General features: G+C 36.3%; 3 protein-coding genes and 2 pseudogenes across 6 annotated transcripts in view; 3 read left to right on the plus strand and 2 right to left on the minus strand.

Moving 5' to 3' along the window:
- Window positions 1-906: 906 nt before the first annotated feature.
- On the plus strand, window positions 907-19,799 carry LOC140670838 (uncharacterized). Its single transcript, XM_072901625.1, has 3 exons — window positions 907-1,283; window positions 1,400-2,169; window positions 19,654-19,799. Exons 1-3 carry the CDS (start codon window positions 955-957, stop codon window positions 19,797-19,799), a joined length of 1,245 nt encoding a protein of 414 aa, XP_072757726.1. The 5' UTR covers window positions 907-954.
- Window positions 19,800-23,264: 3,465 nt separating this feature from the next.
- Window positions 23,265-26,954, minus strand: LOC140670839 (uncharacterized; annotated as a pseudogene).
- A 6,867-nt stretch (window positions 26,955-33,821) lies between these two features.
- LOC140670840 (uncharacterized) lies at window positions 33,822-38,790 on the minus strand. The gene is made up of 3 exons (XM_072901627.1): window positions 36,249-38,790; window positions 35,473-36,195; window positions 33,822-35,347 (listed from the first exon to the last, which is right to left on the minus strand). The coding sequence occupies exons 1-3, from the start codon at window positions 38,788-38,790 to the stop codon at window positions 33,822-33,824; spliced, it is 4,791 nt and encodes a 1,596-aa protein (XP_072757728.1).
- Window positions 38,791-51,217: 12,427 nt separating this feature from the next.
- LOC140670841 (uncharacterized) lies at window positions 51,218-52,977 on the plus strand (annotated as a pseudogene).
- An 18,581-nt stretch (window positions 52,978-71,558) lies between these two features.
- LOC140671126 (nonsense-mediated mRNA decay factor SMG9) overlaps window positions 71,559-72,089 on the plus strand; it is a 3,303-nt gene continuing 2,772 nt past the window's right edge. The window contains exons 1-3 of one of the 4 annotated variants that reach the window (XM_072902243.1): window positions 71,559-71,792; window positions 71,860-71,906; window positions 72,043-72,089. The exon at window positions 72,043-72,089 is cut by the window's right edge and continues 137 nt beyond it. In XM_072902243.1, coding sequence (XP_072758344.1) covers window positions 71,650-71,792; window positions 71,860-71,906; window positions 72,043-72,089 — 237 coding nt within the window. In that variant the 5' untranslated portion in view covers window positions 71,559-71,649. Of the gene's footprint in view, window positions 71,793-71,859; window positions 71,907-72,039 lie in introns of all 4 variants that reach the window. The other 3 variants (XM_072902242.1, XM_072902244.1, XM_072902245.1) reach the window with 3 other exon arrangements.

Genomic DNA, 72,089 nt, shown 5'->3' on the forward strand with positions numbered 1-72,089 from the left:
GATTATAAATAATAAATATAATCCTATGCGTAGAAGATGTCATATTATATTACATTACCACGAATATGTGTGAGATAAAGAGACGTGATAATATAGAAATGACGGATGTTTATACGAAAGAATAACGTTTTCGCAACGTGAAAAGAATATAACGATTAGATATAAATCAGAACAGAGAGTCACATCTCGCCATTATTGTCGAAGCTTGCACGAGTGTACCTTATATGTAAAAAAAATGGAGCAGGTTTTAACGCAACAATCCACCTTGATAAATTCGGTGGAGGAGTACTTTGCGTGGGAGGTGCGATGCGATGATTATATCAAGTCGTTGGAAGAGCAGAGTCGAATTAAACGACCGCGAATATCGATCGGATATCGACAATTGTTGATCGCAAAAATTCGTTGCGCAAACATTTCGTACACGCGGGTGCCGGACACAGCGCGCATCAAGCTGCACTATTTTGGCGAGAAATTGATACAGCGTTCGAGAACCGTATATCGACTGGTGCGATAATCAATAGCAATTATATCGAACCTCGCCAGTTTCTCGAAGACGCGAGTGATATCGTGCTCGAACATGTGCGAGACGCTATCGAAACACACTGCAGTGTGAAAATGAATACTGTGTTTAACGGTGAGTTTGTGGCGGGTGAAAAGCACGACGATAAAAGTGTAAGTACAAAAAACTGTGAACTATTTCGTACATCTGATTTACGCGAATGGTACGAGCAACGTGTTATCGAGCCCACTTTAGCATCTCTCGAAGAATTTCAAGAACGTGATAGTGGGTGGGCATTATCGCGTATACTTAATTTGACTGTAAATATAAATAAATATAATCCTATGCGTGCGGGATGTCATATTATATTACCGCGAAAAATAATGATGAAGCGAACGATAGTTAACGTGCGATCCAAAGACAATGCATGTTTTGCATGGGCAGTGACTGCTGCTATGTATCCCGCTGAAAGAAGGGTTGAACGAGAATTATCGTACCCGCGTTACACGGATGTGCTAAATCTTCGAGACATTGAGTTTCCAGTGACTCTTAATCAAATTAAAAAGTTTGAAATTAACAACAATATTTCAATCAATGTGTATACCATCGAAAACGAAAATATTGTTCCTATTCGTCTTTCGGAGCAAAAGAGGGACAAGCACGCCAATTTGCTCTACATTCAAGATGCGCAAGATATCGGACATTTCGCGTGGATCAAGATTTTATCGCGACTCGTGAGTTCGCAACTCAATAAACACAATGGACAAAAATATATCTGCGATCGGTATGTATATTTAATATTATTGATTTTTTTTCAAAATAAATATATAATTATTATTTCTATTTTTTTATAAATGTTAAAATATATATATATATATAATTATTATTTCTTTTTTATAGATGTCTACATTATTTTTATTCGAATGAGAAACTACAGTCACATACTGTAGACTGCGGGAAGATGAATGACTGCGCTATTCGATTACCGAGCGATAAAGATAAGTGGCTCGCTTTTAACAACTATAACAGGAAGGAGCAGGTTCCTTTTGTCGTGTATGCCGACCTGGAATGTGTTTTGAGAAAGACGGACAAAGAAGAAGAAACAGAAAAAAATGTATACCAGCATCATCAAGTGTTTAGTATCGCTTATTATGTACATTGCTCGTACGATAATTCATTGTCCGCGTATCATTCTCGTCGCGAAGCCAATTGCGTCGCATGGTTTGCTGAAGAATTAAAAAATTTAGCAACGCGCGTGAAAACAATTTTATCTACAAATCTTCCCATGATAAATTTGACGCGTGAAGAATTGGAAAAGTTTAACAACGCTACTCAATGTCACATATGTGAGAAACTATTCGTGGAAGACGATACGCGCGTACACGATCATTGCCACCTCAGTGGGCGGTACAGAGGTCCCGCGCATTCAAATTGCAATCTAAATTATAAGGAATCCTTTTATATTCCAATTATTTTCCACAATTTATCCGGTTACGATTCACATTTTATAATCGAGGAAATAGCCACAGCGTTCGAAAGAAGAATCGATCTACTTCCGATAACTAAAGAAAAATACGTTTCATTTACGAAAGATGTTAAACTTACGGAAGACAATTCGCGAAATCATATTAAATTACGTTTCATCAATTCTTTTAAATTTCTCACAACAAGTCTCAACAAATTAGCATCTTTTCTCAGTAAAGATAAATTAAAAATTTTACAATCTGAATATCAAAATTTGCGGGTAGAAGACTTTGATCTGTTAATGCGAAAAGGTATCTTTCCGTACGAATATATCGATTGCGTAGATAAATTGCACGATACATGTTTACCTCCGCGCGAATTATTTTACAGTTCCTTGACCGATGACACAGTATCCGAGAGCGATTACGCGCACGCCGAGACTGTTTGGAACCGATTCTCCATCAGAACACTAGGCGAATATAGCGATCTATATTTAAAAATCGATGTCTTGTTATTAGCCGATGTTTTTGAAAATTTTCGTGACAATTGTATCAAGAGTTACGGGCTCGACCCTGCGCATTACTATACTCTGCCCGGATACACGTGGGATGTCATGTTGAAGCATACAAATATTAAGTTTGAATTGCTCACTAACATCGATATGGTAATGTTTATAGAACGAGATATACGCGGTGGTTTGAGTCAATGTTCCAACAGATACGCACATGCTAATAACAAGTACATGCAGTCATACGACCCATTGAAACCGTCATCGTATCTAATGTATTTCGATGTAAATAATTTATACGGATGGGCAATGTGTCAACCTTTGCCTTACGCTAGTTTTCAATGGGTCGACAATATATGCAATTTTGATCTATCATCGATCGCGTCTGATTTGCCTACAGGCTATATCCTCGAAGTCGATCTCGAGTACCCGCAACATCTTCACGACGCGCATACTGACTTACTGTTTTGTCCAACGCGTGACAAACCACCCGGCAAGAGAGAGAACAAGTTGCTCGCAACCTTATACGATAAGAAACGATACGTAATACACTACCGCAATCTGCAGCAATGTACGCGACACGGTCTTCGCGTTACAAAAATTCATCGCATATTACAATTCGCGCAATCTCCATGGTTACGTACATATATTGAATTAAACACGCAATTTAGAACAATGGCGAAAAATAATTTTGAAAAGAATTTATACAAATTAATGAATAATGCAGTTTTCGGCAAAACGATGGAAAATGTGCGCAATCGCGTAGATATTAAACTTGTAACAAAATGGGACGATAGGTACGGCGCAGAGATAATGATCGCGAAACCAAATTTTCATAGCAGGAGCGTTTTTTCGGAAAATTTAATCGCTGTGGAATTGCGTAGACTCGAGGTGAAGTTTTATAAACCAATCTATGTAGGTATGTGTATGATGTATCCAAGATGTGTTTGTACGAATTTTATCACGATTACATGATTCCAATGTATAAAGAAAAATGTAAAGTCATGTACACCGACACGGATAGTCTCATATATCACATTAAGTGCGAAGACGTGTACGAGAATATGAAGCGTGACATCGGCAAGTTCGACACGAGCGACTATGCGATAGACAATGCGTACGGTATACCGCTCGTGAATAAAAAGGTACCGGGTCTGATGAAGGATGAAAACAACGGAATGTAATGACAGAATTTGTCGGGCTTAGAGCAAAAATGTATACGCTAAAAGTAGATAGTAAAAAGGATACGAAAAAGGTAAAAGGTGTCAAGAATAGCGTCGTCGCGAAAACGATAACATTTGACGATTACATGCAGTGTTTGAACGAAGGAATTGAAATGACGCGACAGCAATCGAGTATAAGATCAAAAATGCATAAAGTATATACCATGCGGCAGAAAAAAATTGCTCTAAGTCCATACGATGATAAACGGTATATAATACCTAAAAGTATTGATACGCTACCATGGGGGCATTACAGAATACCGTTGTAAAAAGAAAAAAGTGTATATTTGAATATTATATATTATATATTTATATATGTAAACTTTATATAATATTTGTTATATTTTTACAATACATTATTTTTATGCATCCAAGAATTCCGTGAACTATCGAATCCTAACCATTTCACAAAAACTTCATCTCCCCCTCTTCCTCAATATCTTTTCCACAAGATATATATCGGGATTAGCAACGCGTTGTAGTTCGTATTCGTAAAATCCACCGGCGACGGGATTTCCGCGCGAATCTTTTAATATATATGTCACGGGATTAGTTTTCTGTATCTTAACAATTTCAAACACTTCGGTGGTCCAATTTGGTGTGTAGCCTTTTTCGAATAAAGTCTTGAATTTACTCACGCGCACCGAATCGCCTATTTTAAATTTCGCCGGCGCCGCAATCTTTACGTTGCTGTACACCGTATGTAAAAGTTTCTCCGCGACGGCTAGAGTAACATCGACAGGTCTCATACTGATAGTGCGATGTTTTTGCGTGTTGTACTCTTCAACGAGTCTCGATAGTTCGTCGATCCACTTGTAATTTCCATTGAGCGTAAACATTTTCCACATTTTATTCTTCAAAGTACGATTGAAACGTTCCACGATCGAGGCCTTCATGACGAAATATGTCGAATAATGATTAATATCGTGTTTTTTCATGAGGTTTTGTACATTTGCATTGTAAAATTCTTTTCCTTGATCGGTTTGAAAATTTTTCGGGCATCTCGCATCGTCTCGAATTATCTCTGCAATCGCATCGGCCGTCTCGCTTCCACCTTTACTCTTGAGCGGTACGACCCACGCATACTTGCTCAACACATCGATAACAGTGAGTATGTAATTGTATCCCTTGTTGACTCGAGCATACGGATGCATCTCGACGATGTTGGCTTACCCCAGATCATTGTATCCCCGCACTATGACGTGTCTTCGGGGAAAATTTTTTCTCGCTGGCGCGTGCAGCTCGTTTACCAACTGCTGTCTCTCCAAACTATGTTGATTCTTTGCTTTGCCAGTTTTTCTCGATGGTTGTTTGTTGTTTGCTTTTTTATCACTCATTTTTCGTTTATCGTCCTTTAATAACCGTTCTTTAAGTTCCGTTTTTTCTGTTTTTTATTTTTTTCACGTTTTCTGATCCGTTCTTGCGTTGTTCACCGCCGTCCTTCACCCATTCGAAAATCGTTCTTGACCCGTTCACAGCCTTTTTCACAGTCGTTTTTGACTCGTTCGTAGCCTCGTTCACAGACGTCTTTCGAACGATCGTAGGAGTTCTTGAGTTGTTTGTAACCTTGAGTGTAGCCGTGAAGAACGTGTTTGTAGCCTCGTTCGCAGCCCTGCTTGAGATGTTGATAGCCTCGTTCGAGGCTGTTGCTGCTGCTGCTGCTGCTAGGTCGTTCACTACCACTGCCACTCATTGTAGTTAGATAGCAGTTCGGTAATTCTTCGTAGCGGTTCGATAATTGTTCGCAGCCGTTCGATAATCCTTCGTAGCTCTTCGATAACCGTTCGATAGCCGCTCCTAACCCGTTCACTGATGCTCATTTGGGTTGATAGCTGTCTCTGAGTTAGCGTTAGCCGCGCGTTGAAGATTGTTTAGCGCAATCTGTAATGCTCGCACGTCCTTCTCAAGCGAAGTAAGCTTCTCGTCTGATTCTTTCTGTCGATTCATTAATCTTTTAACGCAGAACTGCACGTACAATTTGTTGACGGCATCGGTGTCAGCCTCAGGTTGCGCTACACGCCGAATCTTACGCGACCTCGCATCGAAGTCTGTAACAACGCGACACAGAGTGTTTTCGTGCACATAACTTTTTACCAATCTATCCCAAGAGCCGTTTGTACCGGTTGCATCATTTCTTGAATCGAATAAGCCAAATTTGTTGATAGGCATTTTTTTTCCGACGTTTCGTAAAGTGTCACGCGACGCTGATCGACTGATTAGTTTTGTCGATACATCATTCAATTTATAATAAGACCATCTTCGCGAAGTTCTTCGATAATCGACATGATTTCATTGTCGTGAGCATTGTTACCGGCTCGACGCGAAGCATCCAGTAATCGCAGACGATCTACCAACTCGTTTGGATCGTTCCAATGCACGTAGTCGATTTTATTGTCGTTTAGAGTCATAGCGCGCGGTAGTATACCTTTTCCAGCTTTTCTGCTAGACAATAACGGTGCAATTACATTTTTATACTTATATCCTTTAGTCCCTAATACTAGATTATATGTTTTGTTCCCACGTTTATGCGCATTCGTCGCTAATAATATACTTTTATATTTAAGCAAATCATCTTCGGTGTATATTTCATCGTCGGGGATTTTTTTGAAAATTAATTCATAGAGACCAGGCGTTCCCGTATATTTTACTTCATTGATAATTATATTATCATTTTTGTCTACGTCAAAATGTTTATCACCAAAGATTATTCCATCGTTAGAAAACTTAATGCCGTACACATAATCCATAGCTTTATCTTTATCTTTATCTGATTCATAACAGTTAATATATATTTTTGTCCGAGTGGACCTAAATGCTCTCGAAATGTGTTTACACCTGCGGACGTTTGCAATTCACGTTGTACCGTTGTAACCAACGAATCGGGTGTGGTTTCAAAAATTTCGTCGACGGGTGGTTGCTCGTACGATAATTGACGCGGTTGCGCAATTTCTATCTGAGTAGATGTGTCTGGTATCGTTCGTCTTTGATTCGGTGTAGAAGTTATCGACAAATCATTTAATGAGACGTTTAATCGTTTTTGCTTTGAGCTCAAATCATTCAATGAGATTCTTGGTCGTTTTTTAACTTTAATAATTTTCTTTTCCACATAGTCTTTTTCGAGTATATCGAACAGCTCGATTTTCGATACGTCAGATTCTACATCGATGGTATTTTGAACAAGCTGTTTTAGAGGCTTGCTAATCGGCTTAAACTGTTTCTCCAACGCTACATCTTCCTCAATTTTATCAGTTTTTAACGCGCGATATTTTTTGCGAATTGACTCGCTCGTCTGTACAATTTTTTGCGCAATCTTTTCACGATCACTCATGTTTTTTTTTTTTTTTTTTTTTTATGTAGACGTTGCTCTGTCAATGTTTCGATAGCAACTGATCATTTTACGGTATACAAATTCATTAAAACCTCTTCGTCCATTGCTCATTGAACTGTCTTTGTCAATTACTAGAAATCCATACTTGTGCTGCCAACATTTTTGGCATAACGCGCTAAAATCATCGTACGATATATCAGTATTTACATGATCGTTGTACACATGTCGCAAGTTTGTACCGTCTTGTTTAAATAAAATCAACAGATTAGCATTGTCGCGTATAAGATGCTTGGGTATCTTGGCATACATTTGACAGAGATAGAAACAATCGACGCTTGAGTGTCGACCCATTGAGAAGTACTCTCTTATCGTATCTTGCTTGTCGCATGCACGTCATCGAAGATAAAAACCGAATTTGGAAGCGCCTCTCTCGATGGAATGACATCGCTGTTATTAGAGAACGTAAAGTAACCAATTTCATCTATCGATGATAGTAAATTTTCCAAATATTGATATTTTGGTTGTTGAAGCGATTTTGAATATATGTATAAATTTTCAAAGCGTATGCCGTTTGGACTTTCTATCAAGCTTATCAACAAGTTAGTTTTACCGCAATTCGAAGGGCCGCAAATGAGACCGCGTATTGTATGTTCGGTAACATTTTTCCATATTTGTGTATTTCTTTTTCAGGCATTAGCCTATTGTCAAAATTTGTTACTTTAATTACCGTTGGTTGTAGCACGAATCGCATGACTTGTCTAATCAGACTTAACGATACTTTATGAGGAGGAGGAGGGTGAGGAGAGCCTATTTATAGATGCGCATCAAATCGAAACCGCTCAGTATCAAACATGTTTCTTTCACTGTCGGATGACTGTGATATTCTCAACCTTACCTCAGAACAGTTGCAATATATACCGAAGATTATTTTATTGAAACAGTTTGGTCGTTACGTGGAACGTCTGTGGGACAAACTTCCGGAATACATAAAGGCGGATTCGGAGGTTCAGACCTATCGTCGCTGTTTCGAACATTACAATCGACCGTGGCAACGAACGCACATTGACGGTCCAGCGCCGATGATAAAAGATTGTTACGAATGTCAGCGAAAATCGTAAGAGGCTGTGGTCTGTTGAATCGCGCGATAAACGCACTCCCTATCGAATTACATATTCCTGGATATCAGTTTTGCGGACCGGGAACTCGTTTACAAGAACGATTGGTTAGAGGCGATCGAGGCATCAACCCATTGGACGTCGCGTGTCGCGAACACGATTTAGCTTACTCACGAAGCAACAACCTCGGCGAACGACACGTAGCGGATAGTATACTAGCTGCGAGGGCGCGAGAACGTATTACCGCGAAAGATTCAAATTTTGGCGAAAGAGCAGCTGCCACGGCAGTTTGGACGGTCATGAAAGCAAAGACGAAAATGGGTATGAAAAAGTCGTCGACGAAGAAAAAGATTACGAAAAAACGAATACTTCCGGTAGCGAAACGCGGGGGCGTATTACCGATTCTACCAGTGTTGGGTGCTTTCGGATCTCTGATTGGTGGAGCGTCTGGTGTAGCGAAGATGGTAAACGACGGAAAAGCTACGCAACGTCAGTTTCAAGAGATGCTACGTCACAATCGCGCCATAGAAGGTCACGGATTGTATCTCGCGCCATACAAATACGGACGAGGAGTCTCAATGAGAAAGAAGAAAAAAAAAAACGTCAAAGAGACACTAAAAATGCCAGAGAGTGCAACTACCAACTTACAACTGCTGCAACTAGCAAAACGTATACGCATTCCGTATTTTAGAGGTGTTTTTATGCGTGACTCATTACCGATCGGCGGTATATATCGAAACGAGAGCGGCATCATAAATTTGGATAGCGCTAAAGGCTCGGGTACTCACTGGGTAGCGTATGCAAAGAGAGGGAATCGCGCTGTATATTTTGACAGTTTTGGCAATCTTCGCCCGCCGAATGAATTGATACGATATTTAAATGTGTCAAAAATAGATTATAATCATGCATCCTATCAAACTTATAATCAAAGCATCTGCGGACAATTGTGCTTGCAGTTTCTCCGAACGGTCGATGCACGCGAATTTAAATTTTAACACATACACATTATATGTATGAAAACACATTTTGAATAAAAATTATATATTAAACATATATATCGCTATGTATCTTCTTTATAAAATCCTATCCTTCTTCCTGTATATTATATAATAATAAGTTACATTGATATATTTTTTTTAATCGAAATGTATAGTTTATTGGAAATGTGTCAAGAATACTTTTAATATCTTAATAAGTTACGTTTATATTTCTTTTACTGCAGCCTTCTCCTTTGCTCTCTCTCTCTCCTTTCCTTACACATCATACTCTCTTTGTCCTATGCCTATAGCACTGCCCTTTTCCCACCATCATGCTCTTCTTGTCCTACGTCTATAGCGCCTTCCTTCTTACACCACGTCGTACTCTCCTTGTCATACGCTCTATTGTGCTTGCAGTTTCTCCGAGCGGTCGATGCACGCGAATTTAAAGACATACATTACACTATTTAATTTAATATTCGTTAAACAGTTTGGTCAACATGTCTATGACATTCACACTGACTGGGAAGAGCAGCGTTCTCGCGGCAAATTACTCGCCCACCGTAGATTTAAGCGATGGTGAATACGAACTCGGTCTAGCGGATTTTGAGAGTTATCACACGATATCGAACGTGAATTCCTCGAATAATAAATTTTACTTTGGCAAAGACGATGCGGAAATTACGATTCCCGAGAGATCATACGAGCTGCAAGCGATACATGAATTAAAAAAAAAAACAATTTCACGAAAACGTTCGCAAAACACAGTTCGTGATAGTGATAAAAAACAAACTGACGACGATGACTTCGAGGCTGGAGAATGGCCGATAGTGCTCCGCGCTAATTACAATACGATGCAGAGCGAGATCAAATGCGCCTACAGAATAAATTTTAGCAAGCCTAACAACATTGGATCGCTGCTAGGATTCTCGAACCGTATACTGCAGCCGCGAAAATGGTACGAATCGGACGTGCCGATTAACATTATCAACGTGAACATTATCCGCGTCGAATGTAATGTCACCACGGTTGCGTACAACAACGGTAAACTCCTTCATACGATACATGAATTTTCACCGAGAGTACCACCAGGATATAAGATATCGGAAACACCGGCGCACATCATTTACCTACCGATCATCGTACGGAGCATTACGGATTTAACGTTACACGTTGTCGATCAGGAAGGACGATTACTCGATTTTCGAGGAGAAGAGATCACCATTAGAGTGCATGTACGACGGCGACAAAATTAGCGTGTGATGCTCGTGCTGAACAGATCGAAAGACGTGAGAGACAACACAATTTTTACGACGCCCGTGACAACAACAACAACAACAACAACAACATCGAGATTTGCTAATACGCAATCATCTTACGCTAAGAAAAAGAAATTGAACGCATCAAACGTTGCGTTTTTACAATCTTTGGGATTCGCGGTGCGAAACATTTGAACGATGACTGACATTCTCAACATCGCGGACGAACCGATCTTTGACGGTCGCATCGTCAAGATTGAGACTCACGCATACAACCCATTCGCCAACACAACGTTCGGACACAGTGACGAGATAAGAATACCCATACAACAACAGGATCTGTATACATTGCCGTACGAGAGTTTCTTATACATCGAGGGAGAATTGAAGATAAACAATCCAACTGACGGATCTAATGTGGTACTGCAAAATAATTGCGTAGCATTCATGTTTGACGAGATTCGATACGAACTCAATGGCGCGAAGATTGATCGCAACAGAAACGTGGGAATAACGAGTATGCTCAAAAACTATGTAACAATATCATCCGATAAAAGCGTGATTATGAGAAATGCTGGCTGAAGTGATCCAACTACTGTAAATGGACACTTTAATTTTTGCGTACCGCTCTGCATGTTATTGGGATTTTGCGAGGATTACAGACGCATAGTAATTAACGCTCGTCACGAGTTGATCTTAATACGATCGCGCAATGACAACAATTGTCTGGTTGGAGCTTCGGCGGTGGAGCATCCTGTGATCAACATATTCAAGATACAATGACGAATGCCACATGTGCTGTTGAGTGAAATTAAGAAGCTGTCTGCGCGCTCTGGAAAGCGGACGCTACCTCAGCATGGGTTTTCGCTCGTGGGATCTGTACGAGTTTCCGCTGTTGCAGCGTACAACCAAGCATTCGTGGGCCATTAAGACCGCGACTCAGCTGGAGAAACCACGATACGTTATCTTTGCTCTGCAGACAGGTCGGAAGAATGTTATGCTCGAGGATATGAGTAAATTCGACGACTGCAAATTAACAAACGTGAAACTTTATCTGAACTCGGAATGTTATCCGTACGACGACATGAATCTGGATTTCGATAAAAACAGATGGTCGATTCTATACGACACGTACGCGCGTTTCTGCAAAAACTATTACGGATACGAGTACCTCGAACCGAGCCTCACCGTCTCACTGTTTCTACTTTACGGTCCGTTTGTAATCATCGATTGTTCTCGACAAAACGAATCGGTGAAAAATGCTACCGTAGACGTAAGAATAGAATTTGATTGTAAGGAAAATGTGCCGGCAAACACTACCGCTTATTGTCTCATTTTGCATGATCGCGTTGTCGAATACAATCCTCTAACGAACGTAGTACGTAAAATTACATGAATGAACACGAGCAGGAACGCTCGTCTTATCAACCAGCCAACCAACGTTCGATTCTTCTGTAAACGAAATTGGAGAATCGCATACCGGATCATATAACATAAAAACTTGCGATACTCGATGATTAACGTCAGTCGTTCGTCGTCGTAGTTCTCGTTAATATCTCTTCATTATGGTTGTGCCAACGTTTGTGGATCTTCAAGGATTTATTATCGATAAAAAATTTATCGTGAAAGAAATTGCGATTCTGACTCAAGGATCTGTACTGTCTCATTATATTTTTACGAGTCTTACACCATTCCGTTTGCTCACGAGGTCTGAGAGATCTCAGGTTGCATGGTTGGTTGGAAAACATCACAATCTGCAATGGGAAGATGGAAACGTTTCATACTACATGGCTAAACGTTTAATCACTGAGGCTGTGACGTTGAAAAATACATCTTCTCGAGTGTATGTCAAAGGACATGAAAAACGAGAATGGTTGGCAAATTTACTGGAAGACGATGCGAGAACCGGTCTTATTATCGAGACATTGGATAACGACTATGATGACGTTCCTGCTTTAGATAAATTAGATGCTACTCTGTGTTACGATAGACATGCACGAAATTGCGCTTTACAAAATGTATTTAAAATATTCAATTGGTGGTCGAATCATCATTATGAAGGTTCATTCAACCCATATTTACATTAAAAAACTATAGTTCAAGTATTATTTTCTATATTCTGTAATTAAATTTTTTTAATTTTAAATAAATTTGGAATTTTTATACATTTATATTTCTTTTACTGTCACCTTCTTTCCTTACCATCATGGTCTCTCCTTTCCTTACACATCATACTCTTCTTGTCCTACGTCTATAGCGCTGTCCTTTTCTCACCATGCGCGCTCTCCTTCCTCTCTATTCTTTCTCTCACCATGCGCGCTGTTCTTCCTCTCTATTCTTTCTCTCGCACCCATATCTCCTTTTCCTACCATCATGCTCTCCTTTTCTTATCATCATCATCATCATACACTCCTTGTCCTACACATACACCACATCGTACTATAGAACGCCTGATTATATTTATTATTTATATTTATAGTCAAATATACATGATAATGCCCACCCACTATGCAACATGTTATTCTTTAGCGCAAACATCCGTACTGTCGACGGTCTGTTTATGTTATCATTTAGCCAAAAATTTTATCTCACGCTTTGTCGTATACATTTGTAACCGAATATTTCAATCGTTGTATAAATTTGATTAGATTTCATCATACGACAGCCGCACACACGGCGCTCGAGCTTTTGAATAGTTTAGTATCGCATAAACTACAACGCCTTTGGTAGTGCCATGAATTCTGTAGTGTAATTTTTACAAAATCGTGAAATTGGTTTACCAAAGACTTATACAAGATCGTTAGAACTGTTTTTCGAGATCCGTGACGAAATAGATTTTTTATATGATGTGATCGATGAAAATACCGATATAGAACCTACGCGATTAAAACATATTCCGGAAATGAGGCATCTTTAAAAAATGAGGCTGCGACTGGTAAAAAGAATAAGAAAGAAAGCCTTTTTAGAAAAAAGAAGAAAGCGATTTGTACATAACTCATTTAATACACACACACATGTGTTGAAAAAAAAACTGAAAAAGGCTCAAAGGATCTTCTGTCTATCGACCTCGCTGCGTAATTTAAGCCTAGATGCTGCTACACATCCCCTACTTTTCTTTCCCGAGACGTTGGCTAACTCCGTTAGAACTTTCATCAAGACTGTGTTAGTCTGTGAACGACTAAAGTGTGTAAGTTTTAAGGATGCCACACCACGAGATGTGTTCGTTAGTGGATATAATTTTTACTCAAAACTGGCGTTATTTGGCAAGAACGATGAGGGATCTCGCACATGAATTAATAAGAGTTGTGCTAAATATAATAGCATTTAAAAACGTAAGTATTTATTTTTTTAAATAATATTGGTACTAATAGTACTAATAATAATAATAATGTTTTTTTTTTACAGTACGAGTCACAGGCTGATGTAAAAATTAAGGGATTTGTAAATATTTATGATAGACAAATTAAAAGGATGTTCCGGCGCCACCAGAGAGAGTTATACGCATGGGTGCGTGACGATCTTTGGGGTGACACTCCCGAGAACCGGAGGTGCGAGGAGGTGACTCCTCAGTTTAACGAGGATGGTCTTTGTTTGCGGAAACTCTTTGGTGAGCTTCCGTATGAGGTGTGAGAGACAGAGGAACCGTGGCTCCCCGAAACTCTGCAAGAGAACTCCAGGTCGTCAGATGAGAGAGACTCCGAATAGATTGTGAGTATTTATAATTTTTATCATTTTAGAAAATATTTTTAAAGTACTAATAAAAATGTTTTTTTTCCTGTTACAGACGCAGCTATGACGAGTTTCCATGGCGCATCGCCCCCTACAGATTTTTAATTTTTTAAATTTTCTACTAAAATTTTAATTCTTTTTTATATTTTTATATTTAAACATATAACTATTTTAATTTTTTAAATTTTCTATTACAATTTCTATTCTTTTTTAATTTTAAAACACACACACACACACACACACACTTTATATGTATACACATACACACTTTTTAAATAAAATTTATGTTAAACTTATATATATTTATTACTTATCCACCTTCATCATCTATCCCATCCTTCTTCCTCTGTATTAGATATAATTAGATAATAAGATAACATTTAATACTATAAAAAAAAAACTTAACATACAAAAATTATCTTTTTTCTCGCGTACGCCTTAGCCTCCGTCTTATCGCGCCTCCGCTATCCTCCTTCCTCTCTATTCTTTCTCTCGCAGCCCATAACACGCTCTCCTTCTCGCTATCCTTCTTCCTCTCTATTCTTTTCTCTCGCACCCATATCTTCTTTTCCTACCATCTCCTTGTCCTACGCTATATAGAACGCCTATAGCACCGTCTCCCTCTAACGCGTTGCGAACGCCTATATCACCGTCTCCCTCTAACGCGTTGCGAACGCCTATATCACCGTCTCCCTCTAACGCGTTGCGAACGTCTATCGCACCGTCTCCCTCTAACGCGTTGCGAACGCCTATAGCACCTTCTCCCTCTACCGCGTTGCGAACGTAATTATTTATTGCAAATATACATTATGGATAAACAGAGTGGGGTGATTATTTTATCTATAACAGTTGACATTCCTCTCTCTCACCATCAGACCTCCGCAGTCAGTCGGAGAGGACACTCCCTCCACGTGCGGAACCATATGTATGCCTCTCCCCTTTCCCCTCAATCAGGGGGGGGGGTACCACCCTTCCCCCTCAATCTGGGGGGACATTTGGTACCTCCCCCTTCCCCCTTAGTCTAGGGGGACATTTGGTCCCCCCCTCGGTCAGTACGGGGGCGAGGTACCTCGCCTCGTCCCCCCCGCTTACCTCACCTCCCTCAGATCCCTGGATTAGAACTCTCTTATCCTATCTACTGTAGTCTGCGAGACAGCGAGGCAGTCCTTTTCGTACCATATTATATGTAAGTCTTCTAATTCACTATTCATATGCAAACATATATCGTCGCTTTTTTCCAGTTCTTTTTTCCTGTTCTATCTTCACACAGAATCTGCACTATTATTTTCCTTCTTGAGTCATAAACAAATTTGTATTAAATATGTCACTCTTATAAAATGGATGCAGATTGTATGTCAATTCGTTTTTCCTGTCAACCACAAAGCATATTACTAATTACATATTATCAGTATAAAAAAGTCTAGGATACTAAAGTAATAGTATCCTAGACAACATGTATATCAAAATATAATGAATTCGAGATATGTGTACTTACCAATTTAACCTTGTCAATAGTTGTCAAATAAATACTTCCATCAGGGATGTCAGTCGCACCGTTTACAGCAGTGACAGCACGCAGCACGCGGCAGCGTGTGAGGGGATACACACACTAAGCTATGTGCACATGGACATGACCCGTGTTCATGTGCATATAATTTAGTGTGTGTATATCCTCCCTGCCGCGTGCTGCGTGCCAGAGAGAAACACCAAACACGACATAAATCGGATTACTTTTAATTAATTAATAATCATAATTACAATTATCTTTTTAATTTGGTGTCATTTTAATTGCAAAAATCTTATTCTATTAAAATTATTTTCAAATCGATAAAATGCGAAATAAAAAAATTTTATTTTCTGCGGAAAAATGAAATATGATACGAAAGACAGCAGATAAAGGAAGGCTCGCGAGCGAGACCTCGGAACTCCCTTTGATGTTGACCATCTCGCTTGCTCCTTACTCATTCTCTCTCTCTCTTTTTGAACGATCCACCAGTCTCGCAGAGACCTTATCTTATCTATGATGTAAACATCTTATAAAGTAAAAATTGAAATTTTTATTTCGTATTTCATCGGTTTGAAAATAATTGTAATGGATTAGTGACATTCTTACGATTAAAATGAGACCAAACACGACATAAATCGGATTATTTTTAATTAATATGTAATCAAAATTTACTCGTTCTTGACGCGCTCTTACTTTTGACGATACGGGAACCTTTTTTTAGCTCTAATGCTTTAGACTTTAGCTATTTAAATTAAAATGCTTGTCAAGTAAAAACTAAAACTTTTATTTATTCTATCTTTTTCAAAATAATTGTAATGACATCCTGCCGGATATACTGTATAATTTTTTTTTATAGAGGGGAAAATGCTTTTACGCATAAGGATAGACATATATTTAAGTTTGGCTTAAAGTCAAAATAATGTTGATGCAATCGGGCCTTATAGTTTAATATTATTTTTAATGTAAAACATATTTTTTTTAAATAAAAGTTTAATAATAAAATAAGTAAATACAAAAATTATTACCGCTCGTATTTTTATCATACAAATAATTATTGAATAATACGGCCAATAATCGAGCAAATTAAAATATATGTTAAAAAATATTTATATTTATTATTCTAAATTTTAAATGTAAACGTTTCGGCTGTACGCAGTCTTTTTCAATACAATTATGAACGTATATATAAATGTAACCAAAACTATAAGTTAAGTTGGATAGCATGTAGAAAGGGTCGCATTTTTAGTATTCTAACGTCATATACAAACAAAAATTAACAATTATTGCAAATTCAACCAAAACAAAAGTCAATACAAACGCGAGGCTCAACGCAATAAATCATAGAACACGCAACCATCGCCAATTATCAGTAAGACAATCATCACTTCATCGGTTGAGAACGAGAAACAACTGTCTACCACCAACAAATTATGCGTTTTTTAGATGCATGAAGTTGCAACCTCTATAAACAAATTTGAAGAAATTTTTTTGTAAAATAGCGCTCAACTTAGCCGTGTTAAAATCGTAAAAATGAACAATAAAACTATAGATTTTGTTCCCCCGTCTTAAGCTTACTTTTGTATCCATTATATCTTTGAAAAATTGTCAGAACGTTCTTCCAACAGAATGAGACATCTCACTTCCAATAAATTCACAACTATACTAATAAGGCTGATCTAAAGGTCGAGGAACAACCTTTCTAATATTTAGACAAAATATTGTTATTCAAAATCATCGTCATCTAACAAACAAGTTTTTATGTGTTTTTTAATTCCCGTAAGATGTCGTAATAAGTTTAACAATTCTGTATCCTTATTCGAATTTAATCCGTTATTCTGTTCCTTAATGTGTAACATTTCCGAAATAAGTCTCTTATGATAATTAGATTCATAGTCCAAAATTTTCACGTCGTCCCAATTGAATGTATGTTTTTCTTTTAGAATGTTCCGAAATAACCGAATGTTTGTCTGAATTTAATTTTATGTTGTTGATATTTTCTTTTATGCGTGTCCGTAATTGTCTTTTAGTTTGTCCTACGTATGACGCGTTACAACCATTACAATTTATTTTATATATAACATTCGAATTCGTCATAAAAAGATTCTTGTCTTTTTGTACTTTTACAAATTTATCTAGTTTATTCAAACATCGATATCCTATTAAAAGATCTGTTCTTTTAATCTTTGAAACTATCATTTCAGAAAGTTTTTTTACGTATGGAACAACAAAAATCTTCTCTGTTGCTCAGTAATATATTAATTGTTAATGTAATATTCTTTTGATGAAATTGTGGATGTGACAACAATAAAGCTCTATCTATCATATTATAAATAATTCCAATTTTTTGGCAGAACGAATGATTCGAAAAGAAAGACAATAATCTACCTGAAAAAGTTTTTTTGCGAAATCAATCAATGTATATAGTGTTATTTTTTATCTTAATTAACAAATCCAAAAAACTTAAGCTACGGTCTACCTCGCATTCTAATGTGAATTTCAATCGATCATGATAGTTATTAAACGCGTTCACAATTTTAGAAACTGAATTTGATGGAGCAGCCATTATAATGTCATCAACATATCTATAATACAACGATGTGTTTAAATCTAATGAATTTAGAACTATTGTTTCCAAGTCCTGCATAATTAAATCGGCAATTATGAGTGATAATGGGGATCCCATAGGAGTTTGTTTGTAAATTTTGTTATTAAATGTAAAATACGTCGATGTCAAGACAAAGTTAAGCGCAAACATAAATTCATCATGTGGCAATGTAGTATGGGTTTTTATGTAATCCCAACGCTTGTTAATGCTGTTGACCGCAAGATCCAATGATACATTTGTAAATAGCGAGACTACATCTAAAGAAATCAAAACGTCCTTTCCATCAATTTTTCTGCCCAAAAGTTCACTATATAAATCATAGCTATTATTCACGTAGCTCCTTGCAATCGGCACGCTATTTAATAGTATTTTATGTATGAAACAGGCCAACGAGTACAATGCCGTGTTAATAGACGAAACAATAATTCTGAATGGAATGTCTTTTTTATGTATTTTCGGAAGGCCGTAGCCTTTTGGTAGTAAGGAATCACTGGAATGTAACTGTTACGTCCAGACTCGGAAAAAGAATGAGATAACGGAAGGACAGAACTTACCCTTGTCGAAAATTTTAACGCTCTCGACTCGAACGAACTGTGCAAGGCCGGACCTGGTCAAAGACCTCGGGGATCTCTTTTACTGGGTCAGTAGGCCGTTCGTTCGGTGGTCCCTTTTCGGTAAGGGAATTGAATTCCTGTTACGGGACCTTGTGCGATCTAGGAGTCAGGGAATGTGTTTGAAAAGGTTAATAAATTTGATTAAAAATTTTAAATTTTAATTTTATGCATTTATTAAATAAAAATGAAAATATAGATATATAAAACTTAAAAATTTATTAACATTATAATTAGATTAATTTAGCTTATTAATGGGTTGAGTGTATGTGTGTGTGTGTGTGTGTGTGTGTGTGGTAAGTGTGTGAGAGTTCGCGGGTATTACATTAATTCGAAAGGACGTCAGTCAAATAAATTGGAAGTGGAGAAAAAAAAGACTTATTACCTGACTGGTATTTATACAATAATACTTAAAATTTTAAGAGCAGGGAAGAAATTATAATTCCTCAAAAGTAATCGTGGAAGAGGGAAATTTCTTCCAGAGAGCCTCTATTGGAACGGCGAGGGGATATCTATGACCAGGGAGGAATCACGGGATAACGAATCCCGCAGGGTTGGATGTAAGGACGGAGTACAGTGTTTCTAAATCGACAGGGCCAGGCCCGATTGTATACGAGCCGTCTGGAAGGGGATGTCGGACCTCTGGGAGATTGTTGATTAAATATTGGAGAGGATCCAGAGGGGGAGGGGGAGGAGGTTCTTGGTGTTTGGAATTATTGAGTTGTTCCCTTTCGGTGGAACTTGCGTTTTCTTTCTCGAGGTCGATGACGACCTCAGCAACCTCACGAAGGGTCTCCCAAATTTTATCTGATTCTTTTTGAGAATCAGGTAAATTGTGGGGGGAAGATGGGGGTGAGTCACCCAAGACGATGGTGGAAGCTGATGAGGGTGGACGTGGAAGGGGTTCAGAGGTAGAGGGAGTTTCGTTGGAAGGGCCCGGTAAATCGAGAGAAGATGGGGAGGATTGTTCGTGAGAGGACGATGCTATGGGGTGCGAAGGGGGAGGGGGATCGATGGTGGTAGAAGGGTCAGGTGAGCGGGATGGTTCCAGTTCTCTTGAAGGAGGAATGTCTATTAAAATAGGAGGTGAGGTTTCAGTGTTATTTTGTGAGTTTGTTTGCTTAGCTATAAGTGAATTAAATAACTCTACATTTATTTTTGAAAAATCTACTACGAAATTTTTATCTACTAAGGCTCTGGCCGCGACTCTGACGATGGTTACGGCGCCGTTTCTTTACTCTGGCGCACTACATTTTCTTGAGGTTGGCAGGATCCACTAAGAACCCCCACGAGGAAACGTTAATACTTTATTTTTATTTAGGGAAACAGTTCTTGGTTAATTTATATGTTAAATTACAAAACTAGTAAGAATACGAGAAAAACGAGAATAAAATGATATGGAATATTATCGATAATAAGTGCAATAGTATTAAAATGAGTAAAAAATTGACAATAGTATTAAAATAATAGGTCTTCGATTGGTTGTAGTAACAGTACAACTGTTACTAGAAATTAACAAAGGTTTATTATCGGTATAAGGGGAAACGAAAAAGGGGTATAAGTTCCCTTAACTATTTTTAGTAACTTGAGTGTGAACCCCGGTACACATAAATACAGATATGAAGAGGAAAATAGAAGAATTATTTTTAAATGAATTTAGTAACCTAGCGTGTGGATGCCGGTACACATAAAACCAAGAATAAAGAGAGAAATAAGAGGTTACTTTTAACTGTACTCAGTAACCGGACGTGTGAATATCGGTACACATAAATACAGTGGTAAAGAGAGAAATAAAAAGTTTACCTTTAACTGTACTCAGTAACCGGATGTGTAAATATCGGTACACGTAGATATAGTGGTAAAGAGAGAAATAAAAAGTTTACCTTTAACTGTACTCAGTAACCGGATGTGTAAATATCGGTACACGTAGATATAGTGGTAAAGAGAGAAATAAAAAGTTTACCTTTAACTGTACTCAGTAACCGGATGTGTGAATATCGGTACACGTAGATACAGTGGTAAAGAGAGAAATAAAAAGATTTACCTTTAACTGTACTCAGTAACCGGATGTGTGAATATCGGTATACGTAGATACAGTGGTAAGGAGAGAAATAAAAATAAAACAGAGGGGACAGACAAACAAAAATTGAAATATTAATACTTAAATTATTTACTGATAGACCAAGAACTGTTTCAATGATTTTTAGTGTGAGAGGAGTAGCAATCAAATAAAATTATTTGCTAGAGATTCACTACTTCTTGAGTGCATTGGTCGGTTTTAAATGCTGAAGAGGACCTCGGCAGCGGATTTAGTGGGGTCGGTCTGAATTTGACAGGAACCCTGGTTAGCGGTCCAATCCTTCGTGTTGGATGGCACTACCACTTACAATGGTTGACACTTGTTATCGTCTTAAACTTTTAATTTGCACGCAACCACTTCACAAAGAATCTGGGTTAATTCTGAGCCGAAACATACGTCGCGGATTTGAAAGTATTAATATTCGAAAGTGTTAACACCCGAAGAATTAATAGCTGAGATGGAGTATCAATTCCGCGTCTCGAAGCCGAAGTCGAAGAAAAATAATTGTTACTGTGCACGAGAGATCGAACCGTAGTAGTAATTGCGGCGCATTTCTTTGCATTAAATACTAGAATTCGTACCTCCTCTCCATTGGACAATTGGACGAATTAGAATTTTAATTAACGCCCCCATATGCTTAGGGAGTATTTCTTTCGACTTCGAGTCTCAGAAATTTCTTCTCTATTGGTTCAAGAGATTTTTTCGTTTGGCCAATGAGGAGTTTGGTACCGTCAGAGTCGCTTATCACTATTTAGAAATTTATTATAAACAGCTGTCACTTTAGGTGATTCGACAGGCGAGCTCTCTTATCGAATGCTTCTTAAGTTTTCGTCGCCGTTTCAAATTTATGATTGCAGTTCTAAACAACTGCTTCGAGTTACGGTGACTCTGTTTTATTTAAAATTCTTTTGGAGCAGTTCAAGTGTTTATATTTTATTCGATTTCTAAGACTTCTTTGGTTGTCTTATTTAGAGTTGGTCTCGCCTTACGGAGGTTTGTTAAAAATTTTATTATCGTAACGTAATATTTGTGGAGTGTGACTAAAGTGACAGTTCTCACGGTTTGATATTTCGCCGTAGAGCGTTCTTAGAATCACTATCTCTAAATGTTTATACTATCCTTTCGAAAAGAAAGAATCGTGAAGTCTGCAGGACGTAACATAACCAATAATTTTTTTTTTTAATTAATTCTTTTTTTGATCAGTTTTTCAATAAGTTATTGAGATCCCTCTCTATTTTTAAACACGGATTGTTCTTAAAATGCACGAATAACTGTTTTTATCCTCCAAAATTAACTCAATCTTTTTGATGTAATCTAATCTATCCAATGCTACTGTGACGTTACCTTTGTCCGCGCAAGTAAAAATAATAAAAATGCGTATATAATTTGTATGTGTGTACACACACATATGTATACACATTTTTATTATTAAACTTTTATTTTTGTGTACACACACACACACACACACACACACACACACACGCAGGCGCGCACGCACAGATATGTATATTGTTGGCATTGTAAAAAAGCAAAATCATCTATTTATAATATTTAAATTTAATATTCATATATATTTCACGTATATGTATTCCCCGTATGCTTTCTTCTTTATAATCAAGACACACGATAGTGTCTGCTTGCAGAATACCGTGCACCAACAATTTTGCGTCTCATCAATTTATAGACTTAAAATTATACTTTATAGGCAATTTGTTAAAATCACCTATATATACATACACACACACACACGTGTGTGCACGAGTGCGTGCGTGCGTGCGTGCATGCGTGCGTGCCTGCGTGCGTGCCTGCGTGTGTGTGTGTAATATTCATATATATTTCATGGTATTCCTATATATATTCTCTTATAATCAAGAGACACTTGTTAGTGTCTGCTTGCAGAATACCAACAATTTTATATAATATATTTCACATTAATCATTTCCTTAAAACATTAGACGTGCAATATTATTTGTTATAATACAACAATAAAAATACTTCTTTCTATGACAAAAAATAATAATAATTTATAGAAAATATATCATTATATTTATTTAATAAAAATTGAGTTATTTTTAAAGAAACATGCGTTCTACATTATTTGATCGTTATTGCTTACCTTTTTATAATTATCAATTGTTATTTTTTCAGTCTTTGTAGTCTGCTTTTCTTGTTACTTTTCTTCTTTGTATTCTGCTTTTTTCACTTTATGAGTTTTGTATTCTCTCTTTCTTACTATTCATAATTTCATAATATCATAATATTTCGTCCTATTACTTTTTTCTTTTTTGTTGCAAAATATGAAATAATATTCAAAAGTAGTTTTCCTTTTTAGTTTTTCTTCTGCAATCACATTTCAATTTTATTTATTTGAAAAGTTTTTAATTATTCTACGGGATGCAGTGACTATTTTATTAGCATGATTATTGTATCTTGTACGAGAATATAGTTTTACGCTGATCATATATTTTAGTGCTTGTAGCCGATGATTGTAGCATGCATCGTTCTTATTTAACCATTCAGGATGTATTTTATTTGTTAAATCTATGCACTCATTTATTATTTTAGTCAAAATTTGTGTGGAAGACCAATAATATTTCCAAGTTCGATTAAATGCTACTAATTGCGTTTCGACAACTTTGATAAAAAGAGTTGTCGGTCGTATTAATTTTGTTACAGTAAGGGCGTCTTTGTCTATGTTTGGATATTCTCTAAATTCTTTATATTTTTCATTTTCTGTCGCGTCATTCATTGACGTTTTCATCATGATATTGCGGCAATTATCACAATTTGTTTTTACAACACTTCGTCATGCTACATAACCAGCAAAATATGCAATAGCATTTTGATCGTAAATGTTAAGCGAATTTATATTTTCAGAATCTCGATATGAATATCTTCATATTCTTCGAGAATTTTTGTATCTCTCTCAAGTAATTCATCTTTAGGATCAATATCATGTTGAACAATTGTATGATTTTCACTCAGGACTATAGTCTTTACAAATTGATTCGATGGATTAATAAGAGATTTGGTTTCTGGGCACTGAACGTTACCTTTTTCGCTTGTTTGAATATATCCTGTACAAAGTATATGCCTAAAAGAGAGTCGGACTTGCTGTAGGATTAGGATTGAATCCTCCGCGCTGTCTTAATTTGGAGAATAAATGTTCAACGGAGTCTTGATTGCATAATCCTGTAGCAAGTTCGAATACTTTATATTGTCCTTCGAGATCTTTGTATGTATGTAAAATAGCCTGTACTATCACATTAAATCCGTTTAAACAAGGAATTTTCAATATTCTTTCTGATGATGTAGACCATCTTGAACACCATGTAACAAAATCTTTTAATAAATCTTCAATGTCAGGATTTTAGAGAATAAAAGTCGTTTCCCACCAAATTTAATATTAAGATTGTAAGAATTACAGGCATCGATTATTTTATTCATACGCTCTGCAAAATCAGCCGTTGCTTCCCATGTGTTTGTCTGTAACTGTTTTCCGTAACCGGCTGTTTTCATTGCGGCTGCAAATTTATTACTAAATAATTGGAAAGCTCTTTTTACATTCATTGCTTCAAAAGCATTTAGACGAATATGCGCTTCTGTTATATAACAGAAGCGCATATTCGATAATATATAAGATAACAAATTTGAACCTCCTTTTGCACTGTCATCAATCGACCATATCAATTCAAAATCACCATATGATGCAATTACTTGTCCATCGCAATATAAATATTTGTATTTTCTTAGTAAACTTGCCAATCTTTTTACTAAATGCGGAAAATCGTACGATGCGTAATATTTTTATTCATTGTGTATAAAGAATGGCTTATCCAGATGCACGCCAAGTTGAACATAAGCGTTTTGATTACATGTGCCTTGATCACATGTTACAAGTCGTATATCAGCACCTGTTTTGCTCAGTTTATCTAAGCACTCTTTTAATAAAATTATTATTTCTTCCTTTCACACATTTTCCTGGAAAGAAATATGCCAACGGTTGACGTCATGGATGCCGCGCATTTATGCTATTTAAGCAAAATACGAATATACATTTTGCTCTCTCATGTTTTCTTCCTAAAGGTTCTAGATCAATGATCCCTCCTATTTGATCAAGCCTGAGCGAATATTCTTCGTACGATTTAATATACATTTTGTCCCAGTTTAGAACACATACTCTTTCTTCTGCAGGTAACTTTGAGATTTTCTTCTATAATTTATCAAATATAAAATCACAAAATCCTAGCATATTATATTCTTCGTGCCATTTTTTAATAATTCTTTCTGCAGGAAAATTGCAACCTGCTTTTCGCAAACGACGCAATGCAGCAGCTGAATAATAAAAAAATTGTTTTGCAAGAGTTTTTTTTTCTTCTGTATATGGTGCATGTGGCACATGTAATTGTAATTCTCTTTTGCAACAGGATGCAATTTTTGTTTCTCGATTAAATCTTGTATCATTTTCATCACTTTTTTTACTTGTCCGCTTTTTGGGTATTTTTTGTCTAATTTTTAAGCGGAATTTTAAATGTTTTATAATTCGACGCAAACGAATATTTTCCTGTTTTAAAGATTCAATTATTATCTCTGAGTGAATTTTTTCTTTTTCATTATTTTTTTCCTTTACCATACACAGTCGATTGGGTACAGAAGATTTTAGGCCGCGCTCGGCATTTATTAAAAAGTTATTAACACAAGTTTTATGATAGTAATAATAGTAAACTTTGACAATCTACAGTTAAGAAGCATACTTAATCGACAATTCTTCGTTGTGGCCCCTCACACACACACACACACGCGCGCGCAGGGGGTGCAAAGGGGCCTTCGGCCCTCCCCCTCCCGCACTCACCTCGCCGGTAGGGGTGCCTTGGACAGAAGTGCGCAAAAGTACGGTGCATACTTTGTTGATGGTAACTTACGACTTAACTAACATAGTTATTTCTCAACAAAGTACACACCTTACTTTTGCGCACTTTTGTCCATGACACTTCTACCGGCGGGGTGAGTGCGGGAGGAGGGGGCCGAAAGCCCCCCTTGCATCCTCACCCTCCCCCCGCACACGTGTGTGTGTATGTGGTCACACGAAGAAATGTCGATTAAGTATCTTTTCCACTAACACAGAAATTCCTTTGAGTGTTTATTTACATTCGCTCAAACGTTACTATATCGTTTTTACTTACTTGATGTACTATCTTATTTGTACATATATTTCGTTCATATTTGTTTTTCAAATTCTTTCGAGAAAGATAAATCAGTATAGCACAGATTGCGATACTGTTAATATTAACGGACAATCCACACTCTGCGAAGGCTCAGAGGCAACAGGCGGCGGTCTGGCAATATACTAACATCCTTCACCACACTCCCAGGCCGAGCAATTCGTCTCCCAACGCGTCTGGCGGTCGAGAAAAAATCATTCTCATTACTTTGGGGACAGACCCTGTATTCTATTCCGCGAAAAATAACTTTACAATTGATTGAAAAACAAATTCAATAAACTATTAAATTTCTAAGTTTCATATATTCTAACAGTATTATTAATCGTGATTAAAAATCTTATTTCAAAGCATTATTACTTGCTTTGTAATCTTATTTTATCAATCTCAAACATATCTCCAATCTGATCAAATATGAAATCTTGATGATTCTTTGTATTTCTTATCCAGCAATCTTCTCAATTAGCACAAACTTTGTCTAGAACCAATCATAAATTTCGTTTCCACACACACATATGTAGAAAGAAAGAGGAAAGGATAAATAAGGAACAGAAAAAAGGAATGAAATGGTCTTGTAATAAAAAATTGTTTATATATTTTTAACAATTTATTCAAATAATTTTATATATGTATGTATGTATATTTGTATATATGTGTTTGTGTAAAATTGTGTATATATGTATGTTTGTGTAAAATTTATATATTATATTAATATTAAATTTTTTAATTATAATTTTTGTAATAAATGTTAATTCCACTGTCTCTGCCTCTACCTCTGCCTTTGCCTCTGCCTCTACCTCCGCCTCTTCTACTTCCTCTTCCTCTTCCATATGTATGGATATAAAATTGACTGCAAGGATTGTGACGCTACATACATAGAACGGACAAAAAGACATCTAAACGCACGCATTAAAGAACATACTAATAATATAAAACTGCATACTAGCAACCATTCGGTCGTTAATAAGCATAGAACTGAATTTACACGTGATTTCAATTAGACAACAGCCACAATATTGCATAACGAAAAACATACTAAAAAGAGAGAAATTGCGGAGATGTTTTTTATCAAGTATGACAATTCAATTAATTTACAAAAAGACACCGAAAATTTGAATCCGATTGTAACGCCTCCCCCCCCCTGTTTAATCGGACGTTTGACCGGGTAGCTCGTCGGGATCAGGGTTCGTAGTTTGAGGGAGGAAAAAGAGACACTGCAAGAGTTATTATGCTGTAATGTAGATTGGTTTATTGTATGTACAAAGATGTTTATATGTGTGTGTGAGTGTGTGTACCGCCGTATAGATGGGAACGCTATGTACAGTGGGATTATTTACAAAAAGTAATTGCGGTAGTGTCGTTCGGTGGACCGTATGAGTGTCGGTGCGCGGATCGGCGCGGCGGCAGGCGCTATTTTTAGCGGCGCGGCGCGTGGCAGGTTTTTCGGCGGTCGCGTTTTTGTGCAAGTGCTTGAGCGCTGGGGGAGCGTTTTTGCCGTTCGCGTTTCTTATACCGCGCGTGCCGGCCCTTTTCTTTGGCTGCTTTCGTTTATTCGGCCGTTGCTCGGCGGGTCTCGATTCAATCGAGAGTCCCTCCACCCCGCGGGCTAGGAAAGGGTTCGCGGAGGACTCGCGGGGGAGGATCGGGCGACGACGAGAACCCTCGTCGAAGGCAGCTCACTCTCCACTCCGAGACTTTAATTGTCTCCCATATTCTAGCGGGTCGAGACACGAGGGAATTAGCTCACGGCAGTGGCGATCGTCTGAGAACGCTCGACCGAAGCGGAGTACTCTCCACTCGCAGATCATTTCTGCTGCGATATTGAGAGGGAGAATCGTGGAAAGTGTCGAGAACTCTCGGCGATGGTGGAGTACGCTCCACCGCGGTTGCTTTCGTGATTCTTTTTCGGGATACTGGGATGTTCTCTGAGGCGAAACCCGTCTCGGAGAACCAGATTCGGAGATCTGGTCTGGAGCGTGAATGCTGTGCGGGTTTTATACGGGTGTGACTTCTCGGGTCCCCTTCTCGAGGCCCGAGGCTCGGCTCGGTCGGACGTCTCCGGACTCGGCTGCTGGAGCCCGGTTCTTCGGCGGGCTCCGAGATCTCGTCTCGCGCTCGGGTGTTTTCGGATTCGGTGCCCGAGCGGGACTTAGTCGGGCGCGCCGAGGTTAGGTTTTACCCGTTGCGGGTGTTGCTGTGTTTATGTTTGCGTTTAAAAAAAGGGCGCACTGCGCCTCCGCTTGTGCCCGGCCGGTGTTCGCCGGGCAGCGGACTTCCGACGGTCGGACGGTCGGGAATTTAGTAACGGAGGGCGCCTCGTTACACGATTTACAATAATATTATTAAGAAATTTCAACGAATTTGACCTGATACTTGTATTTGTTTTCCGATATTTTATACACAACTTTAGTCTTCATGCTGATGTGGAGGTGTGATGTATCATGAAAGTGTTTTTAACTTTTTAAAGTGTTATGTCGTAAGAGGTACATAGATTTAATTTAACGTTAACATATATAAAAAAACTTCCATGGTGACATCATAGTAACTAACTAAAATATTGTAATATTATTTTTGTTAATCAATTTTAGACTTGAAAAGGACCTAAACCAAAGATCGAAACGTCGTCGATTGTTAAGCCTATTAAACACTCAATAAAGCTTATTTAACCAGTTTGGTCGATCAACAATAACATGTAATTTATTTATTATATTATTATATTATATACTATATATTATTTATTATTTATTATATATTAACTGGACAATTTACAATATACTAAAATGTTATTTTCAAAATGAAAGTTTTAATCTGCTTACTAATTTATTAAAATAAATTTATTATTTAAAATTCAGAACATTATACAATGAAATTCTACTTACATTTAAAAATATATTTGGTGTTGTTGCGGTGCTCGCCATCGACATCGGCATGGTCTCCGTCGGCATCTTCACCGGTATCGTCGGCACCGGTGCCGACGACGATGGCATGGTCTTTACTGTTGTCGATATTATGGGGGTTAACAACACACGTAAATAAAAAATGGGCTCACTTATCCAAAATATACGTTTATTAAAAGTTACAAAAACTGATCGCTTGATAAACTCACAACTCGTAACTTAAACTGTAACTAACTGTCGTATTGCCAAAAACTGCCAACTTTCTTTTTTTTCTACCAGCGCCACCTTTTTGTTTCTAGGCGGACACCATATTACTCCGCTCCGAATGACTTGAATAAAGAGCGAAATTTAATTTTTGAACGTAACAGTTTTTTTTAGGATTAGAGTAGGTTTTTAATATTTTTGGTGATGTTGATTTTTCCTGATTTTCTGTCTCGAAGAAAGCCGGCTTCAAACGTTCTGTTGAGATATTTGTATGTTTTCCTTTGTAATTTATTTTGAATATGTGATCTGTTGTTCTTTCGATGATTTCAAAAGGGCCTTCGTACGGTGATTCTAAAGGTTTTTTAACTGCATCTATACATAAAAAAAGGGCAAGTATATAGTGTTTTGTGGGCGAATGTTTGTTTTTTGATGTGATGAAGGATAGGTTTTGCACATACGTTTCGCATGTGTTCACGAAATTTTTCCACGTAAGGCTGTGGATCTGTAGGCATGTCTTCGTTAAAGAAAAATTCGCCGGGTAACTTTAGTGATGTTCCATATACTAATTCGGGTGGCTCCGATATTTTCTTTGTAGCTCGTTCTTAAACCTAGTAGTACTGTAGGTAGGATTTCGACCCAGTTAGGATTCTTGTGACACATTATAGCTGCTTTTAAAGATCTATGCCAGCGTTCGATCATGCCATTTGAAGCCGGATGATATGAAATTGTTCTGTTTTTGTTGCACCCTATCAGCTTAGTTAATGAATTAAAGAGTTAAGATTCAAATTGAGAACCTTGGTAATGGTGACTGGAGTACCAAATCTTGAGATGTAATTGTTGTAAAAAGCTGTAGCAATAGTGTCTGCTGTTATGTTGCTTAAGGGAATCGCTTCGGGCCATCTAGTAAAACAATCAATTATTGTTAAACTATATTGATAGTTTTGTGAACGAGGTAATAGACCTATTATATCCATGTGAATATGTTCAAAACGTTCTTTTGGCGCTTCAAATTGTTCGGATGCATTTTTGTTATGGCGATGAATTTTGCTTTTTTGGCAAGCTAAACAAGCGCGAGTCCAGTTTGCGATGTCTTTGTTTATTTTTGGCCAGAAGAAACTTTTTGATCATTTTCTTTGTAGTGCGGCTACTGGGGTGAGAAAGGCCATAAGTCTTGTAAAAATATAGTATAGTATAGTAGTATTACTAATAATACTACTATAGTATAGTAGTATTATTACTATATAAAATTATGTTATAACTGTAGTTTTATTATTGTTATTATAGCGTGTTTCTTAATCCAAATTTTATCAAATATATTATTTCAATATTGTGAACATAAATATTTGATTTAACGTTTATTAATCGATATGATTGCAAAAGCATGTAAGAAGCTTCGAATAAAAAATGATAAAAAAAAATTTTTTTATGAATACTTTGAAATTTTTTTTTAAATATTGCAAAACATAAACGTAATTAATAGTAGAATAAAAATAATTTTAATTATTGATGAGATATAAAATATAAAAAAAAATTATATTTATAAACTTTTGCGGTATTATTAGAGGCGTATTACCACATAACATTTGCAATATGAACGCTCCTGAAGCGAAGTGTCGCTCTCCTTAGTTACGCGCGTGTTACATTTCGTTGCTAATGCGCGAGTAGTAGGTAGGGAGGTGATAGGCATGAGCCTCGAGATCTGGCCAAAATGTGCAAGTAGAGAACAGCACTGGTCTAAGTAGAGCGCGTCGTATGATTGAGTGTACATTCGGAATTCTTTCTTCTCAGTGGCGAATTTATAAAAAGCCTAATAATTCGTCAGTAGAAACAGCTACAAATATTGTAAAAGCTACAATAGTGTTACATAATTTTTGTCGTCAAAATAATAATAATATTTATTGTGTATTCAATACTTTAAATGCAGAAAATGAAATAGAGTTTGAGAGAGCAGAAGCATTAAATAAAAAGAAATTAATAACATTGGTACTAACACTAATACGCGTGAAGCATCTGAAATTCGCAATAATTTTACAAATTATTTTAATAACATTGGTGTCATTTCATGGTAAAAAGCTATGATCTAATATTAATTTTTACACATACTTGTTATTTTTATGTAAGCAACAGACATTGCGCATGTTCAATTGGCTCTAAAAATTCAAATCCCTTAATTTTAGAATTTTTTTTACGAAAAAGTTGTTAGTGGCAACAATTATGACACTAAATATTAAAAAGAGAAGGTGCAAGAAAAGGCAATATCTTATTTTTTTATAATACTATAGACTATGTATGTATATTAGATTGATTTAAAAAAATAAGATATTGCCTTTTCTTGCACCTTTTGTTTTTAATATTTAACATCATTAATTGTTGCCACTAACAACTTTTTTGTAAAAAAATGTAAAGTTACCTACACTCTGTTATATATTAATGTCTCTATTGCATATATTGTATATATTAAATTTAAGATAATGTATAATAATATGTATATGTTCTTTTGTATATATTGTATGTATTGTTATAGCCCCAGAAAAGGCTACAGATTTAATGAATATATATATATATATATATATATATATATATATATATATATACATATAATTATATTGATGCAGGAATGCATCGCGAGCGAAGCGATAATCGCGCGAGCCGCTGACGCAGCGAGCCACGCGCGCCCGAGACCGAGCGCGAACACGAAACCGGAAAGGTGTCGCCGAATTGCTAAAAGTACAAGCGAGGAAATTCGACTTTGAACTTCCTCGCCTGCACTAAAACGCGAATTCAGCAACATAACCATATTTGGTCATGTTGCTAAGGGACCCTCTCCGAAAAACTATGCAATTCGGAGGGAAGCTCAGGACCCGCCGCGATGAAGCGACGGGCAGTCGTTGATCAGATCCTAACGAGGAATAATCGTCACGGACAGTTATTAAATAGAACGAGATACACGAATAACTAAGAGATATACGCGCGCCTGAGATAAGCCGACGCGTATCAGACTACCTGTACGACAGAGTATACGAGAGATACCACTCTTTCCCTTTAACCGATAATACACACGAGTGTAAATACGTACGCTGGGAGCAGTGACAAAATACTGTTATGTTTCAAATCACGAGTAATAATTAAATCAGAAATGGCTGGAAGTAGATAACACAAAACACAGCAAAAAAAATAACAGAATCAAGAGAGACGATAAAGTATAAATATATTATGATAAATAATTAATCAAGACAAGTTAGGATAATATTAAAAACTTACAGGTAGTATGCAACTTAATGATAATCCATAAAATTATTAAAGAAAACATATATATATATATACATAAAAAATATTAAGAACATATGTCTTAAATATTATAATAATGAAACGTAAATGAGGTAACAGATATAAAGTAAACTTGAATCCTTATAACTTATTTAACCATAAAGAATAATAGTAAACATTAAAGTTATATTGAACTAATATATTTAACTAAATAATTAATATAACTGAACTGCCAATATAATAAAAAGATATATTAAATATCAAGCAAATCGAAAGATTCATCCACATGTAAAGAATACAAAGGGCAGTTAAAACATAAATAAAATGTAAGTATAGATAATAAGAAAATTGCACATAAAAGGCTAAATGACTTCAATTTTGTTACACAAAATTAAATCTTAAAGTTAACTGAAAATTAACTCTATTAAACATCAACCTGAAAAGACAATTTGTTATTAAATTTGTGATGTACAGATTACCTTCCTCTGATTGTTTATGATTCCATAATAATACAAGTATTATCCATTGTACAAATGAGGCCTGCTTTAAGCCTTGAGAACGGCCTCATGCCGCCTTGTGGATAAGATTAATTAGGTAAACCTTGAGAACAGCCTCATGCCGCCTTGTGGATAGGATTCATTAAATAGAGAGAAGAGATCTATTGATAAGGATCTCCCATAAAACTTGAGAACGGTCTAAAACCGCCTTAAGACGATAGCGTCGCCTTGAATACTGTGTGAGACAAACTGAGACTTTTAGAGAACGGCACAAGGGCCGCTTTCGTCGTTTTACGAACGAACAAGATTGTTTTGGCGAACGTATAACGATAGCCTGTAGGATCCTTTGCGAGAACGGTGTATAACCGCCTATTGATTTCTATCGATATTTAGCTAACAAAAATACACTCTGTATCTTTGTATTTGAGAGACAACACAACTGTACGCGACGACGACTCACTCACAACAAGGGAGGAAGGTTAAGTAAAAACGAGAACAAAAAAGCGTTGCAAGCGCCTCTGTTTCTCCTTGGGTCCGTCGACGCGCCCTTTCAACAGCGCCGTGTGAATCATTGGCCGTTCAAATATCGAGCGCGATTTTCAAACTTCTTATGAGCTTTTAACATTACCGCCCGCCTTCGTTAACTAGGGGGTTAACGAAGAATCCGAAGCTTACTTTTGGATTGGTAATGGGCAGAGTTTCACAATTGGCCGTTTCAGTGTTGTGATCTGAGTACGTACGGTGACAACTCGGGTGTGGCCGTCTTTTCCAGGATGCGTCCCAATTATTCGACCGAGAGGCCATTTCGATGGAGGGTATCTCTCGTCAATAACTAGAACCATTGTTCTAGCGAAAGCGTTGGATTGGTCCATTTTGAAGTGTCATGGAATCTCTGTAAACATTCCTTTGACCATCGTGACCAGAAGCTTTCTAGCATCTGACGTAACAGCTGCCATCGCGATAATCGGGAACAGTTAACGTGTTCCAACGAAGGTTCAGGCAGAACGGTGGGTGCAGTTCCTATTAGAAAATGACCAGGTGTTAGCACAGTCAAATCATCTGGATCATCGGACAGAGGACACAGAGGCCTTGAGTTTAGTACTGCTTCTATTTGAGTTAGCAATGTCGTCATTTCTTCATAAGTTAATAGATGAGAGCCCACTATTCGTTTCAGATGAAACTTTACCGATTTAACGGCGGCCTCCCATTTGCCCCCGAAATGAGGGGCACTGGGTGGGTTAAATCGCCATTGTGTTCCGTCATTTGAGAGTAGTGATGCTAATCTCTCTTGCTCTTGAGATGCGGTAGAGAACAATCTTTTTAATTCTGCATCAGCGCCTATCAAGTTAATTCCACAGTCACTGGATAATGTGACGCAGATGCCTCGTCTTGCAGTAAATCGCTTGTAAGCGGCGATAAATGCATCGGCAGAATAATCCGTTACTAACTCAAGGTGTACTGCTGAGGTAGAATAACAAACGAAAACGACGATATATGCCTTGTACTGTCGTGCGTTTTTTCCTTTCCATGTCTTTATTAAGAGTGGACCTGCGTAGTCAACTCCGGTATGTAAGAATGGGCGTGTTGTTGGAGTAACACGTTCGGATGGAAGTTGCCCCATGAGTTGCTGCGCCCTTTTTTGCCGATACCTTATGCATATAACACAGCGTAGAATATGACTTTTTACTGGCAGACGACCACCGACAATCCAGTAGTAATTTCTGATGAAAGTCAATGTGATTTGAGTGCCTCCGTGACATGTCCTCGTATGAGCGTCCGCGATGATCAACTGGGTGAAAGTTGATTGCTTTGGCAATATCAAAAGATGTTTGCTCTCAGGAGGTAATTGAGAATTTCGAAGTCGACCTCCGGTTCTTATTAATCCAGTAGAATCTAGAAATGGAGTCAAATTGTTAAGAGGATTGGATTTTGGCAAAGACAAACCTTGAGACAGAAGCTTAAATTTATAAGCAAAGTGTGTATTTTGAATGGTTTTGACCCAATAGGCTTTAGCTGCATCAATTTCCACAGTGGTGAGTGGTCCGAAAGTCTTAATTTGTGAGTGCTTAAATCGTTCGACTGCCTTAATGCATAAGGCTGTAATGCGTAAGAGCTTTGTAAGGTTAGAATATCTTGTCATCAAGTCCCATTGTGGTTGATTGTTTATCTTCGTTGCCACATAGATTTTCGGAGGCCTTGCTTCTAAATTGTCAGAGGCGGAAAGTCGAAAAGAGTGATTAGGCCAGATGTCGCTAGATTGAGAAAGCCAGGAGGGCCCTTTCCACCATGTTACTTGTTTTGACAACTGAGAGGGCGACAGTCCTCTTGTTGCGTCATCCGCAGGGTTCTCTTTCCCGGCTATAAATTTCCATTTGGCTTGGGGTAATGTTTCTTGTATGTGGACAACACGATTCTGAACAAAATCTTTCCATTTCGATGGATGGTTATTGATCCAAGTTAATGTGATTGATGAATCGGTCCACATGTAGACAGGAACTTCTTTGTTTTGGTCGTGATTAAGCTTGTAGTGATGTTTCCTTCCGGATTGACTGTTCTGATGTAGACCAATGCCGCGAGAGCTTGAGTGGATGCGTGACAAAACCCATGTATTTGTATTTGATAACCAGGTTTGATTTCAATCCATCTTGGAATCGTGATTTCGTTGAGGCCTTCTAATTCCTCAACAAAAGCGATCCATTTATTTGCTATGGGAGCTGGTAAAGGTTCATCCCATTCCAGTTTATTTACCCATAAGTTTTGAATAAGTACTTTGGCTTTGATGATGACCGGTGATAGTAGGCCTAGTGGATCAAAGAATTTAGCGATTGTTGATAGAATAGTGCGTTTAGTTATTATTGTTGTGGAAAGACGATCCAGAAGAAAATAGAAACAATCAGAAGCAGGTTTCCAATGTAAACCTAGTATTGCAACACCAGCGTCTTGATCCATTGAGATAGGATGAGGGTTAATCCCTTGATTTGCCGGAAGATTGTTGAGGATATTGGCATCGTTACTTGCCCACTTCTGCAACGGAAAGCCGCCCGCCATGCACAAACGATTTAGTTGATGAATGATTTCTAGCACCTTTTCAACCGTTTCAGCTCCTCCGAAAATGTCGTCGACATATCTTCCTTGTCTGAGACAAGGAACTGCTAAAGGATACTCTTGGCCGTCATCTTCTATCAGTTGGGAAATTGTGCGGAGGGCTAGATAAGGTGCACACGCTAGCCCGTAAGTGACGGTAGTAAGATCAAATGACCGTATAGAGTTTTCAGATGTTGACCAGCGGACACGCTGGAGTCTCCAATCATCAGAGTGAACATTGATTTGCCTGTACATTTTTTCCATATCAACAGAAAATCGTAGCGAAATTGTCTGAACCAAATCAAGACGTTGAATAAATCCACTTGCAGCTTAGGACCGGAGTGCAGAATGTCGTTGAGGGAAACTCCGGAAGTAGTGCGACTCGAACCATTAAAAACTACTCGTAGTTTAGTGGTACTGCTGTGTTCTCTCCAAACTCCATGATGAGGTAAATAAAAGTTCGGGTGAAGGTGTTCGGTCTTGACATTTGTTATTGGCTTTATATGCTGAAGATCCTCGTACTCTTTCATGAATTGAACATACGCCTCAGCATACTTGGTGTTCGTTTTAAGTTTATTTTGTAGCGAGCTCATCATTTTGGTGGCCTTGTTGTAAGAATCTCCTAAGAGTTGAGGAGAATTCTTAAATGGTAGACGAACCACGTATCGCCCTTGAGCGTCTCGAGAGTGAGTATCTTTAAAATGTCGCTCACATTGTAAGTCTTCAGGTGTGATTGCAGGCTCGGGTTTTGCTGATACTTCCTCTAGTTGCCAAAATCGGTGAAGGAGATCATAAAGGTGAGAATCCATGGTGATGTGGTAACTTTGAGCAGAGAGCTGCGTCGATTCTGTTGATGCTGGGCCGGATAGAATCCAGCCAAAGGAGGTCAACTGTGCTATTGGAGTGTCGGGTGGTCCCTTTCTTAAGCCTTCTTTGATGATTTGATGGTAAAAGTCAGCACCTATGATTAGCTCTATTGCACTTGGAGAACCGAATTGAGGATCGGCTAACGGTAACTCCTTCAAGTGTGCCCATGGTTTAACTGCTATCTGATTTGACGGAATTAGGCTGGTCAATTTCGTTAGAATATGGGCTGATACTTTAAAGCTTTCTAAATTATTGTGTAGAGATTTAAGCTTGAATGAAGTGACTCCGCGAGTCCTGTTAGGAGATTGTTCCCCGACTCCAACCAAGGGGATGAATGATTGTGATCGAGGGAGTTTCAGAGCTTGAACAATTCTTTCCGAGATTAGCGTGACTTCAGAACCTTGATCGATAAGTGCTCGAATCTTCATGATACGTCCAGTTTCGTTAATGATCAGAACTTGCGCGGTGGCTAATAACATGCTGGTGGTAGACAGCTGCGCAGGATGAATAGAAGCATGTAATGCATGTGATGGACCTGGCTGTCTAATCGTCTCGATAGAAGTATTCGGATTTGTGTTTTCTGAATTGTTCTCTTTACTTGATGGAAACCGTTTATGAATCGTCGTATGATGTTTTTTGCCACATTTCATACATCGTTTGAGTGATCGACATTCAGAAATTCGATGTTTGCCTAAACAGTTATAACATAGGCCGTGCTTCGTCACTAAGAAGTACCATTGCTGAGTTGTTTGCGAGTTATATTGTGGACACCCAGTCAAGAAATGTTTCGCATCACAAATAATACACGAAGGAGCCGATTGGTTGGTATTGCTTCTCTTTTGCATTTGATGATAGGATTTCATCATGTAGTGTGGGGTCTTCTTTTTTGTCGAGATGTTTTGAGACTTTTCAAAGGCTTGTAAGGAGAGAAGACGAGTGACCAAAAATTCACAAAAATGTTTCCAAGTTGGTGGTTCTTTTGTTGATCCAAGATGTTGCTCCCATACCTTTACAGATTCTGAATCCAACCTCTGGATAGCTAAGAAGACCAGAAAATCATCCCACTTGTCCACTGGCCGTTGTAATGTTTCCAAAGTACGGTAGATTTGCATGATACTTGTATACAAAACTTCAAGATCACTTGCTGACTCTTTTGGGATGCGTTTTAGAGAAAGTAAGGCTTGGATAGCTGAATTCACAAGTAACCGTTTGTTCTCGTAGAAAGAAACAAGATCGTTCCATGCTTTCTGAAAGTTACCAGCAGTTATCGCCGTGTTCTTGAGAAGGTGAGCTGCTGTGCCAGTCAAACTAGCTTTAAGATATTGTAACTTTTCAACGGAGCTTAGTGTTGTGTTTTCAATGATGATTGATGAAAACAAATCTTTGAATGAAATCCACTCAGAGGCAGTTCCATTAAATTTTGGTAAATCAATGCGAGGAAGTCTTGTGTGGTGAGACACAGACAGTTGTTGTGACGCAGGTTGAGAGAGCGACTGCGTTGATGTTGTCCTTGGGATGGTCACTTCTTCCGAATCAAGGTAAATGCTTATCTTGTCGACGGACTCTAGATATCGTTCGTAAGTCTTAAGGTAATGCTCATCACCAAAATATGCGTGTTTCTTTATTTCCTGTTTGTCCTCTGTACTGAGATGACTGATTGCGATAATAATTGCATCATGGATGATAGTAAATTTTTCCCAGTTGTCTTTTAATGCAGCAATGCGAGCGTTGACCAGTCGTGTTGTTATCTCCGCTGGGGCGATCCTGTTGAAGCTTTCAATGGCCTGAAAAATAAGGCTGCTCAACGCGAGCTGTTGTTCGATTCGATTCTGTATGTGTGAAATCCTCATGTTGGCAGTAACGAGTTGTCGTTGTTCTTGATTTTAATTTAGTCTCCTTGATTTGTATGTTACCTCCCAACCATTTATATCCGGCTCGAAGGACCAAAAATGTTATGTTTCAAATCACGAGTAATAATTAAATCAGAAATGGCTGGAAGTAGATAACACAAAACACAGCAAAAAAAATAACAGAATCAAGAGAGACGATAAAGTATAAATATATTATGATAAATAATTAATCAAGACAAGTTAGGATAATATTAAAAACTTTCAGGTAGTATGCAACTTAATGATAATCCATAAAATTATTAAAGAAAACATATATATATATATATATATACATAAAAAATATTAAGAACATATGTCTTAAATATTATAATAATGAAACGTAAATGAGGTAACAGATATAAAGTAAACTTGAATCCTTATAACTTATTTAACCATAAAGAATAATAGTAAACATTAAAGTTATATTGAACTAATATATTTAACTAAATAATTAATATAACTGAACTGCCAATATAATAAAAAGATATATTAAATATCAAGCAAATCGAAAGATTCACCCACATGTAAAGAATACAAAGGACAGTTAAAACATAAATAAAATGTAAGTATAGATAATAAGAAAATTGCACATAAAAGGCTAAATGACTTCAATTTTGTTACACAAAATTAAATCTTAAAGTTAACTGAAAATTAACTCTATTAAACATCAACCTGAAAAGACAATTTGTTATTAAATTTGTGATGTACAGATTACCTTCCTCTGATTGTTTATGATTCCATAATAATACAAGTATTATCCATTGTACAAATAAGGCCTGCTTTAAGCCTTGAGAACGGCCTCATGCCGCCTTGTGGATAAGATTAATTAGGTAAACCTTGAGAACGGCCTCATGCCGCCTTGTGGATAGGACTCATTAAATAGAGAGAAGAGATCTATTGATAAGGATCTCCCATAAAACTTGAGAACGGTCTAAAACCGCCTTAAGACGATAGCGTCGCCTTGAGTATTGTGTGAGACAAACTGAGACTTTTAGAGAACGGCACAAGGGCCGCCTTCGTCGTTTTACGAACGAACAAGATTGTTTTGGCGAACGTATAACGATAGCCTGTAGGATCCTTTGCGAGAACGGTGTATAACCACCTATTGATTTCTATCGATATTTAGCTAACAAAAATACACTCTGTATCTTTGTATTTGAGAGACAACACAACTGTACGCGACGACGACTCACTCACAACAAGGGAGGAAGGTTAAGTAAAAACGAGAACAAAAAGCGTTGCACGCGCCTCTGTTTCTCCTTGGGTCCGTCGACGCGCCCTTTCAACAGCGCCGTGTGAATCATTGGCCGTTCAAATATTGAGCGCGATTTTCAAACTTCTTATGAGCTTTTAACAAATACCAAATCATTGATTTCTTTTAAACTGTCATTTATTATAATAAAACGAAGAAAGTAAGCAATTACAAATATTAAAATAAAAAGAGGCCACTGCCCGCCGTATCCCCGGCCTTCCCTGAACGGATCCCGAAAAATCCTGTGCCCTCCTCCTGGAGGCATAACAGTATATATTTAATTTAAGATAATCTAGAGTAATAGTAATAATTTCTTTTTCTTTGTAATATTATTTTGTACGATGTACTAGTTTAATTATGATGTTTTATTCTTAGATGCATGAAAAATAGATATACAGCGAAAGTATATAAACTTGAATTGGCAAATATGTTTCTGCTTCACATTTCTGAATAATTTAACGCATATCATATAATATGATGTTTTAATGTATTACAATAACCAAAGTCAAACATTTTACTTTTGTAAAGTTTTTGTAATATTCTCAATTTTTATTCATTAATAAAATATGCATATAACGTATTAAATACAATGTCTTTCATGTGTCTAAATAAAAAAATTTCTTTATGACAATATTACACATATCCAATTGTTATAAGAATCACAAAGAATAATATGTATTAAATACAATGTCTTTCACGTGTCTAAATAAAAAAAAATTCTTTATGACAATATCATACATATCCAATTGTTATAACAATCACACAGAATAATACGTATTAAATACAATGTCTTTCACGTGTCTAAATAAAAAAAAATTCTTTATGACAATATCACACATATCCAATTGTTACAATCACAAAGAATAAATTTAAGAAATAAAATTAACATAAGTAACATATTCAACTTCATCATAAACTTCGGTATCAACTTCATATGATAAAAAAAATAAGTGTTTAGTTTAATAGAGAAACATATTTAAATAAAAATTAATAACACAGATAGTAACATATCATATATATATAAATATATACATGTAAAATTCCTATTTTAATATATTAAGAATCATACATATATATGTATATGGTATAACATTATAATAAAAATTATTACTAACTGTAATAAATGAAAAGTTACATAAAATTATAAAATAAAATTACAGAGTAAAAAAGTTACGAATTTCTGTTTCGAAATTCATTTTCTTTTTCTGTTGTTAACTGTAGTAATTTTAAGCAAAAATTAAAACCTTCGTTTTCCGGCATGTAATAAATTATTTATTACTGTTAATATATTACTTATGTTATCAGCTTTATCTGAAATCTTTTTAGATTCTATTTGTTTCCGTCGATGATACATTTATTTTGATCGGTTCTTTCACTATTGCCGATATTGTTTCTAACATATTGTCTTGATCTAATTTTTTACGTCGTCTTAACGGACGAGTATGTTCTTCGATTTCTAATATATCATTTGATTCGCTGCTCGATATGTTGCTGGTAGTACTGAAATTAAAATTTAAATATTAATATTAATCAACTCAATCTGTACATGATGCACGCACGCTCACATAAATATTTCAAAATAAAAATTTTAGATAAGAGAAAAGTATAATAAATTAATTTAAAGTTTAGTATTTTGGATAGTTTATAAATCATATTTTTTAAATATTTATTTACGTAAAAATAAAGTTTCAATCTACTAACCTTCGAAAATCTTGTGTATCATTTAAAAATAAAAATATGTTTGTACCATTTCCATTTTACTGGTTTTGTTGCAGCTGAACCACTTTTTTTTTTAATTGCTCGTTGCGAATACGCATATACGAATCCCTTAAGTAGCGCCACTTTTTTTGAGCGAGAAATGGTGTTAAAACATCTATAATAATAAAAGTTGATATTTTCTTAAAGCAAGATTTTAAATAGATAATATTTTAAATAGATAACACCTGGCTAACTTATATTAATCATTTACCATTTAATTCTTTTGAAATACTTTCCCAGTGTGATGCTACCGTATTTCGAGATCTTGAACTTAAAGGCAATGTATGATTCCACAGCTCTCTTCTCTTTTCAACCTCAACTATCAAAAATTCTTCAATACCTTCTATTTATCCAGTTATAGTTATTTCTATCATACATATTCTTTTAAAACTTTTATATAATAATATATTATTAATAATAATTTATAATAATTGTATTATATACTGTTAATATGTACTAATATTGGTATCATAATAGTATAATATTTTTATATCTTTGACTATACAAGTACTTGTATAGTCAAAGTCTTATATTATATATAGTATTGTATTTATTTACCATGGAATTGACAATGAAGTTGATGCTAAAGTTGATGATGAAGTTGATAGATTTGTAATACTTTCATTTTCTAAACAGAATATAATATGTATTTATTTATATGTATAAATATAAATAATAAAAAAACATCTAAATCAAAGATTTATATAGTTTTCCTATAAAAATTGTTAGGCTGACATATTCACCAAAATATACAAAGAATTTACTCACCAAACTGTGGAATTAAATCTCCATTTTCATTTAAAAATAAATTAATACATCTCAGAAAACATTTATGTGTTTGTACTTTACTTTCTTGTAACAGTTTGTTACATTTAATACATTTTGCTAGAAAATTTACTCTATAAATTTGAAAATAATTTTATTATGTATTTTTATGACAAATCGTAGGTGTTTTATATTTTACTGTTGATTTGTTACACACAATAAATTATTTTCGATTATTCAAAATCAATGACTTAAAAAGTACTTACATTATTTTCTTCATCCATTTTCTTAATTTTTGGATGAATTATCACCGACTTCTTTTTGTTTTACAAATATTTAGAAGCTTTAATTAATTAACCAAACAAAGAAACTTTTTTAATTTTAATTAATAAATTAAAGCTCCTAAGCATTTGTACTAATAAAAGATGTGCACTTTACATAAGTAGGAAAGTGTAAGGCATAAGCCTTACCTCCCGCCGTCATTGGCATTCCCCTAACTTCCTCCCTAGCATTAAGGCTATATCGAGGTGGCGTTTGAGTCGACAATGCAGATGACGTGCAGCCGGTGATTGGCTGTGAGAGCGCAAGTAATCAAGGCGCAAGAGTTGTTGTTTGTCTCGCGAGCGTGACTGGTTTGAACCAGTCAGTCTTTGTCCTGACTCTTAAAGTAACAGTTCGATATACTGTGCGGTTAACAATTATAGAGTATATTAAGCCGTAGGGTTCTTCCGCGGTTGTTCGTCATTGTAATACGAAATACAGTGTGGAACACGTACAAATAATCTCTTTATTTCACCAGTGTGACCAAGATTTCCCTTAAGCCCTCTCTTCCTAAATTCCCCGCGGTTTCTTCCTAGCCCTCTCGACTACAGCTCCGTAAAAGTTAGCCGAACCACTTTAATTTTTTTATAATTAAAATTAACTAATCGTTTGGAAATCGTGTGGAGATGATCGGAAATCTAATTAAAACGTTTGGAGGTTCATCGTTTTTTTTTTAATTAAATAATTAAAATTTCGATGTAAAGTTTGCCGAACATTTTTATTTTTCATCCAATCGCGTTAAACAAGAGTTTATTCGATGCAGAATCGTTAGGTGGTCACGAATAATTTCTTTACAACGTTTGGAGGTCCATAGTTTATCCGAAAAATGAAAAAAATCATGTGCGGTAAAATTTCAAATCTTTTAAGGCTGATTCACACTTTGGCAGAAAAACAGAAAGCAGACAGCAAAAGCCAATCAAAACTCGCGTTGGCAATTGGCTGTTGAGTAAAGAATTTCTAATATTTTTATATGATAATATGATTGTGATCCAGGAGACACGTCAGATGTTTCAAAACATTTGATTGATCAATCAAAATAAATTGAGTAAAGATTTCTTTAACCTGATTGGTTAATGCAGTACTTCTTAAAGCATTTGTAGCAATTTTTTGACTACGGCTTATATGTCATGCACACACTCTTGCATAACGCATAATGGGTCATCTACAATGGCCGTAGAACGTAAGGTCGCAAGCAAATTGACCAATAACAGTCAAGTATTTTCGAAAATACTTGACTGTCATTGGTCAATTTGCTTGCGACCTTACGTTCTACAGCCATTGTAGATGACCCATAAATCCTCGTTTACAATAGCCGTAGAACGTAAGGTCGCAAGCAAATTGACCAATGACAGTCAAGCATTTTCGAAAATGCTTGACTGTCATTGGTCAATTTTTTTGCGACTGAAAAATAGTTATTACCCGAAATATCGCTGCTGTCAGGATTATTATGGGACACGAATCGGATAATTAGGATGATGGAAGAATATTACACTCGAATTTAAAATAAAATAAATGAAATATCTTTATTGAAACTAACTGAACTCGAAAAACTCTCAGGCTACTCTGTTCAGGTTCGCCCTTCTCGAAAGAGAGTCGACGATCTCGATCGATCCTATCTCTTTATACCCTCGCTTTTTCCCCTTCTTAAAGCCTACCCGGTATATTTCAAAACAAGGCATGCGCTCTTGGTTTGAGTTGCGCGCCCCGCTCTACGTCATATAACGCGTATGACGTCGCCATTTAGTGCCTTACATCTCAGCCCTCCTGGCCTATAACTTCGTCCCGAAGTTTGTGCGGAATTTTTAAATGGCGCGTCGTGTGGTCAATTTACCGTTTTCTCTGTATCGATGGTGATTGCTGTAAACAGGTACGTGAGGTTATTGCGTATTCTTATCCATAATACTTATTTTATTATTTTTTACAATCTTACTTACTAATTTCCGCCTAAACTTATGAGTAACTTAATATCTAATTTAGAGGCTTTATCCAATACTTGATTTTATCGGACGAATACCGTGTTCATTGATTTTGCGCCTTGATTATGACCCAGTATATCACGGACAACGTATCGGTCGTTTCTAAGACTTTTAGCTATAAGGTAAGGCCCTTTATAATTTAGTTTTAATTTCGTGTTGACGCCTGGTTTAATTATTCTATTCCTTATTAATACGTAATCTCCTTCCTTATATTTTGTCGGACTTTTACTACGCCTGTCTTTATATTGTTTATTATAATTACGCAATAAATTGGTCGCACACTCCTCTGAGTCTTTATTCGTTTCTCTTTCCTTTTCTAGATTTCTGACCACATTGGTCAAGGATTGTGTAAACCTCGCAAATAAAGAATCTGTATGAGCTCGCTGCTCATATCCTAACAGCAATTTTGACGGTGTACAATTTATCGCTGAATGGTGTGTATTATTAATTATGTACTGTAATTGTCCTAAATATTCTTTCCATTCTGAAGGAGAATCTATTGCCTTAATTAACGAACTTTTTAGGAATCTATTGGCCCTTTCCGCGATACCATTGGCCCAAGGTGCCGCGACTGCCACTTGCCTATGGTGAATTCCATTACAGATAACGAATTCTTCAAACTCTTTGGATGTGAAAGCCGTTCCCCTATCGGACACTATATTTAAAGGTTTTCCAAAGGTATTAATTATTGATTTTAACTGTTCTATCACTTCTTTCGATCCCGTTGATTTTGTCGGGAACAACCACGTAAACCGAGTATATGCGTTTACAATTATTAATATATGTTTGTATTTATCTTCAGATTCTTGAAGCGGTCCGAAATGATCAATGTGTATGATTTCTAAAGGCGTTTTCGGCAACGGATATAAATGTGTTTCGCTTTCTAACCGATTTGGCGAACTATTTGACATTAGGCAAGTAAAACAATTCTCGGTATATTCATAAATTCTCCTTCTTATATGTGGAAACCAATAATTCTGACTTATTCCTCTCAGAGTTTTTTCTGCCTCGCAATGGGCCATCTCATCGTGGTGCGCACGCAGTAAAGTTACAATCATTGAATCAGATACAACAAATTTTACATCACTATCAATTTTCTTATAGACTAAACCTTCTATTAGTTGGAATTTATCGCTGTCCGCAAACTCTAATTTTTTACTTATTTCCAGTATTTTGGGGTCCGCTAACTGTCTAAATTCGAGCTCTCTTTCTAATAGGAGAGCATTTACGTACGCTACGCTTCGACTCAGTGCATCTACATGGCATATCTGTTTCCCTGCTCGATGCGCAATACTAAAATTATAATTCTGCAGGGTGAGTGTCCACCTCGCTATTTTCGGGTTTAAGTTCACACGATTTACAGCATGTACTAACGCATTACAATCCGTGACAATTTTAAACTGTATTCCATATAAATATAAGTGAAAACGCTCTATCGCTCTTACAATTGCCAACATTTCTAACTCAAACGAATGATATTTTGTTTCAGCCTCATTCGTGATTTGACTAAAGTACGTCACTGGAGCCCACTTATTGTCTTTTCGTTTTTGCAAAAGTATTGCTTCGAGGCCTAAACTACACGCATCGGTATGCAGTTCCGTTTCCGCCGCAGGATTACATAAAATGGATGGGAGTCTATTGACCACGTCGTCAATTGGCCAGTTTAAAATGAGACTCTCTGATTGGTTAATCGTTGCTGATGACCCTAGGCATCGGTCGATATAAGTGGCTGTGGTCAATCGTGACGTGGTCAAACGACGCTCCCTATAATTTAAGCACTGGCGCAGTGGTAAGTTCCTTCTTCAACAATTCAAACGCCTCTAAACAATTTTTATCAAAACGGAATTCCACTGTTTTCTTTAATAAATTTAGCAACGGTCTGGCTTTCAGCGCGTAATCCTTGATAAATTTTCTAAAATAATTCGTCAATTCTAAAAATCGTTGAATTTCTACTACATTTCTCGGTTGAATAAAATTTTTAATCGCCTCTGTATGTCTTTGACTTAACGTTATCCCGTTTTCAGAAATTGTGTATCCCAAAAATTCTACCGTATTTCTCAGGAATTGACATTTACGGTAATTTAATTTGAATCTGTATTGTTTCAGAATAGAGAGCACTTCTCTCAGGATTTCAAAATTTTGCTCGACCGTTTCCGTTGGAATTAATACATCGTCCATATAAACTACGATTTTATCCTGCCGTATTAATGGGTTGAGAATTTGCTTCAATCTTTTTTGAAATTCGGCTGGTGCTTCCGAATAGCCAAAGGGTAAGTATTTATACTCATATTACCCATCGGGCGTCGCGAATGAAAAATATTTAGTTGAATCATTATGGACTTTTATTTGATGGAAACTATCTTTTAAATCAAGAAGTGTAAATACTTTCTTATTATCTAATTGCAATAGGCAATCTTCAGTTAACGGGAAAAGATATTTTTGCCTCTCAATTCTACTGTTTAACGGTCGCAAATCCACACAGAGCCTAATCTGACCATTTTTCTTTTTTACAGGGACTACCCTCGCGCAATAGGGAGAAATGCTTGACTGAATTATTCCCTGCTGTAATAATTCGTCAACAATTTTTCTGATCTCGACGCGCTCGGAGTATGCAAAACGTCGTGATGCGTACGCATATATGGAAGGGTCTCGAAGGTGAACTTGTACCGTATAGTCATCTTCCACCGGTAAAATATTTATATTTTCTATGTCAAATAATAAATTTTTAAGTTGTTTTTCGACCTTGTTATTGTAATCTGTTTCAACTGTTTCTATTATCTGTTCTAGGTTGTTTGTTAGACTATCTTCTACACAATACGGCAAACACGTAAACAAGTTGACCTTCTCACCTTCACCCGCCGGTTTATACACTAAAGTAAGTTTTTCTTTGTTTAAAAAATCACGACCAAATATCAGATCACTTTCAAAATTATTTTCTTTTAATACATGTAAATTAACGGAAAATTTCGAATTTTCCACGCAACTCAACGCGACATCAACTAATACAATGCCTATGATATTTAGCGAATTATTACTCAAATTTTTTAGCTTCCTTTCGGCCGGTACTAATTTATAATTATACGGCTTCAGGAACTCTCTGTACACGCTAAATTTAACGAATGAAACCGGGCTCCCTGTATCTATCAACGCAATTAACTCGCATTTTTTATCATCCAACTTATTTATTTTGACGAACGGATTTGTAATTTCTATTTTAGATTCTACCTCGTTAACGGCCGCCACTGCGCTCGAGGACGACAACTCTACGGAGACTCTTGCTGCTGCCGTCGTGGATGCCGCCGAAGGAGATGTCCTCTGTGACGAGCCTTTCTTCTTGAGGATGGGGCAGTCGTACCGGCGATGTCCTTTCTCCTTGCAATAGAAGCAGGACGCTCTCTTCTCTGCATTCCTGGTGCGTGTGCCCTTTTTGCCGCATTTCCTGCACGTGTCTTTCGTCATTCCCGCGTTCGCACCATTTGCAGAGACGCCTCTTCTCCGTATCCGAGACTCCTTCCGTCATTCGCCTCATGGTCTCCAAAAACCCCTCTAGATTGTCGGCCTTTATGGAGAACGCCACCGCCCTCAGGGAGCTCTGGTGATCCCGCCGATCACCAGATTAATAGTGTCCTTGGCCGATAAATCGAGGCGATGCATCAGCGCCACTTTTTCTATGGCGTATTGGTCAAACGTCTCTTTCCCTTTGATCCACCTCCTGGCCTCGACTTTCTGCATGGCCTTGTAGAATGGAACCTTCCTTTCGAACATTTTCGTCAGCTCCTAGCGAAGCCCTATCCAGGACTCCACTGCTGCTCCTGTCTGAACCTCGTACCACCGTCGGGCCGATTTCACCAATCGACTGAAAGTTGCCAGAAGTGTCACTCCATCGGTGGTCTCATGGATTAATGACACCTTCTCTACCCTTTTGATCCAGGTAACGATATTTTCGTCCTCTGTTCCTCCGAATTCCGGAATTTGTGTCGATAACCAGTTAATCATATTCCCGGGTAGTAGCCCATCCTGCCTGGATTGACCTTGAGAAGATCCGGTCGGAGAAGAATTTACTTCTATACGGTCCGTCGTCTGTCCAACATTTCCTGTCGCTGGTACCTCCTCCGCTCTGACTATCGAAACTTCGTTTCGTCTCGCACCCAGCACCTGGATTAATTGGGCGAATTGATCCTGCTACTGTTGAAGGAACTGTTGGTGTTGCCTGGACAGCTCCTCCTGTTGCCTTCTCAGAAATTGTTGCTGCTGTTCCTGCATCTCCAAAAAATGCCGATTCAGGTCAGCAGTCACCGAAGTAAGCGCTTGTCGGACCCTCAGCATAGTCACCAGACGATCCTCATCGTCTTCCGCCGAAACCGATCTTTGCGTCTCAACGTCGTCCTGCTCCGGAACCAAGTCTGTCCCCAGTAAGTCTGCCACTGGACTGTGTTGTTCCAAATGCAAAATTATTACGTCGAGTAACTTTTCTCGGTACCATCTAACTCTTCGGTCTAAATTTATTCGGAATCGAAGAACTTCTTGCTTCAACTCCCTCAAAGATAATGTGTCTAAACGTGCCCTATGTTCTTCCATTCTTCCAGATGTAACGGCAGATTTTGAAAGTCGTACCAAAATAATCGCAGAGGTCACAAGCCGCCCAAGGAACACGAATCGAATCCCACTTCTGATGTTGAAAGATAGTTATTACCCGAGATATCGCTGCTGTCAGGATTATTATGGGGCACGAATCGGATAATTAGGATGATGGAAGAATATTACACTCGAATTTAAAATAAAATAAAAGAAATATCTTTATTGAAACTAAATGAACTCGAAAAACTCTCAGGCTACTCTGTTCGGGTTCGCCCTTCTCGAAAGAGAGTCGACGATCTCGATCGATCCTATCTCTTTATACCCTCGCTTTTTCCCCTTCTTAAAGCCTACCCGGTATATTTCAAAACGAGGCATGCGCTCTTGGTTTGAGTTGCGCGCGCCGCTCTACGTCATATGACGCGTATGACGTCGCCATTTGGTGCCTTACACGACCTTACGTTCTACGGCCATTGTAGACGAGGCTTAAGGGTCGGCAGGCGACACGGTGGAGACCTCATACGGAGACTTCGGAACTACAAATTCTTTTCGACGATATTTCGGCTATAAATTAAGAAAGAATAATATTTAACAATGATATTCTTATTCAGGAGGATTGCTCGCAGCCCGCTAAAGAGCGATTTTTTGGAAAAAAGGCTTAAAATAAAATTTCATAAAGTTGACATGAATAAGGTATACTGATCGTGAATGAAGTGTATAGACCATGTGCACCGATTGTAATTATTATAAATTTTTTAAAAGCCAAAATGTAAAATCCGGCTCTTTAGCGGGGTAATAAACTTTACAAGGAATATAACAAAAAACGTTTTATAAAGAAATATAACTTCTTCGAGGCAAAATATTACCGAATAGAATATTGTATCTGTACCTAAGGTACAAGTGCAGCTAATTGTAAGAAATTGAGTTGGCAGCACCGCGTGATGGAGAGATAATATACGTCATCTCTGTCTCTCTTGTATTATTTATATGGCTGCATTCGTTTGGGCGCTCGCACGCTGTAAACGTCATTTTCTCTCTATTACTCACTATATGTCAAAAAAAGATAGAATGACGCTTACAGTGTGCAAGCGGCCAAAACGATAGCAGCTTATGTAATATATTTGTATATATGCAACACTAACAAAGTGTATGACATTAATATACTACGCATACACACACATACACGCGCGCGCACATCCGCATTAAAAAAAAATTGGAAATAATTATAATAATTGAAATTTAAAAAATCAAGTGAAATAAAAGTAATTAAAATAAATTATTGTAGAAAATTATGAATACAATCGAAATAAATAAAATAAAAGAAAATAATAGAAAAATAAATAAAATAAATTAAGGGGTCATGCCTAGTTAGAAAAACCCAAAAAAATCAATTTTTGGGTTTTTGCATATTCTAGAAGTACGCTATTTCAAGAATGTTTTCTGAAAATTTCATGTCAATCGGACGAAAATTGACAAAATTATGCGAGTTTGAACGTAGCGACCGCTCCGAGAGCAGGGACCGCCGCGCGCTATCTGCTCAAAGTCGGCCCTTTCTATTGTTTTACCTAGGTTTATACTCACAATAGATAGGTTCATTATACTTCTAGACGAGTTTCTGCTTGTATAAAAACGGCTAACGAGCTCAATTTGGCAGTTGGCTTTGAGCTGAGCAGATCAATTTAGCTACTTCGATTTTACTGTAATTTTTCAATTTTGCTTTAATTTTCGCGTGTTTTTCACGATGAATTCGAGTGAAAAAGTCACACGAAATAAAAGAGCACTGCTAGGAGTGCACAAATCAAGGTCAAAGAAAAGAAAACAATCTTTCAACCCTAAGACAGCGGAAACGAACGAAGAAAGTTTTAGTGCATCTAGAAAAAAAATTGAGGTGCAGAAAAATATTATGGTGCCGCAAGATAATTCTATAGAATATAGAATTATCAATTTTGTTTCTGTATTTTCGGCTATTGCAATGCTTGTGAAATGCAAAAAGTGCAATAGTGATATAAAGTTTCAGACAGCCAGTACTCGGAAACTAGGATTTAAAATTGTTGTTTTATGTGATCAGTGTCCGCCACAGGAAATCCCTTCGTGCACTTTTATAAATCACTCTTACGAAATTAATAGACGTTTTATATTTACGATGAGAGTTCTTGGTTTAGGACTAAAAGGTGCAGAAAAGTTTTGTGGACTCATGGACATGCCGAAGTTTTTCTATCACACCACCTATGATATCATTTTAAAGCACATTCACTCGTGCGTCAAAACTGTTCGTGATATGCTTTTTGAAAAAGCTGTTAAAGAAGAAAGGGAACAAACCGTTGGACAGGATAATACAAAACTAACTGTTTCAAGGGACGGAACGTGGAAAAAGCGAGGTTTCACATCTCTGTTTGGTGTCGCTTCTATAATTGGTTATTATAGCGGTAAAGTGCTCGATGTCGTGGTAAAAAGTGCTTATTGTAAAATGTGCGAAGTTTGGAATAAAAAACAAAATACAACTGAATATGAAGAATGGCTCGAAAATCATGAAGCCGAATGCACGGTGAATCACGAGGGATCATCCGATAAAATGGAGGTCGAGGCGATTGTTGAAATGTTCAAGCGTTCCGAAACTCTGCATGGTATCAAGTACGAGAACTACATCGGAGACGGTGATTCAAAAATGTACTTCGGTATTTTAAATTCCGCACCTTATGAAGACATTACTGTAAATAAAAAAGAATGCATCGGTCACGTCCAAAAAAGAATGGGCACGCGATTACGTAAGTATAAAAAGAAAAATAAAGGGCTCGGCGGCAAAGGCAAACTAATCGGTAAAATAATCGATAAGTTAATGTTTATTATGGTCTAGCTATACGTACAAATTATGACTCAGCAGAGAATATGAGAACAGCTATTTGGGCTACATATAATCACTACAGTTCAACAAACGAAAATCCGAAACATGACCTCTGCCCGGCGGGAGCGGAATCGTGATGCAAATGGCAATGCGCGTACGCAGAGTTACCAAGTAATCAGAAGCGAAAAATAAAAAGTTTTATGCACACCTACGACGCTTTGCCGACTGATGTTTTGATGGCTATCAAGCCAATTTACGAAGATTTGAGTAAACAAGAGTTATTAGATCGATGTGTTGATGGATTCACCCAAAATAACAATGAAAGTTATAATCAACTGATTTGGAAAATCAGTCCAAAAATTCTTCCAAGCGGCTTAATACCTATCAAAATAACTACATATGTGTCAGCTTGTGTTTTTAACGAAGACTCAAAAGCTATGTTACAAATAATGCAAGCGATGGGAGTTTCTACTGGCCCAAATGCCCATGCATTCGTGGCAGACGAAGACCAGGAACGCGTCGCCACTACCGAGCGCCGCGCGCAAGAAAATACACGAGAGGCCAGAAAGCGTCGTAGACAGAAGAAAATTGATGCTTTTGAGGTGGCTTTGGCAGCAGAAGGCTTACTTTATGGGCCTGGAATCGATGATTCTGTGTAAGTTAAAAAAATTAAATTATACTCTATGTGACGCCAAGTATGCACAGAACTCACATCTACACGGCTCGCACTTGTGTGTGCGTTATATGAGCCGTGAGCCGCGTACCCGGTCTAGCACCACTGCTGTATGTTACCAACTGTATGTTACGAGTAGCGAGTGCAATAATGTTTGCACAGTGTAAACGTTATTGCACCACGTTATAGTTGCACCACGCAACCAATGAAAATGTATGTATCGTAATTGGTTGATTTTGGAACGTTCAACAAATGGCAACATTATTATTTCGTGTGTGCTGCATATCTACTATATACACAGTTTAGTTTTGTTTTCAGTGTATTGTAGAGTGAAGCGTATACATAGAAAGTCCGTAAGATTTTGTTATTATTTAGTGTTATTGTTTGTAGTTTATCGAGGCATACGATATATTATATATCAGTATGCCAAAATATAATAAAAGTAAACCCATGTCGATGAGACGTATGTCTACGTCAAAAAAAATGCGTCTCATATGACATGGATTAGATAAAAGTTGTTCTTTCTTAGAGAGTAGAAAGATCATCGAGAAAGAACCTAAATATGAAGTATCGGAATGCATGGAAATTCCAGGTACGTCACATTTATATGCATGCAAAAATAAGAAAAATGTAGATAAAATCACGTTAACATCGTTATCTTTATCAGATACATTTCCTCAATTATCTGTCGATGCAAAAGCAGTTCAATCAGAAAAAGTCATTGATATTTTCAATGATGATTCTGCAGGATCTCTGTCAGACGTTCGCGAATTTTGCCAAAATTTGGCAAATTTATCGAACGAGCTGCACGCATATATAGATGAGAGAAATGTAATGACAGTAGATAATGATGCGTTCACACCGCAATCGAATACATTTTTGGAAAATTCTGTAGATGCATGTACGGAATCGGAACATACAATGCAAAACAATATCGAAGATATCGAAGACGTCGAAAATGTTGAAGACGTCGACGATGTCAAAAACATCAAAGTTGTCGAAAATATCGAAAATATTGTTTTGCATACTGATGATAATATCGACGCATTTCGTTTGTATTCTGAAGAGATTAGTAGACGACGTATCGCCGATTTGGGGCATGTTTTTGCTGAATTGCAGAGACTGCCCACTCTTTGGATCGGCGAATGTCATTTTACTGATCTTGTATTTATAGTAAAGATGCGTGACGGTCTGAAAACCCCAATTTTCTGTCAAATGTCGAATGTGTCACTTCACAGATGATTTTTGGAGTGAACCGACAGATGAGAGAATATTGGATGTCAATAGAAGTATCGTAGCCGGTACTATATTGACAGGGACTGGTCATAAGTAGCTAGAAGAACTTCTTGCTGCCGTAGATATTCCATGCATGGATAATAAAAAATATATAATGCATCATAATGAAATGTCGGAAGCCTTCGCCGCCGCCGCGGAAGAAGAAATGCACGTGGCTGGCGAAGAGGAAAAACGTTTGGCAATTGAAAGAGGAGATATCATAGACAGAATTCCGCATATACCCGTGATAACAGACGGTTCGTGGATGAAGAGATCCTACCGTACTGGTAGTTACGATTCTCCATCCAGAGCAGTTATTATTACGGGATATTATTTTAAAAAAGTATTATTTGTTGGTGTCCGAAATAAATATTATATTGTCTGCGCGAGAGCAGCTAAAATTAATGCAGTAGCAAAAGAACATTTATGTTATAAAAATTGGGGAAGCAATCAGAGCTCCACCAGTATAAAAAGTGATATAATCCTCGAAGGCTTCTGACTTAGTTTAGAAATGCATGGCCTTATTTATAGTAAATATATTGGTGACGGTGATATTAACGTATTAAAAAAATTGAGAGATTTTCCACCGTATCCAAATATTGTTGTGCAGAAGATTGAATGCACGAATCAACTTCTCTGCAATTTTTTTAATAATATTATAAATACGTGAAGCAAGTAGTACTGGTAGTAGAAATATTTCAAAATTAAAAAAGGTCGTTGAGCACAGCGTTATGAAAATTCGAAACGCTATGGTCAAAGCTATCACCTTTTGCCGCAATCGTGAAGTTAGTTGGCAAACAAAAATTTCAGAATTAATAAAAGATTTAAATAATATACCTAGCCATGTATTTGGTGAACATAAAGATTGTGCTTCACTTCAATACTTCTGTAATGGACAACAGAAAGAAGGCAAAGAAAATCTTGTGCCCCAATTATAACGTGCAGGATTATTACAAAAAGTAGAAAATGCTATGAAACGCATTATAGAAAATGCCGATAGCTTACTCTATCAATTTACTAGTAATTCCGTTGAAAGTTGTAATGGAATTATAAGTAAATTTATTGGTGGCAAGCGCGTTCATTATGCCATGAAAGATTCTTATCAGACACGCGTTAAAGCATCCGTAGTAAGTAGATATAATAAGAGAGTTCTAATAAAGGGATCTGAGAGGGGTGAGGTAAGCGAGGGGAGACGAGGTACCACGCCCCCCGTACTGACCGGGAGGGGGACCAAATGTCCCCCCCCAGACTGAGGGGGAAGGAAGAGGTACCAAAATTCCCCCCAGATTGAGAGGAAAGGGTGGTACCCCCCCCATGATTGAAGGGGGGAGGGGGGAGGCATACATATGGTTCCGCACGTGGAAGGAGTGTCCTCTCCGACTGACTGCGGAGGTCTGATGGTGAGAGAGAGGAATGTCAACTGTTATAGATAAAATAATCACCCCACTCTGTTTATCCATAATGTATATTTGCAATAAATAATTACGTTCGCAACGCGGTAGAGGGAGAAGGTGCTATAGGCGTTCGCAACGCGTTAGAGGGAGACGGTGCGATAGACGTTCGCAACGCGTTAGAGGGAGACGGTGATATAGGCGTTCGCAACGCGTTAGAGGGAGACGGTGATATAGGCGTTCGCAACGCGTTAGAGGGAGACGGTGCTATAGGCGTTCTATATAGCGTAGGACAAGGAGATGGTAGGAAAAGAAGATATGGGTGCAAGAGAAAAGAATAGAGAGGAAGAAGGATAGCGAGAAGGAGAGCGTGTTATGGGCTGCGAAAGAAAGAATAGAGAGGAAGGAGGATAATGGAGGCGCGATAAGACGGAGGCTAAGGCGTATGCGAGAAAAAAGATAATTTTTGTATGTTAAGTTTTTTTATAATATTAAATGTTATCTTATTATCTAATTATATCTAATACAGAGGAAGAAGGATGGGATAGATGATGAAGGTAGAAATAAGTAATATATATATATATATAAGTTTAACATAAATTTTTATTTAAAAATTGTGTATGTGTATATAAAGTGTGTGTATGTGTGCGTGTGTATGTTTTAAAATTAAAAATTTAAAAAGATATAAAAATTTGCCAAATTGGCCGGTCATTACCGCTGGCAGATGCAATTCCATGATGAACGATTTGTACGCGCCGGCATCTAGGCTTAAATTACGCAGCGAGGTCGATAGACAAAAGATCCTTTGAGTCTTTATCAGTTTTTTCAACACATGTGTGTGTGTGTGTGTGTGTGTGTGTGTGTGTGTGTATTAAATGAGTTATGTACAAGTCGCTTTCTTCTTTCTTCTAAAAAGTCTTTCCTTCTTATTCTTTTTATCAGTAGCAGCCTCACTTTTTGAAGATGCCTTATTTCCGGAACATCTTTAAATCGCATATGTTCTATATCGATATTTTCATCGATCACATCACATAAAAAATCTATATTGTCACAGATCTTGAAAAACAGTTTTAGCGATCTTGTATAAGTCTTTGGTAAACCAATTTCACGATTTTGTAAAAATTGCACTATAGAATTCATGGCATTACCGAAGGCGTTGTAGTTTATGCGATACTAAACTATTCAAAAGTTATAGCACCGTGTGTGCGGCTGTCGTATGATGAAATCGATTCAAATATTCGGTTACAAATGTATACGACAAAGCGAGAGATAATATTTTGGCTAAATGATAACATAAACAGAACGCCGACAGTACGGATGTTTGACTAAAGAATAACGTTTTACATAGCGGGTAGGCATTATCATGTATATTTAATTTGATTATAAATGTAATCAGGCGTTTATCATACTATAGTATGATGTGGTGTATGTGTAGGACAAGGAGTGTATGATAATGATGATAAGAAAAGGAGAGCATGATGGTAGGAAAAGGAGATATGGGTGCGAGAGAAAGAATAGAGAGGAAGGAGGATAGCGGGAAGGAGAGCGCGCATGGTGAGAGAAAGAATAGGGAGCGCGCATGGTGAGAAAAGGAGAGCGCTATAGGTGTAGAACAAGGAGAGTATGATGTGTAAGGAAAGGAGAGAGCAAAGGAGAAGGCGGAAAAAGTAAAAGGCGGAAGAAGTAAAAGAAATATAAATGTATAAAAATTCCAAATTTATTTAAAATTAAAAAATTTAATTACAGAATATAGAAAATAATACTTGAAGTATAGTTTTAATGTAAATATGGGTTGATTGAACCTTCATGATGATGATCCGACCACCAATTGAATATTTTAAATACATTTTGTAAAGCGCAATTTCGTACATGTCTATCGCAACGCAGAATAGCATCTAATTTATCTAAAACAGGAACGTCATCATAGTCGTTATCCAATGTCTCGATAATAAGACCGATACTCGCATCGTCTTCCAGTAAATTTGCCAACCATTCTGGTTTTCATGTCCCTTAACATACACTCGAGAAGCTGCATCTTTCAACGTCACAGCCTCAGTGATTAAACGTTTGGCCATGTAGTATGGAATGTTTCCATCTTCCCATTGCAGATTGTGATGTTTTCCAATCAACCATGCAACTTGAGATCTCTCAGACCTCGTGAGCAAACGGAATGGTGTAAGACTCGTAAAAATATAATGAGACAGTACAGATCCTTGAGTCAGAATCGCAATTTCTTTCACGATAAATTTTTTTATCGATAATAAATCCTTGAAGATCCATAAACGTTGGCACAACCATAATGAAAAGATATTGGCGAGAACTACAACGACCGACTGATGTTAATCATCGAGTATCGCAAGTTTTATGTTTTAACATTGGAGGGGATAATTAGTGATCTATCGTGGAAAATTCTATAAATCTAATAATTCGTTACTCACTCAACTTTCTAATAAAGTACAACTTATTTTTTCTATCCTCAATTTTACTCCTGAGGGCCGTCCTTGGTTGTCAAGTGGATCTGAGAGAGTATAAGATACTTGAATAATATAATGAATACAGCGAAATTAATAATGAAGTCAGTGTTAATTAAATTACGGCGAGAATAAGACTGATCTCTTTTGCTGCTGCGATAGTTTCGATAGTCCTTTCTTTACCTAATGAGGTGGGGGATTTTGACCTATGGAATGCTGTTGCTGTCTCTCTCACTCGTATAGTACCGATTGTTCCGGTGATTCGGTATGTGATTCTCCAATTTCGTTTACAGAAGATTCGACCGTTGGTTGATAAGACGAGCGTTCCTGCTCAGTTTAAGAGTGCATTATAACTTTATATAATATTCAGCGTACAATTTTGGTTGTAGGATAGATTTTTCTTGTATCGCAAGTTTTAACATTGGAGAGGATAATTGCTGATTCATGTAATTTTACGTATGCGAGGAGGAAGAGTCGTAGAATAAAATAGTGTGAAGAGAAACATTAATGTTAATAATAATTTTTTTATTTTTTATTTGTTACAAGTATCATAAAGTATATCATTTATAGCACACGCCAACAATTCGCAATCTACGAGTGATCCGCTATCGAACGCGTCACTCTCGCGTATCGCTTTCACAGCAACATTTACATTAGTAATATTGTTACGTTGCAAAACGTTACAAAATTGTTTAAACTTTTCATTAACGAGATATGTATTTTGACACAACCATGAATGCTTATGATCAATACATTTTTCAAAATCGAATAAATGTAACAATGTTTGAGGTTGCATATACAAAGACTTATTAGATAATGTTAATTTAACAATCCTCGATCCGTTTAATACAATCATATGGATAGATAGATCGCAGATCCATAATGGCTGACTTTCAGTCGATTGTACATGTCGTTCAATGTCTGTACGTTCCTGCATCAATGAGTGCCAGAGTATGATAGGCAATACTACTCGATTGCCTCGGTTGTCACCAAGTATCAATTCTACATACGACATAACTCCAACGCTTATTCCAATCTCCAAATATTTGTAAGATGTCGGGGTTAAGGTATATCTCCTCCCAAGTATGCAAACTGCACGACGAGATGAAACGCTATATAAAATATTAAAATATATTAAAAAATAATATTTAGAAAATAATTGAAACTTACATTTTCTTTGATTGAATTTCACCGTTCTTAATCGGAATGTAAAAATTGTATACGACAAAGCGTGAGATATAAATTTTTAATGAAAACATATACAGAACGCCGACAGTACGGATGTTTGCGCTAAAGAATAACGTTTCGCATAGTGGGTGGGCATTATCATGTATATTTAATTTGATTATAAATATAATCAGGCGTTCTATAGTATGATGTGGTGTAAGAAGGAAGGCGCTGTATGTGAAGGACAAGGAGTGCATGATGATAAGAAAAGGAGAGCATGATGGTAGGAAAAGGAGATATGGGTGCGAGAGAAAGAATAGAGAGGAAGAAGGATAGCGGGAAGGAGAGCGCGCATGGTGAGAAAAGGACAGCGCTATAGGTGTAGGACAAGGAGAGTATGATGTGTAAGGAAAGGAGAGAGCAAAGGAGAAGGCGGAAAAAGTAAAAGGCGGAAGAAGTAAAAGAAATATAAATGTATAAAAATTCCAAATTTATTTAAAATTAAAAAATTTAATTACAGAATATAGAAAATAATACTTGAAGTATAGTTTAATGTAAATATGGGTTGATTGAACCTTCATGATGATGATCCGACCACCAATTGAATATTTTAAATACATTTTGTAAAGCGCAATTTCGTACATGTCTATCGCAACGCAGAATAGCATCTAATTTATCTAAAACAGGAACGTCATCATAGTCGTTATCCAATGTCTCGATAATAAGATCGATTCTCGCATCGTCTTCCAGTAAATTTGCCAACCATTCTCGTTTTTCATGCCCCTTAACATACATTCGAGAAGCTGCATCTTTCAACGTCACAGCCTCAGTGATTAAACGTTTGGCCATGTAGTATGGAATGTTTCCATCTTCCCATTGCAGATTGTGATGTTTTCCAATCAACCATGCAACTTGAGATCTCTCAGACCTCGTGAGCAAACGGAATGGTGTAAGACTCGTAAAAATATAATGAGAAAGTACAGATCCTTGAGTCAGAATCGCAATTTCTTTCACGATAAATTTTTTTATCGATAATAAATTCTTGAAGATCCACAAACGTTGACACAACCATAATGAAAAGATATTGGCGAGAACTACGACGAACGACTGATGTTAATCATCGAGTATCGCAAGTTTTATGTTTTAACATTGGAGGAGATAATTATTTACAGAAGATTTGACCGTTGTTTGATAAAACGAGGGTTTTTGCTCGGTTTAAGAGCGCCTTATAACTTCATATAATATTCAGCGTACAATTTTGATTGTAGGATAGATTTTTCTTGTATCGCAAGTTTTAACATTGGAGGGGATAATTGCTGATTCATGTAATTTTACGTACTACGTTCGTTAGAGGATTGTCACATTAAAGAATAGGCGAAGAAAGAAATAATAAAAATCAGTAATGAAAAAGACAACTGCCTCTCCACACAGCATTCATACAGATAATTATAATAAAACGATTATTGAATCACGACACAATCAAATAAACATTAAACAGACATGTATCGAACATTGATCAACATCAATTGAAACATCCATGTTCGAACCACAATCATACATCAAATAAACATCAAACAAACATCTATCGAACCGTGATGAACATCGATCCAACCATGTTTGAACCACTATCGTACATCAAACGAACGTCGATCAACATAAAATGTATCATGATCAATTATAATAAACAAAAATCAACTATTTGTACTGTTTAAAAGACGTTAGTTATTTTAATATCGTGAATTGAAATATAATACCAGATGCAACTGCATCACGTATTGAAATATAATACGATATAATACTACAGAGATGGACAAGAAAAAACTCTCATTTTCTTCTAACTCGAGTATCACGTCTCATCTACATCAGTATTTTTCAGCATCTTTAGCAGAATGAATTTAGATCCAACTATACACAGGATACGTTTTATAAAGAATAGGCGAAGAAAGAAATAATAAAAATCAGTAATAAAAAAGACAACTGTCGCTCCACACAGCATTCATACAGATAATTATAATAAAACGTGATTATTGAATCACGACACAATCAAATAAACATTAAACAAACATGTATCGAACATTGATCAACATCAATTGAAACATCGATTCAACCATGTTTGAACCACTATCATACATCAAACGAACGTCGATCAACATCAAATAAACCTCGATCAACATTAAAAACGAACCATGATCGGTTCGTAATTAGCTGTCATTGATCGACTACTTGTTTAAAGATGTTAAATATTCCACGTCTATTGTCTGCTGAAAATGCAAACTAACAGAAAAATGCATCACGTACTGTAATATATTATTCACCACACAGATGTGTACAAGGATAAGATATATAATACTTGCTATAAGGAGAGGATAGAAAAAAAGATAATAACGCATATGTATTTTGACAATAGTTTATAAATATGGATTGATCAAACCTTTATAATAATGCTTCGACCACCAATTGAATATTTTGAATACATTTTGTAAAGCACAATTTTTATATGTTTATTGCAATGCATAGTAGATTCGATTTTATTTTCAATCGCGTCCAATTTAAATAATATTCTATTTAACTTTCCTAAGATTAGTTCCTTAAATTCTGAAATAAATTAATATTATTTAGTTTATAGAATATGAATATAATTCCTGTGTTTTCTATATTATACATTATGCAACAAATATATTTTTGCATACTTCTTTATTTATAGAAAATATATAAAAGTATTAGTATTTTTTAAACTTACCATGAGAACATAGATTTTCATTTTCTATACATAAAGCAGAATTTTTTTTATAAAAGATGTACTATCTGTAACAATTTTGTTGTTATTATTAATATCTGAAAAGAAACTAAGTATTAGTATTTTTTTACAAATATCATATAACGTTAATAAATTGTAGCTAATGCTCACCGTTTTTGCTTATTATATTAAACAATATGTTTTCGTCTAATATATTTCTTCCAATATGTTTAGATGTACTCTGTAGCTCTTTGTCATACGACACAAAATTTTGTTTCTGTGAAAGAGCGGGCAGAATTTTTCCTTGCATAACACTATTTTTCTTTAAAGAAATCTACATCTTTTTTCAGAAGAGAAAGATAAATATTTTTTTTGGTTCTTATACGTCTTCTTTTTTTCTCGTTCTTGTAATTCATTTGAAGATAGAACTGTATCATTATTTGATGCATCTTCTACCAAAATTAATTTTTGTATACCTTCTTCATAAGTATCTGAATAATTTTAAATAAAAGTGTAAAAGAAGTTATAAAAATTATTAATATTATATGCAATATTACATGTAACTAATAATACATACAAATTTATGTTTGATATTATTCACTTACTTGCAATGCCAAAAATTTTTACTGATAACTCCTTCCAATCTGACTTTTCTCATAATATCTCTCTTGCAGTTATAGCTTTATTAATACGAAGCATTGTTTGTTGTAAAGTGACTAGGCCAAATACATGTAAACGTATCTGCGGTGTACCATGTAGCAGGTATTAACTGCAGACCATCATTAAATTCCGCAATGATATATTTTTCGTCATCCATTTCTGTGTTGTGCAAAATGAACGAAGATCATGTAGAAATTATGTATACATATTTTATTATAAAAATATGTATATTATGTTACGCACAAAATTATATTTCATGACATGGTGATTTATATAAATCTTTTACATATTTCAATTTTGTACCAATAACACAAATTTCTTTATTTTTTTGTGTAACATTTATAATCAGAATATATTTACCGTTTCATAATAACCAGCAATTATTAGAAGAATTTTTACAATTAATAGTAAATTTTCCGTTTGATATTCTGAGATACTACGATTCAACATCAACATTATCAAGTATTGGACCATTTTTGTGTAAATTTGTACATGAATATATCTTATTATTATTATTATTATTATTATTACCATGTTCTACAAATAAGAAAATACAATTTTCAATTTCATTATACCTTTTAATCAACTGTTGCAATAGCTTTTCATTTTTCCGTAACTGTCTTTGATTCTACTATTTACATATTTGCCCTTGATTAAACAATTATTAAACCCGGTATGACCTTTTATTAAATTCGGTATGACCTTTTATAGATAATGTAAAAGATTTGACAGGTGCATCGCATTATTAAAGCAAATAATGAGACTTTATTAACCGAGCAGGAACGCTCGTTTTATCAACCAACGGTCAAATCTTCTGTAAATAATTATCCCCTCCAATGTTAAAACATAAAACTTGCGATACTCGATGATTAACATCAGTCGTTTGTTGTAGTTCTCAATATCTTTTCATTATGGTTGTGCCAACGTTTGTGGATCTTCAAGGATTTATTATCGATAAAAAAATTTATCGTGAAAGAAATTGCGATTCTGACTCAAGGATCTGTACTGTCTCATTATATTTTTACGAGTCTTACACCATTCCGTTTGCTCACGAAGTCTGAGAGATCTCAAGTTGCATGGTTGATTGGAAAACATCACAATCTGCAATGGGAAGATGAAAACATTCCATACTACATGGCCAAACGTTTAATCACTGAGGCTGTGACGTTGAAAGATGCAGCTTCTCGAGTGTATGTTAAGGGACATGAAAACCAGAATGGTTGGCAAATTTACTGGAAGACGATGCGAGAATCGGTCTTATTATCGAGACATTGGATAACGACTATGATGACGTTCCTGCTTTAGATAAATTAGATGCTATTCTGCGTTGCGATAGACATGTACGAAATTGCGCTTTACAAAATGTATTTAAAATATTCAATTGGTGGTCGGATCATCATCATGAAGGTTCAATCAACCCATATTTACATTAAAACTATACTTCAAGTATTATTTTCTATATTCTGTAATTAAATTTTTTAATTTTAAATAAATTTGAAATTTTGATACATTTATATTTCTTTTACTGTTGCCTTCTTTCCTTACTATCATGCTCTCTTCTTTCCTTACACATCATACTCTCCTTGTTCTACATCTATAGCGCTCTCCTTTTCTCACCATGCGCGCTCCCTATTCTTTCTCTCACCATGCGCGCTCTCCTTCCCGCTATCCTCCTTCCTCTCTATTCTTTCTCTCGCATCCATATCTCCTTTTCCTACCATCATGCTCTCCTTTTCTTATTATCATTATCATACATTCCTTATCCTACACATACACCACATCATACTATACTATGATAAACGCCTGATTACATTTATAATCAAATTAAATATACATGATAATGCCTACCCGCTATGTAAAACGTTATTCTTTAATGCAAACATCCGTACTGTCGGTGTTCTGTTTATGTTATCATTTAGCCAAAATATTATCTCTCGCTTTGTCGTATACATTTGTAACCGAATATTTGAATCGATTTCATCATACGACAGCCGCACACACGGTGCTATAACTTTTGAATAGTTTAGTATCGCATAAACTACAACGCCTTCAGTAATGCCATGAATTCTATAGTGCAATTTTTACAAAATCGTGAAATTGGTTTACCAAAGACTTATACAAGATCGCTAAAACTGTTTTTCAAGATCTGTGACAATATAGATTTTTTATGTGATGTGATCGATGAAAATATCGATATAGAACATATGCGATTTAAAGATGTTCCGGAAATAAGGCATCTTCAAAAAGTGAGGCTGCTACTGATAAAAAGAATAAGAAGGAAAGACTTTTTAGAAGAAAGAAGAAAGCGACTTGTACATAACTCATTTAATACACACACACACACACACACACACACACACACACACACATGTGTTGAAAAAACTGATAAAGACTCAAAGGATCTTTTGTCTATCGACCTCGCTGCGTAATTTAAGCCTAGATGCCGGCGCGTACAAATCGTTCATCATGGAATTGCATCTGCCAGCGGTAATGACCGGCCAATTTGGCAAATTTTTATATCTTTTTAAATTTTTAATTTTAAAACATACACACGCACACATACACACACTTTATATACACATACACAATTTTTAAATAAAAATTTATGTTAAACTTATATATATATATATATTATTTATTTCTACCTTCATCATCTATCCCATCCTTCTTCCTCTGTATTAGATATAATTAGATAATAAGATAATATTTAATATTATAAAAAAACTTAACATACAAAAATTATCTTTTTTCTCGCATACGCCTTAGCCTCCGTCTTATCGCGCCTCCACTATCCTCCTTCCTCTCTATTCTTTCTTTCGCAGCCCATAACACGCTCTCCTTCTCGCTATCCTTCTTCCTCTCTATTCTTTTCTCTCGCACCCATATCTTCTTTTCCTACCATCTCCTTGTCCTACGCTATATAGAACGCCTATAGCACCGTCTCCCTCTAACGCGTTGCGAACGCCTATATCACCGTCTCCCTCTAACGCGTTGCGAACGCCTATATCACCGTCTCCCTCTAACGCGTTGCGAACGTCTATCGCACCGTCTCCCTCTAACGCGTTGCGAACGCCTATAGCACCTTCTCCCTCTACCGCGTTGCAAACGTAATTATTTATTGCAAATATACATTATGGATAAACAGAGTGGGGTGATTATTTTATCTATAACAGTTGACATTCCTCTCTCTCACCATCAGACCTCCGCAGTCAGTCGGAGAGGACACTCCCTCCACGTGCGGAACCATATGTATGCCTCTCCCCTCCCCCCCCTCTCAATCAGGGAGGGTTTTTGGTACCACCCTTTCCCCTCAATCTGGGGGGACATTTGGTACCTTCCCCTTTCCCCTCAGTCTGGGGGGACATTTGGTCCCCCTCCCGGTCAGTACGGGGGGCGAGGTACCTCGCCTCATCTCTTCCGCTTACCTCACCCCCCTCAGATCCCTTTATTAGAACTCTCTTATTATATCTACTGTAGTACAATTTACTACTTTGCGAGCCTTAACTTCTGTTTGTCATGCAATAGATAAAAAACCACCCACAAACAGAAATAATTGAAAATAGAAATATACAAAAAAATGCCAACCAACTTCAACGAACACGTGCGGCGAAAGAATTAGGTCTCTTTGTTCGTACATCTAAATATTCCGCTAAAATAACAGCTGATAAAGATTATGGATCTAATGCAGAACGGCCAGATATCCAAGATAATATGTACGAACAGCTGAGACGTAATCATTTTGAAATGTTATTAGAGCAACAACATAATCGTGCTGTATTGGAATGTGCTACACGGGGTCAGCATAAAAACCCGGAGTGGCACAACATACGGCGAAGTCTTCTCACTGCTTCAATCTTTGGAAAAGTTTGTAGCAGAAGAGAAACAACTTCATGCCAAAATCTTGTAAAAGCAATTCTTTATCCTCCTCGATTGACGACTGCGGCTGTCGAGTAAGGTAAAGAAAAAGAGATGATGGCACGAGAGCAATTGCAGATGGAATTAGGGATAGAAATTTATAATTGTGGTATATTTATAGACGAAACAATCCCATATCTTGCCGCGACGCCTGACGGCATTGTCGGAGACGATACTATCGTTGAGATTAAATGTCCTTATGCAGCGCAGCATGTACATCCCATCGATGCAATGCTCAAAAAGATTTCAGATATTCATAGAATATTTGATAAAACCGATGACACTCGAATGAATCAAAAACACGCGTACTATTTTCAAGTACAGGGTCAACTCCACATAACTCAAAGAAAATATTGCATTTTTGCTGTATGGACACCCCTTGGATTAAAGTACACGATTGTCGAGCGTGATGACAGATTTTGGGAAACAAAAATGTCACCACTGCTTAAACGATTCTACGAGAACTGTTTGGTTCCTGAAATAGTAGATAGTAGAGCAGCAAGAAATATACCTATTAGGGAACCTCAGTATGTCATCGAAGCGCAAGAAGCGACTAAAAAAAATGACATAAAAGTGGAAAGTGTTATCGAAAGCACTACCACTGTTGTTATTTCAGAAATGGAGCAAGATGACGATTGCATTATAACTATAATTATTCAAATAAAAAACGAGATCTAACTGAGGATGACATCAAAAGACAAAAAAAAATTAGATGATGTAATATCTTCTCTCGCATTAGTGAAGAATAAGATTTTGTTTATAAATAGTAAATTAAATGATGAATCGTTAGATCTAGTTTTACGCGTAAGAGAGACTTCTTGCTTTGAAACACAGTGTGTTATACTTACAATACCCGCACTTAATTGAAGCTAGTCGTAGCAATAGAAGCTTACAAATTATTAGCGGAACTTGCACAGATCATTGGCGATGTATTTATTTTGATGGCACCAAACTTCATATGTACGACAGTCTATCTGGTACTACGTATGATAAATTGGCTGCTACAGAGAAAGAATATATTCGCCTTCGTTATCCCAAGATAAACAAATATGATATAATTTGTGAAGAAGTACAAATAATACAACAGGATTCCATTTCTTGCGGAATTTATGCTGTCGCTTTCGCTACAACTGTAGCCTTGAAAGGAAATCCTTGTAATGAAAAATATTCTAGTGACATAAAATACATGAGACGTTATTTATTTAAAATTCTAGAAAGCAACAAATTATTGCCTTTCCCGAATTAATATTTTTCATTATTTAACACATCTTTGTAAGCTTTTATTGCTGCCATTATGCAAAAAAAACAATGATAAAATAAGATGGTAGAAGTTATCTGCAATCGTCATTGTATAGAACATATATAATAACATGAAAATGTCGGAGAGATAAAAGAATATTGGTTGCGTTCTCACGGGAATGGGCGTTGGAGGGGCCTATTCCATAATCTCAATATTTAATTTTTTTGGATATAATATATATATTTGTTTATATTAAAACATTAATTATTAATTATAAATAATATTGTTATTTATTATTATTTATTATTATTATTAATTTAATTTTATACATTATATTTTAGTTTTGAAAATAGTGCATTGTAAATTAGATCGTAATTTGAACTGAGGTGATTGCGCCGCAAAGTATTAAAATCAAATAGGTTTTGCTTTGCAATGTACTCTTTTCAAAATAAATATATAATGATAGATAAAAAGTAAATTATATTAATGAGCTTGCATGTAAAAGAACAAGAAATATTTTATAAAGTATACTTCCCATAATATAGTTGAGGTCACTTTGCGACGCGATCATAACTCAGTTTAAATTGCGATCCACTCGAATTATTCGTGTTGTTTATTATTAATTTATATTCTAATATTATATATAATACTGTTTTACTTTCAGATTTAATAAATAATTTCTTTTATTATATCGATATTAATCTATATACGTAGCATAAAGTTGTTTATTGTTGCAGAGAGATTAGAGTTGACATGTCTAAAAGGCGGATCACTTTAAATAAAGAGGCGTGGCTAGCGTTGAATCAACGCCATTATATTGCAGCAGGTAACGTATGCACAATGGAGGTTTTAGTGAGTAGGAATCTCACACTACCCTCAAAAACCGGGGTGCCTTTTGAAGATTTCCTCCATTTAAAAAGAAAAAAAAAAAAGCCATCTCAGTAAACATAATAATAAGTATGTTGATGTATTTAGAAAATCCACAATAAACTTGAGTAATTTATCAAAATAATTTTATATCAGTGGTGCACGTATATAGTTTTGTTGTTACAATTTTGCAGCGGTTTATTGAGATCCTGTATTTAAAAATTCAAAGTACGTGCTCAGATGGGAATGCATAAGGGGACGGGGCGAAGCCCCGTCCCCATAAAAAAATATAACAAAACTTGAGAGCGTAGAAACTATCAAGACTGACAGTACTATGTGGAAGTTTCAATGTAAAATTTTAATTCAACCTATGAACTCTTACACTATATTTATAATTTTTTATTCATAATCTTACAAAATAAATATTGAATGCATCGATGCACGATTCATTGACCCATTTGCCTAACAGCGCTTCAGTCAAATAGCATTTGCTTAGGAAAATAGCATTGAAACTTTCGGGTGGGAGTCTATTGACCACATCGCCAATTGGCCAGTTTAAAATGAGACTCTCTGATTGGTTAATCGTTGCTGATGACCCTAGGCATCGGTCGATATAAGTGGCTGTGGTGAATTGTGACGTGGTCAAACGGGACGCTCCCAAATTTTCACACAGTACTGTCAGCTTTGGTAGTTTCTACGCTCTCAAGTTTTGTTATATTTTTTTATGGAGACGGGGCTTCGCCCTATGCATTCCCATCTAAGCATGTACTTTGCAATGCATATAGGATTCCACATGGGTTTGCAACTTGCATAGCAATATAAAAAGTATTTATTAAAATTAAAAAAGATTTATTTAAGGGTCGAGAGGACCCACGGTGGAGACCTCATGCGGAGACTTCGGAACTACAAATTCTTTTCGACGAGATTTCGGCTATAAATTAAGAAAGAATCATATTTAACAATGATATTCTTATTCAGAAGGATTTCTCGCAGCCCGCTAAAGAGTGATTTTTTGGAAAAAAGGCTTAAAGGTCGACAGGAAATTCTAGCGTCACTGTCACCAACGTTGAGAAATGAATTCTTATTCAATGTATTGGTGTATGTCTGTATACGTACAAACATCATTACATTTTAAGAGAGACAAAGACGATATTATTGTCTTTCATTGTCTCTCCTTAGCAAGCGGTGCTGCCAACTCAATTTCTTACAATTAGCTGCACTTGCACTTTAAGTACAGATACAATATTCTATCGGTAATATTTTGCCTCGAAGAAGTTATATTTCTTTATAAAACTTTTTTTGCTACATTCCTTGTAAAATTTATTACCCCGCTAAAGAGCCGGATTTTGCATTTTGGCTTTTAAAAAATTTATAATAATTACAATCGGTGTACCTTGTCTGTATATTTCATTCACAATCAGTATACCTTATTCATGTCAATTTTATGAAATTTTATTTTAAGCCTTTTTTCCAAAAAAATCGCTCTTTAGCGGGCTGCGAGAAATCCTCCTGAATAAGAATATCATTGTTAAATATAATTAAGTAAGTAAGAAAGAGGCAATAGGAGCGAGGAGATGTGAATATAAAATTGAAAGTTTTTTATATAGGTGATGTGTCGCAAGTATATTGACATTAAGTACATTAGTAACATTCTATAGAATGACGGAAATTATAATAAAAATTTGAACGTTTCGATTCATGTTTTGAATCCTCTTCAGCATAATATATAAATTAAATAAATGAATTATAAATAGATAAAAACGAAATTAATGAGAAAACATCGCATAATAAAGGCGTAAGACATGTGTGAACTAAAAATCGTGATCGTATTCGCATGATTAAATGGATCAATGCCCCAGAACCGCTGTACATATTTATCGCATGTTAGTTGTATAAATTACATATATATAAAACGATCCAACTTGTTCGGCTCAACAAGTTGGATCGTTTTATATATATGTAATTTATACAACTAACATGCGATAAATATGTACAGCGGTTCTGGGGCATTGATCCATTTAATCATGCGAATACGATCACGATTTTTAGTTCACACATGTCTTACGCCTTTATTATGTGATGTTTTCTCATTAATTTCGTTTTTATCTATTTATAATTCATTTATTTAATTTATATATTATGCTGAAGAGGATTCAAAACATGAATCGAAACGTTCAAATTTTTATTATAATTTCCGTCATTCTATAGAATGTTACTAATGTACTTAATGTCAATATACTTGCGACACATCACATATATAAAAAAACTTACAATTTTATATTCACATCTCCTCGCTCCTATTGCCTCTTTCTTACTTACTTATTTATATTTATTAATTCGGAGCTCTTTCGATAATCTTATTAAATATAATTCTTTCTTAATTTATAGCCGAAATATCGTCGAAAAGAATTTGTAGTTCCGAAATCTCCACATGAGGTCTCCACCGTGGGTCCTCTCGACCCTTAAAATAAAATTTCATAAAATTGACATGAATAAAGTATACTGATCGTGAATGAAGTATATAGACCAGGTGCACCGATTGTAATTATTATAAATTTTTTAAAAGCCAAAATGCAAAATCCGGCTCTTTAGCGGGGTAATAAACTTTACAAGGAATGTAGCAAAAAAAGTTTTATAAAGAAATACAACTTCTTCGAGGCAAAATATTACCGAATAGAATATTGTATCTGTACCTAAAGTGCAAGTGCAGCTAATTGTAAGAAATTGAGTTGGCAGCACCGCTTACTAAGGAGAGACAATGAAAGACAATAACGTCGTCTTTGTCTCTCTTAAAATGCAATGATGTTTGTACGTATACAGACATACACCAATACATTGAATAAGAATTCATTTCTCAACGTTGGTGACAGTGACGCTGGAATTTTCTCGTCGGTCCTGTCGACCTTTAAAAGAAAAGAAGAAAGGATGTGTAAAGATGTTGTCGACATCAAAAGATTCAGAAATTAAAGACGGAGAAAATAGGACTCTGATTAAGATTGTAGAGCGACCAACTTTTATATTGAAAACTCGAGAAGGAGAAAGTAGAGCTGTTTCTCCAAATCAACGCAATGGACACAAGTACAGTATCATTTATTAATTATAATAATTATTAGTTTACATATTTTTGTCATTTGTTAATTTTTAGAAAGGATACTGATATAGCTTCTGGAGCATCAATGAAAATACCAGATTGTAAGTAATTATTAATGTATAAAATGATTTGTATATGTTATATATATATATATATATACATACAATGCATATCAGTATTTCAATTTATTTAGAAAATTTATAACTGAAAAATAATATAAAATACATATTTTAGCAGTCCGTATGTTTTCAACATGTCCTGAAATGAATAATTGTATCAAATTT

The sequence above is a fragment of the Anoplolepis gracilipes genome, chromosome 11 (assembly GCF_047496725.1).
Source record: "Anoplolepis gracilipes chromosome 11, ASM4749672v1, whole genome shotgun sequence".
NCBI lineage: Eukaryota > Metazoa > Arthropoda > Insecta > Hymenoptera > Formicidae > Anoplolepis > Anoplolepis gracilipes.

What these genes read in the sequence shown, in the direction of transcription:
- LOC140670838 (XM_072901625.1), top strand. Translation starts at nt 955, where the DNA reads ATGTATCCCGCTGAAAGAAGGGTTGAACGAGAATTATCGTACCCGCGT. An exon ending in CAAAAATATATCTGCGATCG is followed by an intron (nt 1,284 to 1,399) that starts GTATGTATATTT and finishes TCTTTTTTATAG; the next exon opens with ATGTCTACATTATTTTTATT. An exon ending in TTTTAAATTTCTCACAACAA is followed by an intron (nt 2,170 to 19,653) that starts GTCTCAACAAAT and finishes TTTGAGAATCAG; the next exon opens with GTAAATTGTGGGGGGAAGAT.
- LOC140670840 (XM_072901627.1), bottom strand. Translation starts at nt 38,790, where the DNA reads ATGAGGATTTCACACATACAGAATCGAATCGAACAACAGCTCGCGTTG. An exon ending in ACATCTGAAAACTCTATACG is followed by an intron (nt 36,196 to 36,248) that starts GTCATTTGATCT and finishes CACCTTATCTAG; the next exon opens with CCCTCCGCACAATTTCCCAA. An exon ending in AAAGAAGTTCCTGTCTACAT is followed by an intron (nt 35,348 to 35,472) that starts GTGGACCGATTC and finishes GGAAATTTATAG; the next exon opens with CCGGGAAAGAGAACCCTGCG.